The sequence below is a fragment of the Myotis yumanensis genome, unplaced genomic scaffold, assembly GCF_028538775.1.
Source record: "Myotis yumanensis isolate MYYU_CA2020_CCGP unplaced genomic scaffold, mMyoYum1.0.hap1 SCAF_11, whole genome shotgun sequence".
NCBI lineage: Eukaryota > Metazoa > Chordata > Mammalia > Chiroptera > Vespertilionidae > Myotis > Myotis yumanensis.
In genome coordinates, this window is record NW_027223762.1 from 7,738,972 (window position 1) to 7,810,169 (window position 71,198).

A 71,198-nucleotide genomic window follows, 5' to 3' on the forward strand; every position below is an offset into this window, starting at 1 on the left:
CACAGCTCTTCAAGTTATACAGCTTCAAAATTTCATAACTCTGAAGTCTGCTTTATTCACTGTTCGTCCTTGCTCTTCTTATCTCTCCCATTCTAGGCTCCAAAGACTTACCAAGGCAGCTCTACTTCTGGCAGCTTTTGAACTTGTCCCTTCTATTCTAAACAATCAGCCCTTGTGCCTTCATGATGATTCTTATATCCAAACCCTCCTCACCATTCCCAGCATCTATGACTTGGTCAAAATGCTCAGCATCTTCTACTTGGGCCCTGGCATAGTCTCATACCAAGATTCATTCATTTATAGTTCACTCTGCATGAGTTGCCATTTCAGTTTTTTATAAATCACAACTCATATCACCCTCCCACTCAAAAACTTTCATTGGATTCTCTCTCTCTCTCTCTCTCTCTCTCTCTCTCTCTCTCTCTCAGTAAAGAGAGTAAGATCTGATAAAAATGGCACTTTGCTTCTCAACATTAAAAGTTACAAACCTTTTCACATCTGATGTTCATGAACGGCCCTTAAAGGCAGGCAGGATAGATATTATTCTCATTTTATAGATACAAAAACTGAGGCTCACAGAGGAGAACTAGGTTGCCCAAAGCTATAAGCACATAAAGAATGTAGCCATTAATTGGACTCAGAGGGGTATCCTGATGCATGGTCAAAGACCAGGGAAGAGATCAAGTGAAGCCCCAGCCATCCCAAGGACCCCTTCGTCTTCCCACTTTATTGAGTGTGATGAAGATATTCTAAGCCAGCCAGGAGCACCTCATAACGGGTTATCAGTCAGGGACCTGGGAAGGTGGTGCTGTGTAATTACATGACCATTTTAAATTTGTATCATTTTTTTTCCTTTCAGCCCCAGATACACATAGCATCATATGAGCACCAGGAACCTTCCCCTTCAAATTAAGTCATAACTCCAGGCCTCCTTTCAATTTGAACATTCAGTAGATTCTGGCTGCTCATAGCTCATCAAGAAACTCTGGGATCTAGGCCTAATTCCCCCCCTTTTCTCACACTTGGAACTGACCCCTTATATATTCATTCATTCATTCATTCATTCATTCACTTATACATCTATCCATTGATTCATTATCCAATAGACTTTTCTTGAGCACCAGATCCATGCACTGCCATGGATCCCACTTCCTAGGATGCTTTCTGGTTCTTCAGTTCCAGGCTGAAGAATTCTGCAAAGTTCCCAATGGGCTAACGTGTTTTCTTTCCTAGGTAACATGTGTGCATTTAAAAAAATATATATTTTATTGATTTTTTTTACAGAGAGGAAGGGAGAGGGATAGAGAGTTAGAAACACCGATGAGAGAGAAACATCGATCAGCTGCCTCCTGGACGCCACCCACTGGGGACGTGCCCGCAACCAAGGCACATGCCCCTGACCAGAATCGAACCTGGGACCCTTCGGTCCGCAGGCCGATGCTCTATCCACTGAGCCAAACCGGTTAGGGCACATGTGTGCATTTTAACAATGGGCTTCACCAAGAGAATATGAAGGCTTTATGAAAGAATGGTGGAGGTGGAAGGCATTTTTGGATACGAAGGGCCTTCTCCAAACAGAACTCATGTAAGACTTGGGGGTGATCTCTAATTTCCTAAGTTACACAGCCTTCCTTTGTTCTTCAGTGCCACGGAAAGGAAAGCCATGTTTTGTTTTCCCAGTGATATTAGTGAAAGTTGTGTTGCATAGGATCTTTGCCGCTTTCCCTTACTAAAGCTCAGCTAGGATGTTCTGAAGGGACCTCTCCAACGTTTACAATCAGAGTTTGAAGCAAGTGGATGTGGCAAGAGAAATCCTCAGGTCTTAATTACACTTGGGATTGTTAGATATTACACTTGGAAAAATAAGAACATTCAAGAGAATAAATATGTGCGGATCCCAGGAATATGAGGACTTCATATCCCCCTGCCTTCTCTTCTACCCTTACTTTGCATTCAATGGATCCTGGCTGAGAGAGACTTCTGGGAGACCTCTGGGGTTGGTTTATCTCAGAGCCTAGCAGAGAGCCTGGCCTGGCCTGGCCTGACAGAGGCGGAGGGTTGGTGAGCAAGGGTGTGGGTACATGAGGACAAATGACATGCCCCTCGGGATCAAATTATGTGACAAACTTTGCAAATTGTTTTTCCTTCCTACTTGGCAAATATAATCCCTGAGATCAGTTACCTATTTTTTTTAAGTGGCAAAATATTTCCTTTCACAAATTCTCCCTTTCCCCTTTGTCGCTCTAAATACAGTGTGTTCTTCTGGGGGTTTTGAAACATCAGACAAGTGAATCAAAACCCTCATTTTGCTTTCAAGAGGAATGAACCATATGAGAGAGATGATACATAATAAAGAATTCATTTATTTGTTCTCCCTCCCCTCCCCCAAGTTTAACAAAATAATTCGGATACTGATTTCCTTTAACTTGCAAAAAAAAAAAAAATGTTTCCCAGAGTTCAGAGACCTTCAGAGACCTGCCACCAGCGTCAGTGCAGGTCCAGTTCCCGCGTGCTTCTGCTCACAGTCAGCTCCAGGACCAGCTCAGCGTATAATTACATCAATGCATATAGCTTGATTTTTTTCTACTATATGGAAACTTAATTGGAGTAGAAGAATAAATGAGAATTGCTTTACACAAATTAGAAGGTGATAGTTAATTCTCCTGGAGCAATCTTTAGGTAACGGCTCAAGTCATAGTCTGTGGTTGATTGCTGCTCTATTAGTAACCCAGTGATAGAGATCAGAAACATGTCGTATGTTTGAATGGACAGGTCAATCAATCTTTGGGACTCAGCAATGAATTTTTCATAGTAATCAAAGAGTTGGTCTGAAAAATTCTGTAGGATATATTTGAACCGCTGGTGGCAATTAGAAATGATTTCCTTCATTACAGTGGTCCATCTTTTAATTATTTCCTTAGTGCTGGCAAAAAGCTCCACAATCTTCTCTTTCCCTTTTCCATCTGCGTCGACAAGAATGCTAAGATATTTCTGGATTGCTTGCTGCACTAATTGCTCACCTTCACTTGGGAGTTGGGAAGCAATGCCAGCAGCATTGACAATGTATTTGGAATGGAAGTACTTAAGGGCATGTACTAACTTCTTGACCAGGTTGATTACCTTTTCTTCATATTCATAATATTTCAGTGTCCAGCTGATCACACTTGAATCAAGATATTCTTTGCGAAGAGCCTTTATGTCCTGATGGAGCTGCTCTAACTCTTGAGACGCTTCTTGAAATTTGTTTTGAACAAGTTCATCTAACTCATCGAAGTCAAGGCCTAGGTTTTCTTTCAGGAATTGAGAAACATACTGAATACAACTGTCGAAGATGACCTTGATCTCGTGTTTGATGTTCTTAATGATAACAGGAAGTTTCTTCATCTTTAAGTGGTTAATTTCTTCTCTTATGTATTCGAAAACACCATCTAAATATCTCTGAAGATCACCTAGTATTACTGTAGTTTTGTTTGATTTGAGAGCATTCAATACCCTTTGGACCATTTGTGAGAAAGAGTTCAACTGTTTCCCATACTCCAAGGTTACATTTGTTAGTTTAAGACTTCTTGAATCAAAAGGAAATTTAATCTTTAGGTCCTTGATTAATTCGGATTTCTCCATCAGGCCTTGGACATAGGAAAACAGTATTTCTAACCCATTATGGATATTTGAATGTACCTGCAGCAGTATCTTCCCTACTCCCCTCATGACCAAAGTAGAGAGTTCATCTGCAGTGTTCGTACTGGCGCTTCCTGGGAGCTGCAATCTTGTGCGCGGCAGGTTATCAGTGAGCCAGGCAATCACGTGCCTGACTGTTGTTTCGTATTCCCTAATAATATTTATTAGGATGTTAAGCACCTTATTTTGGAGTCTCTGGAGATCAATGTGGCCCTCCTGGTCCAACAGATCCTGGTACAGAATCTGGACCTTGTCATTCCACAGCTGGTAGGTTCTAGCAGCGCCTCTGGCCACCCTCTTGAATTCGAGTGTCTTGTTCACCTTGTCAATCAGAATCAGCGCTCCTTGGCAGGTCTCCTCAGCCTTGTTCTGCAGACCTCTTCTCAGTTTTAAAGAGGCCTCTCTCAGATTAAGTCCTGTGTACTCCTGGTGGCACTTGTTGACATAGTTATAAAGGGCCCCTGTTGCCTTGGGCACGTTGTCTTTTAGAGAACTGAGCAATTGAGACACTGCTTCCTTTTCCCAGTTAACTTTGATCTGAAATTTCTCATTAGATTCAGCATACGGGTGCCTATACTCAATTTTGAATATGCTGAGGTTTTTATCTGGAGATGACTAAAACCAGAAAAAAAAAGGATAAAAAGAACATGTTTTCAATTATCCTGATTACATAATATACTACACTAAAACTTCATTAGCAGTTAAAAGTAGAGATCAGAGGGTCTTTCACATTCTCAAGGGAATTTATCTTTCTTATGTCGGTTCATGTGTTTGTCTTACGGTTAAACAAGTCTACTGTTGTTAATTCCTCTTTATCACGCGCCTCAGAAAGGATAACATTATGCGTGGTATTTATACACAGTAACACTTAACATTAAGGCCTTCCCAGGACTGAAGATCAGAGGAGGAGCAGGGGGAGGAGAGAAAGGGGAGAAAGAGACTCGTCTATACCAACATGAAATGACTAATTCAGAGAAAAAAAGTAGTAGCAAAAAAGGTTAATGTCCAGAGCCCATCCAGCAGAGATCTAGAATACCAACATCAGGAGCCATTCATTTTTCCAAGCCTATGACAAACTTTAGTCATAGAATCTCATAGCTTCTTCTCATCTATGAAATTGAATGGCATCTTTGACTTGACCCCAGAGAGCTTGCAAAGTGCAATGAGACCAATCTGGGATATCTCATCTGAAAATTCTCCAGAAGCCACTGTCTGGAAATGTACGCAGCATATGGCACAGTTTGCTCATGCCTCAGGTGGTGAGCCATAACCCTCCTCTTTCTATATTTGCCCAATAGTAGTAAAATAACTGGTGAAATGATGTCACAGGTATGTCTAATAATTAGAATCAATAAAAGACTCATTGTAATATTTCCAGAGAATAGTTCAACCTGCTCATTGTTGTGTTTCACCTAATCTGGGAAAGCCCTGAGAAAACATTTTGTACTGAATTATATTTATCTGCCCCAAATCTCTAGTCCCCATTAGGTGGGACTCACCTGAGGGCGGTAGTAGAAATTGTATGTTAGGGTAGTATTATCAGATCCCAAGTCCAAGACCACCGTGCCTATGGCTGGAGAGGCTGCTGAGTAGAAGACATTTTCACGTACATGACAGTGTATATGGACATCAGTGAATACGGGGCTGGTGATGTCCAGGAGGACCTCTACTTTCCAGTCCCTGCAAGCAGAAAAGCAGATGAGCCATCATGAAAGGGATACAAAAGTGGCAAAAATCACAATGATCTGAAAAGGAATTAAGTTTCAATAAAAGTTCTATACGGATATTCTTGTAATTTGGCATCTTCTTTATATTCCACGCTGATGTCACGGTGTGTAAATGTTCCTTTAGCCTTGTAGACAAACATGCCATCTTCAATCTTGTATGTTCCAATACCTGTAAAGGAGAGATTTTTCATTTGATTAATAATTGTAGGACACAGACATTTTCACTGTGAAAAACAGGAGAAATCTATCTTAACTCAAATAGTATATATATATTTGTGTATATATATACATACACACACACACACACACATATATATATATATATATATATATATATATATATATTTGAAACATGCAGCCACATTTAAAAAAAAATAGGAGACATTATCAGTCCTAAAGTCATTACAGAAAATTCTATTTTCTTTGAATGTGTTCTTCTTAAATGTCAGTAGGTTTCTACGGGATGCTACATGTCGGTATAGGTGAATCTCTTCTTTTAAATTTGCCTCTAGTCATATATAAATACATCATATTGATTCACAACTCTCACTGAAAACATATAACTTATAGAATTCTTATACAGGAGGAGTCGGGACATTTCCTTACCTTTAAGGTCATATTCCAGGAACTGTATAATTGAGCTGCAGGTGGAATCCAGGTATGTTTCAACATGATCTTCTTTGTTTTTCAAGCCAGCATTCCAAGTAGCATTATACAAGGGAGAGGCCACTCCGAAACGTGCCGTCAGTGCTCCAAAGGAAGGGATGTAAATCCCAGAAGGTATAGAGAACTTAATGGAAGGAATCTCAATAGTCTGATCAGGCACGGTGATGTTTGGCAACCTGAAGTCTGCAATCTTGCCGGCCATCTCATTTAGATCCAAAACAGTAGCACCAACAGAAATACTGTTTGGGTACGTAAACTGGGGCATAGTTAACTGAAATCCAGGCACAGTTATCTCAAAAAAGGGAACTGAGGAGTCTTCTGGTCCAGAATACTTGGTTAACACATCAACTTCGGGGAATTTCACTTTGGGTAGTGCTGGTACATTGAGGGAAAATGGTGAAGTACTTAGCTTCTTGTAGATCTTAATTTCACTGAAGTCAAGTGTGTAGGATGGAACCTGGAGATCTGTAAATGGGACTTGGAATGCAGGTGTGAGAAGAACCGAGTTCAGATTATTTAGCCTCAGTCCAGGAATAACAAATTTATCAGCCAATTCTTGCACAGGGACAGAGAAAGTATAGCCCTTGGGGTTTTTGGTGTATACAAGGGCTGTTGAAGCATGAAAATACTGTTTCCTATCCTTACTGGTGGTTACATCCAGCTTAAAGAATTCCCATAAAGTCTTGTCATAAACAGGTAGGGCAATGCTGTCGAGGAACTTTAGGTACCCTTCTAAGGAACCTGCAATGTCAAGGCGTGTCTCGTCTTGGTCATTGGAGAGTTGTACGTCATTCTGGAGAGACAAGGAGTGAACCTGGACCTCACCTTTCCAGCTGGCCTTCTGGTTCTCAGGGTTGACATTCAGGGACATTTCCTGACCAAGGTGATTGAGATCAAGGAAGGAACTGAGCTGACTTGCATGGACCTGAGCAAGGGCTGACATTTTCCATGGGGAGAGTTCCAGGGTGGCTTTGCCTGAATGCTCTCCAGATGTTAAGGGGTATAGTAGCTGAAAGTGGTTTTTGGTGTTGTGTTCCCAGGTGGCATAAATGCGTTGGAGAGAGGCTTCTCCAGCAAAGCTTTCTTTTACTTCAAGGTTCCAGAGTCTATCAACTTTGGAAGCCCCTTGTAGCTTCACTGAAGACCGAGTCCCCTTGGAATTTAAATAAGTGCTGACCTCACTGGCAATCATTCCTGAATATTCCCGTAAAAGGACTGAACCCTTGATATCTCCGTTGTTAGATAATTCAATGGAAAAGTAAGAAGTGAGGCTTTCTAAGCTGAATTTGTGGTTGACTGTCCCTGTAGCAGTAGAGTACAGTTTGGTGGAATTGAAATCATACTTTAATTCAATGGAAGAAGAGACAGTAGGTTTTGACTTGGTATTGCCATTCAGTTCTTGCTTGAAATTCATCCTCAGAATTGGAATTTGAACATTTGCTGTTGTTGTCACTGAAGCTTCCATGGTTTTCTTGGTTAAGCTAATGGTACTATCATGATTGCCTTCCACATATTTGTTACTCAGAGACAAAGCTGTGGCTAACTTCAACCCTCTTTTCCTTGTCAAACTCGAGGAGCCCTCTAATTTGTACTGCAGTGCATCAATAACTGAAGAGGAGGAAGAAAGGAAGTGAGCAACAATATCTGATTGGTTATAAAGTCCAACATTTGTATTCAGTGTAATGACACTTGATTTAAAGGAAAAATCATAGGTAATATTGCCCATGGCTGGAATTAAAATGTTTGGGATACTTAATACCTTCAATTCTGGAAGAGAAAACTTGAGAAAATTCCTAGGGACGTTAAGGGCTGGCAGCTCTAGAGATGGCAGGACTATTGCATAGGAGGGCACATAGAAGCCAGAATCTGGGGTGGTGAGGTTGGGGGTCCTGATCTCAAAGCCAAATGTCCACATCTTTGCTGTGAATGGAGATAGTTCAGTGTTGACTACTGGAATAGTATATCCAGGAATTTGAAGGGTCATGGGTTCCTTGTTCAGAGATTTTTCAACCATATACTTATTAAGCTTAATTTTTGCTTCATTATAGGATTTGGTAAAAAGATTTAATGCCTTGCCTCTGACTTTCTCAAAATGCCTGTTGAAGGAATTGATGTTCTGATTGATAAACACATAAAATACATCCAAAGGAATTGGGATGGAATGTTTGTCTTTGTTTTTCTTATACTGAGCCTTTACACTTAAATCAAATGATTGCTTTGTTGTTTTCAAGAATTCCTTCAAGCCCGTTTTTTCCCATAAGGAGAAATCTTTCACCTGGGGAATTTTGAATCCTGTATAAGGTAGAGTCATTTCAGGAATTGTTAAAGGACTGTTTAGGAAATCCAGGTTGGCTTCTCCACTTATTCCTATATGGGCGTCGGTGCTGTTCTCATTGTTTCCAGCAGAGAAATTTTGATTGTACTTATACTGATTGAACCTGGCACCGGCTTGCCAACTTGCTTGCTGGGCATTGGGGCTCAGGAACAGTGCATAATTATTCAGGAAGTCTATTTTCCCTGTCAATTTTAATGGAAAAATAACTTTCAGATTTCCTTCATTGTTTGTGGATGCAGTAATCTCAAATGGAATTGCTGAAAAGAAAAGAGAATTTTTCAAATTTCCACTAACTTTTCCATTTAACTGAGCATCATGGTTGCCAGTTACCTCTACCTTCCTTTCACTAAGCTGTGCTGTGCCTTTAGCAGTAAGAATACTGTGGCCCACATGCTGGGATTCAACTTGTGACTGGATTTCCAATTGATAATAGTTAAGAAAGCCAGATTCATAAGCCAAGGTTTGGTTTACTCTCAGGTGTTTGCTATTGATCTTATTAGAAAATTCAAAGGAAGTGAGGAGTCCTCTCATAGTGAAGCTAATTTGTGATTCACGTGTTCCCTCATCTGAGAATTTGGGGCAGGCCAATTTCCATGATGCTCTCCCAGAAGAAGTCCATGCTATCTTTTCAGAGTCCCACAGGGTCTTGATTTCATCGTGTAGGTCAGCCTGACTGGAGAAGTCCAATTTGGGGATGTTCAATTTGTGAAAGTACTTTGTGTTGCTGTCCAGGGTAATCTGATTGTTTATCTTGATTAGCACACCATTACTAAGCTCCATTGTGTTTTTTTCTGTTTGCAAACCTGCCACTGTGTTTGATTTCCCCTCAAAAGTATTTTCAAAAAAAAGCACTTCGCTCTTATGCTCCGTGTTCAGGTACTTGCTGGAGAAACTCACAGATTCCTTCAGAACAAGTGGTTTCATCTTAGGGTACGAAAGTTGTGCATTTGCTTGAAGATCAAATTTGAGAACTTCGAATTTGGAGTGTCCTTTGGCAGTGATGGAAGCCGTAATCCCTGCCTCATTCATGGATGTCGTTACATTGTGAATGTCAGCATTCGCATCTAACGTGAAAAGGGGAGATTGGATTTTCAAAACGCTATGCAGCTTGCCGAAAGTAGGTACTTCAATTGTCTGTGAGATTTTGGGAAGCTGGAATTCTGGTATGTGAAGGTCAGGAATTTGAAAAGCTTTAAGGTCAAGCTTTGGGATTACGAATTCTGGAATTGTGATTTCTGATACATGGAAGTCTGGCAGAGTGATTCTAGCAAGAATGGTGTCCGTGTCCATCAGATCCTTCAGGTATACTTCTGGAACTGGCCACTGCAGTTCACTGTTCAGCATCTGGTCAATGATTCTGATGATCTTTGCTTTTATTTCTACTAAGTCAATTGTGAAGGAAGGAATGTGGAAGGTGTTGAGGACAGTAAATTCTGGTGTGGAAAACCTGGATGGGACTTTTATATCTTCTAACTTTTTGAAATTTATCTGAACTGATGGAACCTTCAAATCTGTCAGGGGAACTATGAACTCAGGAGTCTGATACGTAGCTTCCTGAAGGGCCCGGAGACTGACTTCAAAGGAAGGTATGGTCACAAAGATGGTTTGGATTTCAGGAACAATGAACCCTTGTTCTATCAATGCTTTCAGATTTTCAGCCCAGTCTTGCATAGAATACTGTTCTGCAAAATCGGTGAGGTTCTTAACAGCAAGATTCCACAATTTAGAAATACAAGTAACAGTTGTGTTGTAAGTTTGGCCTACTTGGAACAGGAATCGCTGAACTTTCTGTTGAAGGTCCATCCGATATATTTGGTCTCGTATATCTTCTAGGGTCTCTTTCATGTGATTTAAAGATGGTGACCTTAAAGCCTCCTGTAACCAATCTATGAATAAAGTTATTTTGGTGCTGTTTAGGTTTTCCAGATGGACAGAGACCACAGCCTTGATGCCCTCCACAAACAGTTTTAGTGCTTTAGCTTTAGCCTGGATTTCCTTATTGATACTCTGAGTCACATTATGGATTTTGTTATTGGTCTCATCTATGAACTGGTGGTAATCAAGTAATCTTAATTTATTTATCAACCTGTCAAGGCATCTGTTTACTTCTTCAATGAAAGTTTTAAAAGACAATGCTTTAAGCCGAGTGACAGCATCATCAATAAACCCAACCAATTTCTCAAAGTGATCTTTTATCCCAACTTGTTTTAAGACATTGCCCAACTTCTGAAGAGTCTCCTTCAACTTGTATTTTTGGGCCAACTGTACTGATTTATCCATTAAAATCTGGATGTGCTGCTCTATTTTATACCTGGTTCTAAAAGCATTGATTTTCTCAGTTACTTCAAAATCTTCAATGAGCTTTCCAACATAGTTTTTGACATGTTCAATCATTTGCTTTATTTTTTGAAATGAAATTGCAGCCCTCAACTGATCTAAAAGCACTCTGACATCAATAGCTTCAATCTGTTGTTTTAACTTTTCTGCAAGGTGCTGCATGTCAAAATTCTGAATTTGTGTCTTGAGCTGTTGCAATTTTTCTCGTACCTGGATTCTGATTTGATACCTATCAGTCACATTTTGAATCCAAGACACTGTATTACTTCCCACGTTGTTAAAATCAATCTTTTCAATAAATAAATGTAAATTGTGGATTACGTTTACTAAAGTTACACGGATACGATAATCTTCATCAAGAATGTTCAATTTTTCAATGATTTGATAAATAATCTTAGCAATAGCTGCTTTAACATTATAATTCTTTTGAATATACTGATCAACTTGTATCACATATGTTTGTAGTTGAGATAGTGTTTCATTAAAGTTGATTTGGGCATTGTCCAGTGCCATTTTTAGATCATTTTCTGTAATTCCATAATTTTTTATGAAAGCAGTCAGTTTCTCCGTGGCTCTTGAAACTTGTGTCTCCCAGTTGACTTCATTCAGCTGGTCATTAACTTTCTCTGAGAATTTGTCCAAGGCTGCTCTGTATTTCATCACGAACTGATCAATATCAATATGTTTCAATTCTCTCTGTATGGCTTCCAATGCAGTTATAATTATTATTCGACTCTTCTCAAAATGTTCTGGCAGGAGGTTAAAGAATGGGAGGTTGATGGTGTGGACATCTTGGTTCTTGTCATATTTTACAGAAGCAACCATCGTGAATTCCTGGGGCTGGTCAATAGTATCCTTTATCTCCAAAGCATCGATTACATTGACAGGATCTCGGACTAAAAATGGCACTTCAATCGGGGAGTCTAGCATGGTGAGGTCAGCCAGGGCGCGCCCAGTAAGGTCCATACCGACTTTGTCTTTGGTATTGTAAGCATCAAACTCCTGGGTGTATTCATTTTTGTTCACCTGGGTCTTAAGTTTCCAGGTGGCTGTCTGTTCAGCTGGAGTGAGCAGGGCGCTGACTTTGTTATCAAGAGCAGTGCTGGCGCTCCTTTTGGACATGAGATGGTGACTGGTGGATCCTTTGTAATCATGAGAGAAGGTTAGGGCCAGAGGTTCTGCTTTCAAGAGGAATTTGCTGTACAGTTGCCCAGTGTGTTCTCCCCAGAGAACCAGTTTCCCGTTGCTGTTTGTATGTACATCAACGGTCACTGTAAACGGGGCCATCACAGAGTGGAAAACGTTGCTGAAATGCAGTGAGTCCGAGTTGTAGCTTGTACTGATGTCAGTGGTAGAAGCTAGCCCGGCGATGTTTGTGCTGAGCCGATGGCTGAACTCTGTGTTTTGCACTTTAGCTACGGTGTCTGCTTTATAGCTTGCTGACAGGTCTGCGTAAGAAAGGGTGTAGATGTGTTTTATTTCATCATTTCGGTAGGCTCCTTTTATGTTCCCACCCACATTCAGCTTCAGGGGTTCTAGCCGTAATTTCGCATGGTTGGTCAGATCCAGATCATTGAATTCCAGGTCATTGTTTAAAGTAGTTACAAGAGAATAGGGCTGTAGTTGTAAATTAAACGTTTGCTTATACGACTTGTCGGAGCTATAAATGTTGTCCAGTTTTGAAGAGAAGTCTAGTGATAACCCTGCCATGTTCAGACTGTGTGTGTGGTGGAGTTTCATTTCAGCATATGAGCCCATCATGTCATTTGAAAGCTTAAGTCCCTCCTGGTTAATTTTGAAGTTGAAAATATTTTTGCTGTCGACACCCAGAATCATGGCCTGATAGGCACTTCCCAGTGACACCTCCGTGAGAGCAGCTTTTCCATCTAGACTGAATTTTGCATTGTGTTCTCTGAAGCGACCATTTGTTGTTAATTTCACAGATGCCCCAGAGAGCCCAAGGGCTGCATTCAGCTCATTCTCCAACATCAGGGGACTATACTTCAAGTTGGTCGTTGCACTGGTAGACATTCCATCTCGGGCAATCCTTAGTGTTGCTTTGTGAGCACCAGTATTAATTTTGTCAGTGCCCAAGATTTCAGCATTTAGTTCAAGACCATGAGAATTCATGGATCCAGAAAGCTGGGTGAAGAACCTCAGTGACCTGTAGTCAGCCTGATACACAGAACTCAGCGATGCCTTTTGTGTAGAGAAGGCCAGTTCTACTTTGTTGGAAGTGGTAAAGTCCTCATACTGCCCGTTGGTGTCAGATTTCACAGTCAGCTCATAGTTCTCATATTTCAGGGAAGCAGTGTTTTTAATGATGCCATCTTGCAGATCTGAGCTGGAGGTGAGGGAGAATGTTCCATCTTCATATCTTCCTATTATCTGATTAGTGCCCTGGAAGTAGGTGGAGTTAAACCTCAGGTTGGACTCTCCTGTTCGCTGGCCAGAGGCAGGATCCTTTTGATAAGACAGGCCATATGCACCATTAGCATAGAATGAAGAGACTCTGAACTGCCCATCAATCTTGACTTCCTTGATGTACAACTGCTCCTTCTGTTTCGAGTCCAAGTGCATGGAAGCGGACATCTGTGGTCCCCAGGGACTAGATGCATCGAATGTTAGCAAACCCTTGGAGGCTGGATTGTTTCCCATCTTTTCTACATGGCTGAATTTGACATTCGAATCCAGAAGTTTGTGGTGTAGGGATCCACCGCATGATAACGTGAACGTATTCCTGTGGTCGTATGTTGTTTCTCCAGAACCTAACACAAAAATTAAATCACACGGGTTAAATTAGGCTATACATTTCCAGAACAATTTCTGTGTTGTCAGACTTTCAATAATAAAACCCCATTGATCTGGGTCAATTGTGTAACAGTCTCCTCCATCTCTACTATAAAGATAAAATCTGATAGCAATAAGTATTCCCACAGGAAGACTTCTCTGACCACTAACGGCGTTGCTGGGTTTCATTATTAAGTGCTTCCTCTGTACCTTATTCTTATACATGATACCCTATCATAGTACCTCTTACAGTGAATTTTAATTGCCAGTTTACCTGTTTTCTCTGTTACTGCCTAGTAGACTACTTAGTATATTTTATATGTTTAATAAATATTTTTATTGGTTGAATAAATGAATGAATAAATGAATAGACATCCAAGTAGCAAGAAAAATATTTGTAAAAAGCCTAAGTCTTTTTCTCCCTGTAGGAGGCTATCCCATCAGAGCCTGCAATGAATTAGCCCTGTGCACCCTCTACCCAAGTATGACCCACCTTGTACACTGTAGGACAGCAGGTCAACTGCAGAGTCAGCCTTCATGTGGTACCGAGCCTGAAGGCTAAAGTGGTCTGTGCTGGTGTTGCCACCAGTGTAGGAGGCGGACCAGTTGTACAAGTTGCTGTAGATATTTGTGGAGAGGTCAAGAACACCCAAGTGAGGTACCCGCAGTTCATACAACTTGGGAATGGTAAAACTGGGGAGTTGGAACTCTTGAGAAGGCTGGTAGAATCCCAGAAATGGCAAGCTAATGACTGGTGTCCGAACAGTCTCCAACATCTTTAGATCTTTGGAGGATTTGCCACCCAAAGGCAAAGGAATCTCAATTTTCACACTGTTCTTGTTGAAGGTGTATTTGACCCGGCCATCACTGAAATAAAGAACAGAGATAATGTCCACAATCAGACATCAAGAACTCTGCAGCTCAGCCACGCACTATGGAAAGGCCCATGTGACACAGGCCCTTTGTTTTCTTAATCCTGAAGATCATATAGAGAAGAGTCGATCTAGGAAAGACTATTGCCTATACAGCTCATACTCAGATTTTTAATTTTATTTCCATGAAATAAAGCAAAGCATTACGTGCATTTCCGTAAATATAAAGGTGGCCCTAGAAATTGGGAATCTGACTTCCTTATGAGGATGAAGCTATATTGCTAAAGTGAAATACTCTCTCGGAATGCTGCCTCTCTTCAGTGTTCAGTGACTGCTCTTACCCTTCCGAGCTCAACGGCAAACTTATAGTCAGCAATTCTGCTAGACACTCTTGAATTCTTCACAGTCAACCAATTATGAGTATATCCTGATCCTGAACAAAGGGGGAATTCACTTATAATGGAGGAAAACTGAATGGCTTTCAAGTTCAGGCTGTAGTGAATAAAATATATTAGGGTGAAAGTACTAGAATCCTCAACTATTTCTAAGCTTCTTTCTGACTGGATTGGCATTCACATTCTGACCTCATGTTTAATAATGCAGAAATGCCACAGTGTTGATGCTTCAGTTATTAATCTCCTTAAAGAGCTTAAATTATTTTCCTTAAAAATGTGAATTAAGAGTCTAAATCATGCTAAGTAAAATCTTCCATTTATTTTGTGTGGTTCAAGAAATTTTTCTATTTACAATAAATAGCTAAGATCTGGAAACAGTCCAAGTGCCCATCAATAGATGAGTGGATTAAAAAGCTGTGATACATTTACACAATGGAATACTATGTGGCTATAAAAAAAAAAAGAAAGAAGGATCTTTTAACCTTTGGGACAGCATGGAGGGACCTGGAGAGTATTTTGCTAAGTGAAATAACCAGTCAATGACAAGTATCACATGGTCTCACTTATATGTGGAATCGAACGAACAAAATAAACGGAGGAACAAAATAGGTCCAGAGGTATAGAAGCATGGAACAAACTGACAGATATCAGAGGGAGAGGAGGATGGGAAGAGATTAACCAAAGAACTTATATGCATACATGCATAACCCATAGATACAGACAATAGTTTGGTAAAGGCCTCGGGTAGGACAGGAGCTGGGGATGGGGGGAGTCTAAGAGGGACAAAGGGAGACATCTGTAGTACTGTCAATAATAATAAATGGCCCTAGCTGGTTTGGCTCAGTGGATAGAGCATTGGCCTGCGGACTGAAGGATCCCAGGTTTGATTCTGGTTAAGGGTACATGCCCGGGTTGCAGACTCAGTCCCTGGTAGGAGGCATGCAAGAGGTGGCCGATTAATGATTCTCTCTCATCATTGATGTTTATGTCTCTCTCTCCTCCCTTTCTCTGTGAAATCAATAAAAATATATTTAAAATAAAGAAAAATAATTTAAAAAATGGAAAAAAGAAAATTTTCTGTTTTTTTTTTTTTTAATACCTTTTCAAGAAGAGGTTCTCTGGAATGTGGAACTCTGGCAGTGCCATCTTCTGGAGGTTCCACTGTTTTAGGTATTCTTGCAAATTCTGGGTATAAGGAAGACTTGCGAATGCTTTCTGAAACCACGTGTTTGTTGCCTACAACATAATAGACATTTTCGGAGCAGTGAGCATAGAAAGGCTTCAAAGTGCAATTAACATTAGGTGATAATCCATATTTGACAGATCAATCACTAAACAGGATGATGCACTGAAACTTAAAAAATAAATTATAGCCGAAACCGGTTTGGCTCAGTGGATAGAGCGTCGGCCTGCGGACTGAAAGTTCCCAGGTTCGATTCCGGTCAAGGGCATGTACCTGGGTCGCGGGCACATCCCCAGTGGGAGATGTGCAGGAGGCAGCTGATCAATGTTTCTCTCCCATCAATGTTTCTAACTATCTCTCTCCCTTCCCCTCTGTAAAAAGTCAATAAAATATAAAAAAATAAAATAAAAAAATAAATTATAGAAAATTATAAATTTTTGTTTGTCATGGATCACTTCCAGTATTTTATTAAAGGAACACATAACATAGTAAGACTCCTAGCCAGTGTCCTGACACTTCCTTTGGTCTTGGCAAACTTTTCTGTTTACTAGTATATTCGTTTTGTACTTATCATCTACAGCCTTGGGTAACGGGAGCGGGGCAAGGGGGGGGGGCGCGCTAACCATGTGCATGCTTCTTTTCTCCCCAGAAAATTCCCTGGGGGCAGGAAGCATGCCATATCCATCTTTGGATCCCCTCCTTCACCTAACTCAGAGTTGAGCATGTAATTAGCACTTATAACCATGCATTTATTGACTGATTTGTACTTACAACCATTAATTTGGAGCCCATGTGCCGGAAAGTCATGTCTGTTTTAGGAACTCTGTGATCCAAGAGTCTGTTGGTATACATATGCAAGCTTTTAGGATAATCAGACAGATCCACGGGGAAACTGGAAGCTGCTTTTTTGGTATCCACATCGGTGCCCGCGTTCCATTCAAATTCAATCTTCTCTTCATCTGAAAACACACATGTGAAATAGTTATCAATGGTATCAGGTCAGCTTCTAACCAATGGCTCGCAACACTGCACTCAAGTCCAGAGCACTCTCAGAAGGGCTCCCATGGGGAAGAGGTACTCACCATAACGCCATGCCAACTTCTTGGAAATTGTTGAGCCATATGCTGTAGCAGATGAGTCCATTTGGAGGAGCAGTTTTGTGGGAGACCACTGGGCGAGGGTTTCACTTCTGGCTTCTGCTTGCAAACGGGGTACAGAAAGAACACCTTTGATTTTGGCTTCTTCCTTCTTGTCATAACTATTGGAAAGAAAATCAATTGACATCAATGACTTTGTCCATTGCAAGGAGATACACAAAATTAAACAGAAGTTCGACTTGTGGTGATAAAAATGAAATACATGGATGGCTCAGAGAAATTTCCAGAGATCAAGCTCATTAACTTCTACAGTCAACTTCAGCACAAATTAAGGACTTTCCAGGGAGATACGGGAGAAAAAGAAGGTTTTCAGAAACTGTTTGAATGCTGCTTTAACATTTGCTAGCTCTGTTGTCTTGGCTGAAGTATCTAACCCCTCTGAGCTACTGTCTCCTTATATACAAAACAGGGAAACTTGTACCTACCTTGGAGTTTATTATAAGAAATGAGATGATTTCTTTCAACACCCAGTACATTGCCTGATGAATAGTAAGTGCCCAGTAAATGGCAAAAAGGTCTAACTGGACATGTGCAGAGGGTGAGAATGTTGAGGGCTCTGCCCCTTGGACTATAGACCGGGAATGAATGATTGGTTGGTCAGCTTTAGAGCTGCAAAGGAAGATAGGAAAGAGCCACGAGGGCCAGCAGCTCCAAGCAGATCACTCCAAGCCTTCCTTACCTTATGAGGCCTGTGAAGGCGACCTCAGTGATTTTCATGTTCTGAATGTCCAGGGTGAGTTTGTAAGATGTTTTTTCCTCAGCAGATTCATCACTAACTCTGAGAACTGTCCCAAGGTCAATGCCAAAATCTGGAATTTGCGTTTCACTGGTCAAAGTCATAGTCTGCCGGTTATATTTGATTGTCATCGTGGCCTCAGTCTGCTTTACACCTGCAAGAATGCAAAAGGTGATTAAAACGTGTATTCAGAAGCTTTGTTTGGGAAGGAAAGAGAGAAAAGGGTAGAGAAACGACCAAGTACTCTATGGGTTTAAATGAGGAAACACTGCGGGATTTTACCCTAATTTTTTAACTCCGTGGTGCTCATGTACTTGTTCAATCTGCAAATATTTATCATGTGCTAGGCACTGCTCTTGGCAGTGGGGGGTGGGGGGTGGGGTTGTTGCCTTCATGGAGCTCACATCCTGGTGTGGGAATACAGATAATAAGTAGTTATTTACATCAGATGGTAAATAATATAAAGAAACTGCAACTGGATATGACAATAAAGTGAGAAAGGGATATAAGAGGTGCTATTTCATGTGTGGTGGTCAGGGAAGTTTTCCCTGATAAGGGGATAATTGGGCGGAGAATTGAATGAAGAGAATGGTGGAGCCATGGTACATTCTGGGGGGAGAGCATTCCAGGTAGAGGGAACCCAAAATACAGAGGACCTGCTGTGGGAAACACTCAGCATGTTCAGGGAACGGTAAGGGCTCAAGGTCCTTCTGTGTCAGGCATATGGGACACCTCTATATGACTCTCCAATGATGACACCCTCCCTGGTTCCTTGTCCCTCCCTCACCTTCTTTCCTCCCTGACTCCTTCTTTCTTTGTAACAAGGTTTCATATTTCCTTAAATTCAGAGGTTTACTCATTTTATGTATTTTGTAAAACTGTTACATGACATATTATTTTTTAGCAGGCACCCTGTGGATTTGTTTTTCTAGTTTAATTTTGGAACACACTATTCCTACCTAAAAAAAATCTTTGGAAGTGAACATCTAAATTTGCCCCATCTCCTAAAATGCTTCTCTAGTGGCCTTTCCTAGCTCAGTAAATGGCATCTCCATTATTCAGTTGCACAGGCCAAAAAAACTTACAGTCGTCGGATCCCTTTTTTCCTTACACTCAACACCCACTATATCAGCAAATCTTGTCAGCCTAGTCTTAAAAATATGGCCAGAATCCAATCACATCTCAGATCTCCTAGGCCACTGCTCTAATCCAAAGCCCCACCACCTTTGGCTTGGATTACTGCCATAGCCTACATACTAATTTCTCTGCCTTTGTGCCCCTAGAGTCTTTCCTCAACATAAACATAAATCAAATCGTGAAAACTCTCCTGTGGCCTCTTATTTCACTTAATAAAAGCCAATGTCCTTACCGAAACCTACAAGGCTATTCTTTCTCCACCTCCCCTTTCATTCTGACCTCATCTCCTACCATTTCCTCCCTAATCTCTCTGCTTCAGTCATACTGGCTTCCTTCCTTTTCCTCAACCATAGCAGCCATACACCTGCCTCAGGGCCTTTGTACTTGCTGGCTCCTCAGCTTGTAAAGCTTTCCATATGGCTTATCCCATTACTTCCTTCAAGTCTCTCTTTTATGCTCCCTCTAGTAGCGAGACTGTATCATTCGAAATGGCACTGCCTTCCCGTCAGTTCCTACTCCCAAGATTCTTTGGACTCCTCTATGTCTTATTTTTCTCCTCAGCACCAATCTTGACATTCTCAATATTTACTTTGGTTATCCTATATAATAAAAGGGTAATATGCAAATTGACCCTAACAGCAGAATGACCAGAATGACTGGTTGCTGTGGTGTGCACTGACCACCAGGGGGCAGATGCTCAATGCAGGAGCTGCCCCCTGGTGGTCATTGCACTCCCACAGGGGGAGCTCCGCTCAGCCACAAGCTGGGCTGACAGCTGCGAGCACAGCGGCAGTGGCGGGAGCCTCTCCCACCTCCATGGCAGTGCTAAGGATGTCCAACTGCAGCTTAGGCCACTCCCCGCAGGGAGTGGGCTAAGCCATCAGTCAAACATCCCCTGAGGGCTCCTGGGCTGTCAGAGGGATGTCTGACTGTCAGCTTAGGCCTGATCCCCCAGGGAGTGGGCTTAAGCCAGCAGATGGACATCCCCTGAGGGGTCCTGGACTTCAAGAGGGTGCAGGCTGGGCTGAGGGGACCCTCACCCCCACCCCACAAGTGCACGAATTTTCATGCACTGGGCCTCTAGGTTACTATAAACTCCATGAGGGCAGAAACCATCTCCACTGTTTACTGTTCTAGCCTCAGCTCTAAGAATAGGCCCGGCACATATCGGGCACTCAGTACCTATATGTTATACACATTAACTTGAAGATGTCCTCCTTGTGAGTTCTGGACCTGAGACTGAGGGCAGAGATGGAAGAGCCCTTTTCTGAATACTTACCTTCTGCCTGAGCTACAAACTCCAGTGTGTCCACCTGGGCCTTGCCCTCTTTCTGGAGATTGTAGGTTGCGCTGGCAGAATACTGCTCCACTTCTCCTGTGGGCCGCAGTTCCAGTTCATATCTGAAGATGCCACAATGCATAGAGTGAATGATGTTAGAGCTTTCTATGACGATGAGAATGTCAACAAAGCAACTTAGCCTCAATAGCAACAAAAACATAGTCCTTTTTTTTTAACATTGACTCTTCTCCTTCACTAGTGATGAGCTTTATGGTCCCTTTCAGTCCCTCCAAGAGCCCAAGGCAAGGACAAAACCCAGAATTCCCAGGGTGTCTGGACAAGCAGAGCAGCAGGAGTTGCTGGTTGTGTCAGCAAAGATGAGACCAAGCAGTGGAAGTGGGGTAGGGGGTTGAAGACAAGTTGCTTTTAAGCAAGGCGAGGGCTTTGGATAACAATGGACTCCAGGAAAGGCCACCCCAATGTATCTGGAGGCTCAGAAACAGAGTTAGAAGAAAATCAGAATCTGTGCTGTGATCCCCTCATCTAATGCATAAGGAGAAAGAGGGGGCACCTTCTACAAAGAGATGCTTTTACTACTTAATTATAAATTTATTTATTTAATCCTCACCCAAGGAGTAAGGATATATTTTCCATTGATTTTTTTTTGATTGAGTGGAAGTGGGGGTGGGGGGGAGATAGAGATAGAGAGAGAGGGAGAGGGAGAGAGAGAGAAGAAATGGAGAAATATCAATATGATAGAGACACATCCATTGGTGGCCTTCCACTTGTGCGTTGACAGGGAATCAAACCACCATCCTCCGGTTCGCAGGTTGATGTTCCAATTACTGACCACACCGACCAGGGCCAAAGAGGTGCTTTTAAAGGAGTGATTCTCAATGGCAATGGGTGTAGGTCCCTCGGGGTAGTATGAGAAAATCTACTTGGCTATTTATTTTTTGAGCTAAGACTTCCCTCAGTGTTCATGACTCCTCACCTTCCAATACTGCCACTCCCTTCCCTCCTATGGAAGAACCCAGTCCTAGACTCAAAGTTTAGGCAGGAATTTGTGTAACCTTCAGGTGTGCTGGGTAAGGACCACTGTTTTAAATAATTACTAGATGGTGCAAATCCCTGAGGCTTGTGAAACAGGCCTATAATACATGGCATTTTTTCCGTTGCCCTGCTATGTGGTCATAATGTAGAAGGTAAGCAGATGCTGGGTGGGACATTGAGCATGACTGACCTGGTGTCTCCAGTCAGAGGAGAGTAGGAACTGGTGTTGGAGTAAGTGCCTGTGGTACAGTAGTTCAGGCCAGTAAAGAAAGGCTTGCAAGTTGACCAGGAATTTCTGTTCTCCTTTAGAGGTGGAATCAATTCCGTTTTGGTGGTAGAGACCAAATGCATTGTGTTACTAGTGAAGAAAGAAAAATCCCGAGTTATCTCCAAGTCATGAATCAAAATGAACATCACTGATCACAAATGTCCCCTTATCTTGTCCTCTCTATCCACCCACCCCCGGTTAAACCCACCTCAGATTCTTTGATTTACTCTGAAACAAATCATAGTAAGAAGAACATCAACAATGCTAACAATCACAGTGACTCTATGTTTCAGACACTGCACTAGGTTATTTACATTCGTTATCTGTAATCCCCACAAAAGCAGGTACGAGGAGCCTAATTTTACACACAAAACAGAGGCTCAGAGGTATTAAATAACTATCCCTGGGACCTGACTTTAGGTGTGTTCCTTCCTTCTTGTGATGCAGGGTAAGAAGTTCCCTGTCTCCCTTTCATCTGAAATCTCAGTCTCTACTGGCTTTTTTCCATCTGCATTAAACACACACACACACACACACACACACACACACACACACACACACTCCCAAGGATGATTTCTCTAGAGCTAGTGTGTTTTCATTCTCAAAACAAACAGATGAATAACAAAGAATCACAACCTAATAACAACTAGTTAATCAGTAGGTCTTTAGTCTCTATTTAGTAAAATGTGAAAGGTTGGGGAAACTAATTATTTAGTGAGTCCAGCTAGGTTAAAAATAGGTAATCCAGTACCTTCTCTCCCTCTGTCACCACATATCCACTGGGGCCAGAATTATCTCAATTAACTGTCTGGCCTGGCCAAGTCCTGCAGGTACAGACTCGATTCTCTTTCGAACTGGCTAGTCAGAATTAACTGAAACAATTACCTGACACTGAACAGCTTGACTGGCCTCTTTGGAGCTGGAATGCTGAACTTCAGATGCCCCAAGTTTAGGCCAACTCGGGCCTCCAAGCCTGTCTCATGGAAGAAGTTCGTGTTCATTTGGACCCCATTCCTAGCAAAGTCTGGAATGACGATGCCCATATTTGTCACAAACTCCACAGACACAGAGGGCTTTGTCACCAGTTCCATCTGCATCTTCTGTAAGTCAGAAAATGACCTGTTCAGCTTTGTTAACTACTTTAGTCCCATGCAGTCAGATCAAGCCCCCTCCCCATCCCTGGGCAAACATGTCTGGATAGATCACACCTCAGCAAACACTGTGATTTGATTGAAGGAAGAAAAGCCAAGTTCTCCATTCTCTATTATCTAGACAACATTGATATTTAGGATGAGAAAGTGCCCAAGTTAACTTTAAGCATAAGATGACAGGAATCCTCATGTATTGAGAGAATAGCTGAGTTCTCATGAGACCACCATGCCCCATGGCAGCTCGCGAGGTGGAACCCTAAAGTTTTTCATAAACATGAATGTGGTGATTGCACTGATGAGGCACTTCACCTTGAACTGGAAACACATTTGAAAGTTGCACAAGGGCACCACCCAGGAGGAAAAGAACAACCGGAGGAATAAGAAGGTGAACAGACTCTTACATCCTTTACTTCTAGTTTCACCCCAGCCTGGATTCCAGGAGCGAGGACTCCAGCGGAGGACACTTGCAGGGGTAACCCAAGTCCAGTGGGGAGTTCAAAGGCATTGTCCATGAAGATGTAGTGAAGAAACAAGTCATTCTTTGATCCTTTCTTTAGGGCCTCTGCGACCTGTAGACCCAACAGGGGAGAACCACAAAACGTCAGCCTCCTCGAAGTGGGCTTTGTGAAATGTTCCCTCCCATTAGACAATAATTCTTCTTCGCCAGAAAGGAAGGATCTAGCATAGATTAGCTGAATAGTATAATAAGTAAACATGAATTATTGATTTCAACACATTGGAATATAAAATATTGCCCTGGATAGATATCATATCATTTTCAACTGGTGATTCAGAAGGCATTTAAGACTTTGCTGGGCCTCAGAGCTTTTGGGATTGAAGTCTCACTACCTGGCATGGCTTCATTCTGGTTTTTTGGAGTCTAAATGTAAATGAAGATTTACTTGAAGTACAATATGTTATGATAAAATGAATTTAAAAGCCACTAATTTTTTGAAACTGAGTTATTGAGATGACGTACATATTAGTATTCATTGGCTTTTGTTTTTTAAGATGTAGCTAGAAAATAACTTGAGATGTTTTCTTAAAGCAAACTATTTATTAAATCCTAGGGAGTAAATGTCCATATTTTCTCCCTTCTTAATAAATTAATAAAAACCAGCTCACATTTAGATAATAGATTACAATTGACCAAATATGTCCTTTCATAATCACTGCATCATTTCAATATTAAAATAAACCTGTAGCATTGTTTTCCACGTGAATAAACGAATGCTCTTAAGAGATATATCTAACAGTTTAATTTCTAAATGTTACCAATTCCCTGTGATCCAACAATCTTCTTCACTGAACGTCAACGCAAACCTTTGAAGGAAGCTCATGCACTTTTGCTGGGTTGTGTGGCTAGAATCTGCAGGGAGATCTAGAAAGAGCACAGGCTAATGTCACCACCCGTGATGGGGCCTGACCCACTTACCATGTGGGGGATCCCCTTCAGAGTACGGGCACCACTCAGGAGCAGCCTTCCCAGGAGCTGGAGGTCGTCGAGCTTGACAAAGCCAAGCTCCTCTCCTAAGATGCGGAGGTAGGCTCTGGCTTCTGGGAAATCTTTGGATTTCAAGTCCTTGATCAGCTTCTCAACATTACCCATAATTCCTTTGACCATGTCCTAGGATTTTAACAACATATCTAGTGAGATGTCAGAGCTGTCAAACACCTTTAGGTTTCTGACATGGGGCCTGTCTGCTGACCACGATGGACCTAAACACAAACAGTCAGGGTAGGGTACAGGGCAGACACTGGAATCAGGCTCTCGCCTCTTATTTGAAGGATAAAGAGCTTCTCCAAATTGAGATGAAAAAAACTGAGGTCTTGTCAGGAACAGTGGTGCTTCCCCACTGTTCTTACCTTGAATAGTGAATGCATAGTAAGAGGGATCTCTACTCTCCAGGATGCTAGGATCCCTATGGGTCCCCACAATGAGCAAATCCTCTATCCCCCACCCCCTCCCCTGCTTATACCCTCTCTCCTTTGTCTATGGAAGAATAATAGGTAGGGGTTTCTTGGGAAAATGAACTGCCAAATAAATTGGCCAAATGCTTGAAAAACACCTGATACTTGACAAGCTTTTCCTTAGCAATCAGAATTCCATAGACTGATGCTTAGGCATTGAGAGAGAAAAGAGTGATTGACAGACTCAAAATAGATCAAGGACCCTCAGCCTCAAGTGGAGGTAAGTAGATTAGAAGATGGAGGTGGGACCATCTGTGAGCACCTAGGAGTAAATGACTTCCCTGCTTCTCAAATGAAATGTGTGTGCAAGTTACCTGGGGATCCTATTAAATCGCAGGCTTGGATTCAGTAGATCCCAGTGGAGCTTGAGAACCTGCATTTCTAACAAACTTTGATTTGATGCCAATGACTGGACCACACTCTGGGTAGCAAAAAATTAAAGACCAAGAAGCTCCAGATTATACAATCTATTTTCTACTCCATCAGTGGGGGCTTTTGCTAGCTTCAGTGTGAATTTTGCTTTCATTAAGCAATTGCACTGATGTGAGTGACAGCCAAAGAAAGAAGTGAATAATAATGAAAATATGAATTTAAAAATTATTAATAGTATCTGTTTATTGAATAATCAGTATCAGAGCCAGGCACTCTGCTTAATGTTTTATATACTTTATCGCATTTAGTCTTTAAATAACCTTGTAAGGTATGGGTTATTATTAGCACTCTGGAGATGCAGAAACAGACAGACATAATATCAAGCAGCATGCCCAGGGTTGCATAGCTTGAAGACAGTGAGGTAAGAATTCAAACCCATGCTCCAGAGTTCACACTCTTAGTCAATAGGCTTTGGTGCCTCTAAAAAGTCTGGTTCCTGGGCACTCTACACCGCCAGGAGGCCCATACGGCAGAAGATACTGGTTCTTACTTCCATGGGACTGATTTTAATAAAAGTCATAGTTGTCACTTCAGTTAAATAGTTGCTTCCAGGTTTAGAAAAAGAATGTTTTTGCACGGAGACCCAAAGCTTTCCTTAAGAGGATTCTTAACAAACACATACCTGCTCACGTTTATCATCTTTGGTGTAGCCAAAGTGGTCCTCCAGGACCTCAGAGATACGATCAGGAACTTTACCATCAACCCAGTACAGAGCCTTGTTGACACTGTCTGGGAAAAATCCTTGCTTCCCAAAGAAAGCTTCCAGGGTCGGCTCAAACCCTTTTCCTTCCAAACCAAGCTGAGAAAGAAAACCAGGGAAGAAAATGCTATCAGGTTTCCTTGTCGTATTTCCACCTCTCATTTCCCTCTTTAGGTCCATCCGATTAAACTAGTATTTGGTGAATACCGTAAGATAGAAACTGAGCTTAGCACTACTCAGGAGTTGCATTATTTAAATCTTAGTAGAACCTTGAAAGACAGAACTTATTATTTGCCTTTTTCCAGAAGAGGCAGCTAAGGTTTAGAGAGAACAAATAATTAAATCAAAGATTCAGAGTTGGTAGGTCTGTCTGACAGCACACCTCATGTACTTCCTTGGATTTTAGGTCTAAGGTCTTTTCTGAGACATCTAAATTTCCATTCACAATAAGAAGTCATGCTTCAGATGACCCCTCACAGGGAGGCAGGGAGGTGGGAAGAAAAAGACCTCAAAGTGATCATTCTTGTTCCTCTCCTGCTGGCTCATGGATCTCTTGACTTTCTATTTATGGTGTAGAAAACAATGGGCTAGAAAACACAACTCTTCCCAGTCTCACACTTACCTCAAAGAGGTCAGCTGATTCAAATCCAAAGACAGTGAGGGTCGTTTTCAGCATGCTTTCTTTAGGCAGGTAATTATCTGGATCAAATATAAGATTGCCTTCGAGTTTGGTTGAGAATGGGGTAAGGGATGGAAGAGAAACGGATTTGGAAAAGTGGTAGTTCCGGGAAAATTTTCTGAAGTCCATGACAGTTGGAAGTTGAGAGTCCTTCAGAGCTTCTTTCACTAACTCTTTCAAACTAGATGAAAAGAAGGAGTATATTTTGAGCTGACACATCATGTAACTTATGCATTATCTCTCTCACCCCAAGTAAAGATGGATTTCCAATTGTTACCAAATTCATGAGTTTGCCCCCAAGAGTTTGGCTCAGGTCTGCTGTACTTTTGAACAAGTGTTTTTTTTGTTTTGTTTTGTTTTTTTCCCAGATGAAAGAATGCTTTAGAAAGAACAGTCAGTGGCTAAATCCCAATCTAGGTTTGGAATTTCTGCCTTTGGTAACAGGTGGGGGGAAACGACTCTGACTTACCTCTGGACATACAGTTCATCTGAGTTTAAGATGTTGGCGACGTGGGAGGCCACATAGTTCTTCACTTGCTCATTCTGTTCCCCCGGGAGAAGCTGGGTGACTTTGCTAACGTCTGACTGTGAAGGGTCCCTCATCAGCATGAGGTAGGCAGCCAGGCGCTTATCCCCTGGAGCGGCCTCATCCAGGAAAGTCTGAAGGAGGACTTCCCGCACCTGGAGCCAAAGGAGGAGATCGTTACCACTGTCCTTTGGTTGACACAGAACAAGCCTGGCAAACACTGGGCATGGTTTGTAAGCAATTTATTATGTACAAGCCAAATTTCTCTTTAATAACTCTTCTAATGCTGGTACTGAATCTTCTTGCTAGTGTTTCCCAGAGCAACCAGCTCAAGGAGGGGTTCTCAGAAGACTCCGATCAAATGCATGTCAAATTCAATTTCACTAAAATATGCAAGTTATGGCCAAGTTATGACTTGTTGGAGACTTGCCACTAACTGAAAATAAAGTTGTTTTTAACATAAATTATTTCAATATGAGGGTAAAGGTTGAAAGGGATAGTGAGAGTTGGCGCTAATAAACAAGGTAGAATCCAAAGATATGGAGCCATTGCCACCTAAGATGGGGGTAGGTTGGCTCTTTTAGATTGGGGAAAATCAGTCCTATTTTCCTAAGATGAGAGTGAACATGATGTTTGATCTGGTAGGAGGGTAGCACATAGTGAACGTTTCGAACTCTGCATTCTGGAGCAGCAGCAAGGTCAAATATTTCTCTCATGTTCACATACTGCCAGGCAGTCAAGTCAATAGGCTTGCTGAAAATTTACAATTAGAAAGCAGTAGAATTAAGTCCATAGAATGATGAGATTTAGGCTTGCATTCCAAATCCTTGTCAGTCTGAATAATGTTCAATTTAAGACCTCCTCTGTGGACCTTACCTCGTCTTTATTTTCCATTTTCCGCAGGGCTTGGATAGCAGCCTTCTGAATCAGCAGGGATGGCGCTGTACTTTTGATACATTTCAAGACTGAAGATGTGAGTCTTGGGGTGAGCTTCTGGAGGGTTCCGCCAATGTTTCCAATGACCTGCATTGAAAAGCAACCAGAGGGAATCAGGATGCAGGAGAAGGAAGAGGTGCCCAGGAAAAGTGCTTCTGAAATGATGCATATTATACAAAAGATAAAAGTACCCTCAGACTCAAGTAGGTGCGATCTTCGTTCCCAGTGCAGTCATCTTGAATCTGCTCCAACAGGTAATCAGCAATGTCCAGCAGCTCTTGAGTCGCTGTAGGGTGTGTCTTAGGATAGCTACAGAATAAGAGTTAGGACTCAGTAAGCATGACTAGGTTTATCTTAAAATCCAAACTGCGTTTGCTAATTTCTTATTTCAAGTCATTACTCTCAAAAAGACCAGGACAAAAACAAGAGTGAGCATCAGAGTCTGAATGCAGAAGAAGGGGTACACTCTTAATATAGAGATGTGGGTGTTCCTCAGCTCCTGTGAGGAGAACCAGGGGAAAACTTACTTGTGGATCACATGACTCAGAGCATAGAAAGTGGCCCGGCTCTGCTGCTCCTTCGCTGTGTTAAAGATCTCCTGCAGCCTCTGGGCTGAGGGCCCTGGGATCAGGGCCACCAAGTAGGTCACAACATCTATCAGAAGTGGGTTGGCTTTCTCATTTCTCAGCCACTGGAGGATGTGAGTGTAACACTGGGGCTGTCCGCACTGAATCAGGGCTTGCAAAGTGATGGGGCTGAGGAGGAAAGGACAGAGAAAGTTACATAGGTCACCTTCAAGGCAGCTAAAAGCTCCTTGGCCCGTGGTATTCCTTCTGCCCTTATTTCCCTTATTCACTGTTCAATCCAACCTATTTCAAAATCCAACTCAGACCCAAGAACCATTATTCCAAGGACCAGGAAGTCTTCCCTCTGAGCATTAGCCACAGAAGAGGCATCATGGCACCAAGTCTGAAGAAGGACCTCTGGTCTTATAACTCAAAGAGCACCATTACCACTGTCCTTTGTCCAGGACACAGAGAAAGTCAAGAAAATATCAGCATGGTCTCATCTCAGCCCTCACTTTCTTCTCTGACCTTCACAGCACTAAGAGCAAGTGCCTTGACGTATACAGAAACCACAGTATTATTTTGTTTGCTTGAGCTCTCTTCCCACTAAGAGGCTTCCAAAAGGCCAGACTTCTTTGTCTCTGAAACCTTCTAGGGTAACAGAACAAGGAATGAGAAGATACCCATCAAAATGTGGGGAATATTTCCTTCTTATTTAAAAAAAAATAGATATCTGTCTTAGATGCAAAGTATGCGTGTGTTCCCCATGGAACTCTAGGCAGCTTAGCTGCTATTTCTCTGTCCAGCAAATGTGAACTGATTGACTAGCTGGGTCAATATTTCAGTGGCCCCTGAGCTTTTCTGTTTGGGCAAGGTTCAGCACTGCCATAGGTGTATAACCTATGAAAGACGGAGCTGCCACCATTGAAGAAATACCTGGACACCTCGACCAGCTTTGGCAGGAGGGATGCGACTGCCTCGTTGCTGAGGCCTCGCAGCTCAGTGACCAGTCTACTGAAGAGGTTAGCTCTCTGGGCGTTCTGCTCGGAGACGTGCAGTTTTTGAAGCTCCTGGAGGGTCTTGACAATGGCCTCGGCCTGCTTTGGCGGTGATGTAGACTTGGTGGTCTCAAAGGTAAGACCCACCTCCTCGGTACCTGGAAGGAGGAAAGTGTCAAAGGAACCCTTGCTTACCTCTACAGCTCAATCCTATCTTGGTCTACTGGAGACTGGGAATCAGTGGGGTTCCAGCAAAGGGGAGAAGAAAAGAAAACTATCCTGTATCAGGGCTTACTATGTATCTGGCTCTGTGCTAGGCATGTGACTTCAAGGTTTTCACTGAGTCATCACACTATGAGTGAGTATTACTCCTCAATTTAAAGATAAGAGAACTAAGATTCATGTTGGAGTGTCTTGCCTTGTCCAAGCCCTCTCTGGGTATAAGAGGCAGAGCTGGAATTGAATCCAGGCTTATTTGAATGTGGTATCCGATGACCTCTCTGCCCACAAGAACCCCTGATTAGGTGCTGCTGCTAATATGGCTACAGCTAAGGCGAGAGCTGAGGCTCACCCATCATTTCTTCCAGTTGAATCTAACAGCATCTTGTTAGGACAGGAGGATCCTTTTGTGTCCCTTCTAGTATCCTCCTCTGACCTGCTAGGGAGGATGTGAGTGTGTGTGTGTGTGTGTGTGTGTGTGTGTGTGTGTGTAATTCAGCATGGAAATGTGTATTGGAAAGAGTTCTGGCTTAGGTTAAACATAGGAGCTCCTTTTATACCACCTCTAATATTCTATGACCTCGAATACATCACTAAGCCCCTCTATGTGCCATTTTCTTTTCTGCAGAAGGAGTGTAAAAGCACACATGGTTACCACCTAACATCACAGGTTGCTGAGAACAATGAAGGAATGCATAAGACAGATTTAAATACAAGACAAATGCAGGGCTAGAGTTGGGCTTGAGATTTCTGAAATCCCTGCCAAAGACTGATTCCTGATTCTGAAGGCTCTCTGCCACTTGCCCCAGGTTCAAGGTCTTATCACAGTGTGTATGAGGTTGTCAGAACTACGAAAGTTAGACTTAGGAGGCCAGTTGCCTACTTACAAAATCCTAGGTAGCTTTGGGAAACTTCTCCCATTCCTGTATGTCATTGTCACTCTGACATTCTCAAATGGACATGCTTTCTCACTAGAGTAGCCCACAGCTAGAACACCAGAGACCACTTAACTCTTTAGTCAGAAAATGTTTCCTGGGCTCCAGCAAAGAGCTAAGCTATGACATGTGGACCATGTTGGGCAGATTCCCCAGCCCTGGCAAACATGTGGGTATAGTCTTACCTTCATCAAAGAAGCGGCTGTTGATCTTTGGTGTATCTTCAAGTTTCAAAGTCTGTGTAACCAGTGCCATCATTCCATACTTGTCCCTGGAAATAAAGAAAGGACAGCAGGTAACAAGGGATGGCCCGCTCCCCAGAGTAACTTCATGTTGAATGTTACCCCTGTCTCCACTTCTACCTAAGTCCTGCCCACCTTTCAAACCATAGTTAAATCCAAACACCCTGACCCTCCTAATAAACAGCACCCACCTCCTCCTGGTCACACTAGCTATCCTTCTATCAAAGGAAATATGCACCTTATACCTTCAACCAGTTTGGAGTGTCTGGAGAGTAAAGGACTAAGTCTGTGCCTCGAAATTCCTTGGTATCTCCCACCACACAGTGCCAAGAATGTAAGTTATTCAATAAACATTAGTTGATGGATCAGTTTTCAAAATGGATTTGGATACATAGGTCTCCAGTCTAAATTCCAAATCCTCCACAAAGTCTTTCTAACCAGGGCAGCCTGCAATGATCCTGGATTTTCCTGACCTATAACCCTTAAAGTCTGGGTCTCAGGTATCCTTTGTTGGTCTCAAATTGTTTTGCATGTCTAAGATTTTTCCTAACAAATCACCTGTTAGCTTGAAAAGGGGTCAGGGATGGGCTCTGCTTTGTACCTCTTCACAACCTAGCGTGGACCAGGGAAGCTGAGAGGCATTCAGCTCACCCTGACCCCATTCACTGATAAACCAGGGATGCAGCAGGTGACCTACTTGTGGGAGAAAGGCAGGAACAGGTGTTGTTCCTGGCAGATGGCTTCTGACACATGCTTCCTCTTGGGGTCCAGGGTGTACTGGCAGGACTGGTTGCTGCTGATCTGAGTTGACAAGGGTTGGGTCTGTGAATGAGATGAGGGAAACGCATTTTGATCAGTCGCTGGGGCTTGAACCTGAGTCTTCTGCCATAGGCATTTACCTTCAAGGAAGAAGGGGTCAGGTGGGGAGAGAGTGGGAATTCTGTACCATTAGACAAACTTGGTTGAAGAAGAGAACTTGGTACTTGACATTTAGACAAGGGGATGAATAACTTGGCATACCCAAAACAGTCAAGTTACAGTCTTCTTATTCTGCCCCATTGGGCACCTCATCCTGCACAAAGGATATACAGCCTGGCATCCTACACATACCTGCCCCACCACACATTACTACTTCACACGTGACTCGTTCCCGTGTTTCCTTTGCCTGGAAGCCCATCCTTGTGTCTCTCTTCCATTGATACGTCCTTTCTATCTTTCAGTCTCATGCTCCACATCTTCTGTGAAACTGAGCTAGACTCAATGATGTTCACCCATCATTTCTTCTAACTGGTTTTACCAGCTGCTTTGCCCAAAGAGCTACGTGACTAGTGCTTTCCCCTTTGTGGTCAGGCCTAGGACTGCTTGTCTGACCTGTTCAGTTCATCACTGTATCATCTTTGTCCTTAGTTGACATGTGTATGAACCATATTCCCGCATTAGACTGAAAACACCTTGAGGACAAGGTCCACATTCACCTGCCACTGACCCTCCCTCCGTGCTGCCCAGAGTGGGGCTGAGTACACAGTAGCTGCTTAGGAAAAACAACAGACACCAGGGCACTGGCCTTTTTTGGCTGTGACCCTGTGGTCACCAGACTCCCTGTTTTCTGGGCCAAGGACAGTGACCAGAAGCACCGCGAGGCATGGCGTGATTGCTCAAGTCCTTTGTGTTTACCGCGTTAAGCTGTGATTCATGTCCAGGAGATATTATAAGCATTAGGTAAGCTCAGGTAATGTGGTGCCACATGACCTTTGTTAAGGACAATTAGAGGTTAGTACCGAGGGCATGTCCCAGGCAGGAGACAGAGGGGCCAGGCATGGATCAGGATCATACATGGAATGGAAAGACAGGACCCTGGTGTGCTCTCAGCCATGCCACTCCATGGGAGTTAGGGGGAGAGAAGGGCAGAACCCAGGTCTTGGGACTTTCTTGGAGGCTAGAGGCTTAGAGCTGCAGACATCCAGCCCTTGCACAGGAAGGAACAGTATGTGGCTTGCTCGCCTACACTGGGTCTTGGAGCCTTCTGAGGGATGGCCAGTCATTATTCTCAAGTGATGGCAGAAGATTTGGTGCCAATGACAGAATGACAGCAAAAAGGACAGAGTTCTGGATTGGAAGTGAGAAACCTGATTCTAGTGCTGGATCACCTCATAACAGGCCATGTGGCCTTTGGCACCCTTCCCTTATGTGCTTCTCAGGTTCCCACTGTAGTCTATAAGAAGAGGAGGCTGGGCAGGTCCTTCTCTGAGATCCCTGCTAGCTCTACATTCCAGAAGTTTGCTAACAAAGAGGATAGTGAGAACAGCAATGCTGATGTGAGACTTACTAGGCCTTTGATCAAAGCCAGTGGGCTCACTCCTGTGCTAACTGGCTTGAAGTGGTCACACTTCTCCAGGTTTCTTTCGATGGATATTTCTGTTGCCACGTTTCCCTTCCTCGTTTTCACGGTAACGTCACTGGAACAGTTTCCATACACGGTATCCTATGGGAGCAGAAGATACAACAGGCATATTCAATGTGGGAAAATATCCTTAGGTGCTTTGGAAAGGGCTGGGAAAGGAGCTGGAAGAGAAGGTAGGAGCGACATGGATTTGGAGGGACCTTCTTCCCCCAGGTAGAGTGTGGCATTGCAGGTGCCTGGCCAACCAGAGGTGTGGTGAGGACACGGGGAAAAGGGTTTTGATTCTGAGGCAAAGTGGCCTGGCCACCTAGGACCCAGCCGACTCTGACTTTATGCTCTGTGCCTCAGAACATTTTCTCCTCTGCTCATTAACAACATGGATTCCATCTGCCTTGGGTTGTACTATTCTGATTCTCCCCCCAGGCCCCAAGAAGGCCCCAAGGAAAGGTCTCCTCAGGATGCAGCTCTGTGTTCTCCAACTGTGATGAAGTCTAGAACCAAGAACCCAGCAAGGGCTCAAAAATGGTCGTGGGACGGAAGGAAATGGAATTCTCTCAAATCGAAACCTTGAATTCTTAAATGAAGCTGGCAACCGGTTCAATCATTTTCCCATGTTTGCAACACTTATAGGCTTCACCATGTTGCACCTTGTGGGAATAGAACATAACCCAACAAAGGAGTAGGGTGGTCAGGGCTCCCTAGGAACTGCTGTAACATTAGATCTGCTTGGGACGATCTGACACTGAGCCCAGAGGACAGGAAAGCCGTGGGCACTGGTGTTTCACACGGATGTAGGGTCTCCTGTGTAAGTAGCTAAGTCAACACTCCACTTCATGTAGACAGTGGGACCCAGCTCAGACACGGGGAGATGAGGTCAAAGGGCCATTCTTATTAACTTTCTAAGTTCTCACCAGAAACAACACTTGCTTGTCCTCTTCCGTTTCCGGGGGAACCAGGAGGGCAGAAATGATGCCTCTCTTGATGTTCAGGATGTGTTTGGGCTCCTCTTTGTCTGGGTAAAGTAAAACCTGTTTCCCTTCGGGAGTGGCCAGTCTGAGCTCGAACCTGTCCCAGAGAGAGAGAGTGAGTGGTCACAGAAGTGTCCTTTCTCCAGCAGGAGCCTGTTGCACATAAGCTGGGTGGCTCTGCAGCCTTTAATTTTTTTTTTTTACTTATTGTTTTTTCTTTTTACACTTTTTCTTTAGAAATATATCCCTGCCTTTTTAAAAAGTTATACAAGTATGTGTATGTGATTGGCACTCTTTTATTTATTTTCCTTTAATGCTGGCTCACCTGTCCCCTCTCTGCTCCACCCATAGCTCTGCTGCCATCCCTTCCCACTCAGACAGTCCTGCATAGACGTGCGGGTGTGAACATCTACACAGAAAGAGTTCCTCGGTGCTTGTTCTGTACAAATGGCATCGCACTCTGCACATTTTTTTCGATCTCCCTTTCTTCAATTCTCCACAAAAATCCTTCTGAGTCATTTGGTAGAGTCCTACAGATTCTTTCTAAAAAACTGCAAAACACTGAATTCTATGCTTATATAGAGTTGTTGTTGTTGTTGTTGTTGTTGTTATTCAGACATTCCCCTATTTAATGGCATTCACTTTCTCCCTTTCTGGATTTTTTTCCTACATGAACAACACTGAAATGAACATCCCTATGTCTATATCTTCACACACTATACTGCTTTTCTTTTCATGGACTGGAGTCCTGCAATGCAAAACTGCTGTCAAAAGGCTATAGGATTTTGATTAATAATAAATATTGACTAATGATTCTCATTCCATCAACAATGCATGAAAGTATACTTTTCCTCACAGACCCACCTGCAGCAGGTGCTACAGTTGCTTCACATTTTTTGTCATCTTATGAGTATAAGGGGATACAGATCCTAGGACGTCAGTTGCATTTTCTGACCGCTAGGCCATTTGAGCTCCTTTTCACACACTTGTTGGACATTCACTCTTTGACATGGTCTCAGGCCATGTCCGAGGCCTTCACTCTCAAGGACTTCCCTTTGGGAACTTCCTCTTGGGGATTTCAAAGCACCTGCCACACCTGCTCTAGTTAAGTCAGGAGGAGAAGGAGCACAGGCACGTCTCCCCAGCTCTGTGCTCCCTCAGAAAGTTCCAGACACTGTGATGCAGGCTTGTGAAGCCTTGAGGTGGTCAAGGGCAGGAGTCCCTTTTGTTTGGAGGAGGGTAAGGACCAACACGTAATGACTGCCCACTCCCTTCCATCACTGTACCTGCTCCCTCATATACATCTAAGTCTCAGATAACATAAGGTGCACTGATGAGAGACAGCAGCGTCAAGGCCTTCTCTGCCAACTGAAAGATGGGCAGGGAGTTTCCAATGCTACCGAATCCACGGATCTATGACTGCCCGTATTTCCACACTCGTGGGAATTTAAAAATTGTGATTGGAAGATGAGACAGGGGCGACGTTCAAAGTATTTAGCAGCTGGTACCAGGTGGCCACGATCAGTCAGAAGAGGTGCCAGTGGTGGACCATAGGACTACACCGGTGGGGGTGTCCTGGCAAAGGCTCAGGCCTGCGCTCCCCCTGGACTCCTTGAGGCCAGGCGCAGCCCCCTTTATGTGCTTCTCAGTTTCCCACTGTAGTCTATAAGAAGACTGAGCAGCCCCTGCCCTGCCATGGCTAGACCCCAGCACCTAGTCCTGCTGGGACCCTCCCTGGAGACCACCATCCACCCACTCTTACTTAATTCCTTATATAAGAATTTCCGTGTTTGAACAAACCATCTCAGCTTTATTATCTCAAGGAATTTAAGCATGAGATCTTTTAGAAACACATTTAAGTAACAATTAGGGGACCATTGCTAGGGGAGGGTAAACAATGCTTTCCTCCCTTGGATTGTTGTGAACACTCAGCAATTCCCTGATCCATGGTGAATATCGAATACAAATACATTCATATATGCGCCTACTGTGAACACACACATTCATACCTCAGTGAAGACACACACACACACACACACACACACACACACACACCCCCTCCCTCACTCACAACACAGCTCGCAACACAACACTGAAAGCTCAGGAGCTGGAATGCACAGGCCCGCCCTTGCTTACTTGGCCATGGCTGCAGAAAACTCCTCGGAGTTCTTGGCCTTCTTCAGCAAGGCCTGGCCCTCGGGGCTGAAGCCATACACTTCTTTCAGGGTGCACTGGCTTGTCTTCAGGATGAAGCTGCAGAGTTGGGGGACCTCTAGCTCGACCTAGAAGACAGAGGAGCAGCACATTGAGACCCTCCAACAAGAATGTGAGATTCCCCACCCCCGAGGCCCAGGGCTTCCTCCCCAGTCAGACACCAAGGGGGATGCTGTTGGGGAACACGGCATCTGCCCCCCAACACCACAGGTGTCCTTAACAGGCCTCAGTAGCCCTCCCGAATCAACCTAGACATAATCCTACTTTTAAAAATATGTTTTTATTCATTTCAGAGGGGAAGGGAGAGAGAGAGAGGGATTGAAACATCAATGATGAGAGAGAATCATTGATCGGCTGCCTCCTACATGTCTGCTACAGGAGATAGAACCTGCAACCCGGGCATGTGCCCTGACCGGGGATTGAACTGTGACCTCCTGGTTCATAGGTCGATACTCAACCACTGAGCCATACTGGCCAGGCCCTATTTTTGATGTTTTGTTCTGGGGTACCAAGTCTCTAAGCTTGCCCTCATGCATGTCAAGGAGGATGTCTTTTACTGGTTCTAGATGTGCTCACTTCAGTTATAAAGAGTCATGACTGCTCAGAAGACATGTAGCCTAGGAGTGGGAGTTAAGAAGAAAAAACAGGAAGTGGGAGGAGGGCTACCATTAGTTTTAATAGCAAAGGTGTCCTTAAAGTCGCACACACCAAAAAAAAATCAGAAAAATCAAACCCGTTTATATCTCTTAGGAACCATTCAAGCCTTCACATTTGGCTGGCATTTAAACAACTCCCTACTTGTCACCCAGAACTGTTCAAAAACTTGCCATATGATGGAAGGGATCCCTATTTGCACTATCTAACATGGGAGCCACCAGCTGGGTGTGGCTCTCGGGCCATTGAAATGTGGCTGGTGGGACTAAGAAACAGAAGTCTTACTTTTATTCCATTGAAATAGCCGCTTTGGCTAATGGCTACCTTATTTGACCACACAGACAAAGGGGCCTTAGAAAGACAAGGGCAGCTCTCTGGCCTCGTTTCCCCACGCGAACCCCCATCGTGGCTCTTAGCTTTGTTCCATATGAACACACAGGCATGCGCCCAGCCTCAATAAGAAAAGTCGGACTTGAGAACAAACTGCATGCTTCCATTTTTCCCCTTTCCCATTGGTTTTTAGTAAAAGATGCTATTTGACTGAGATGATAAACATGGCCTTTCAGAATGCTCTCCTGAGATGCTCACTCCCCTTGCTCACCCACCAGACTTCCCTCGTCATGTTAAATTACAATGACATCTTAGAAACTGATGGGAAAATAACTCTGGTTGGCAATGTGTGTGTGTGTGTGTGTGTGTGTGTCTGTCTGTGGCAGACAACTCAGCAAAGTGGCTTTCACACTGAGGGCCAGCTCCCAGCCCTTTGGGATCACAAACGCCTTGGCGTGAGCTGGGTTTGCTCAGCCGTGGCCTCCGGGTCCTCCAGTGTCCCCCCTCCTACCTTGCAGTTGATCTTGGTGACACTCCTCGAATCAGTAGACGCGGGGGCTCCACTGGAACTCTCGGCTTCATAGTTGTATACGTATTTCCTGAGGTGCTTGAATCGAGTTGTACCTTCTAAAATGAGTAGAGATCAGTCAGCCACGTAGCAGAAATAACTCCTAAGAGTCAGTTCTGGGCAGGGAGGGGCAGGGGCATAGATAATTTTAAAAAGGTAATTAAACTCAAATCATTTTTATTTATATTAAAGGTTAAATGGTTGATTTCTGCTTGTTTGTTCCTTTTTTAAATTTTATTTTTCAAGTTATTTTTAATTGACTTCGTATTATGCTGAATTTTCCTTTATAGATTTAATGTCTCTACTATGTTTTGCTGGGGCTAACATTTCAATTAGCTAGATTTCCTTGAATATGTCATTTGAGATACAAGGAGGTGATTTTCAAGTGGTGGGGCTCAGAAAATCTATAGGAGAGACTGGAAAATTAAGAGGACAACATAAAGCAGACATCTCCAATGCCTGGTCAGCTGGAAACTAGCACAATCCTGTGGCTCTTTCTCGGTGCTCCTAAACACCTGAGGCGAAGCTCATTAAGCATTAGGGGTATTTGGCTGACTGGAGAAACATCGGAATGTTGCCATTGGGCTTGAGAGGAATTTTCTGAACAATTTGAGAAAAAGGACATTTGAGACAGGCACCAGGCTGCAGTGATGGCAGATTCCCACCAGATGGCAGTGCTTCCCCGTCAGAGGCCACCCTCCTGCTCTCGGAAGAACACAGGGTACCACTGCAAGGCCAGCTCCCTTGACCCTTAGGGGTCAGGTAAATACAAAGGGGTGGGTGTCTGGGTCTCCGCACAAAGGTTAAAGTCAGCATTTTTTTCACAGTCATGTGCTTGGAATCAATGATTAGCCACTGACAAACAGGATGGTGATTTCTCAAAATGTCCAGGGGCCAACAGAATGACATTCCTACCCCCACCCTACCCCTGGCCACGGATAGACAGAAGGTCAGGTAGAAGGGAGTTGAGACCCCGTGGGGGTGGGCAGAGGCCCAAGAAATGGCTCCTTGGGCTCAGTGCAGTACACATTAGTCCCAGCATCACAGCATCGTGATGTGCAGGTGGGTGGGTGGGGCTTTGGGGGTGCCCTTCCCTGCCCAGTGGGGAAATGCCTTACTTGAACAGCTCGGGTTGACATTTTCCAGCACTTCGTCTTCTGTAAGAAATGGAGAAGGACAACTGTGGGTTTTTCCTGTCTTCCGATGGGCCCTGGGTCTTATAGGGAGGACCTCTGCACCCACAGCGCCTTTCTCTTTTAGGAGGAAGCAGGTTCTGGAGAACCGGCTCCCCAGCCCCTCCGTCCCCTGCCCCCAGGCCTCTCCCCATCCTGAGGCTGGGAGCCACCCACCAGGCCCTGGCCCCCTAGCCCCTTGGCCCTGAACGTGACTGCCCTCCATCTGACCCAGGTCTCAGCTGCCCCAGCAGGTCTGAGCCACCCCTCCTGCCGCTGGCTTTTTGCCCCTCTGGCTGGGTTCTTGGACATTCTGGATGCTGTACCCCAGCGGGGCGGGCGGGCTGGGGGCCGCTGCACTCACCTGCCCGGGCACCTGCTGTGATCATCAGCAGCAGCAGCGCCAGCAGCGCGGGGCCTGATGGGCCCATGGCCGACCTCGGCCGGCTACCTCCCTGCACCTCGCAGGCTGGGCCTGGACTCAGGACGCTCGCTGGTTCCACGCGCAAGGGTTCACACAGACAGAACTGCACAGAGGTGAGAAGGCGCTCCGGGAGAGGTACACGCAGGCAGGTCTCCGCACCCAGGTGAGAATGCGCACCCTGAGTCGGCACCCTATTTATATGAGGCCGCCCGCCCAGCTTTCGGAACGCCCAGCGAACTACAAAAGGTCCAAAGGGCAGCCTCCAGGCCTGTTTGCTTTTCCAGGGCTCCTCTCAGAACCTGAGGAGGGGCCTGCGGCGAGGGGGCTCAGCCAGAGCCACACCGGCCTTTCCTCTGGCCTGGCCGGTCCTCTCCCCCGGGGGGTCTCAGAGGGTGAGGCCATGGGGACAGTGGGCTGGCATCTGAGAAGCCTGCCTGGCCCAGCAGGGCCTTCAGATGACCAGGCACTGGGGCCAACCCACCCCAGCTCCCCAGTCCCACTTTGTAGCCCTTTGGGGAGCCAGCCCTTCACAGTGTCTTGGTGGAGACGTTTTCCTCTCCATCCTTTCCCATTTGGGTAGATTTTGGGTTGATAGGGCACCCCTAATCCTGATAGGCACCCGTGGCTGTGGTTATCTGCTCAGGATTCATATCATGGAAAGGAAGCAGAGAGAAAGGGGAAGGAGGGAGCTCTGGTGAGTAACTGACCCAAAGTTACCCTGAGGGACCTGAAGTCACCCCAAGGGGCAAGGAAGTCATAGTCACAGCAGGAGCCAGGTGCCCAAATCTTCCAGAACCCCTCATGAAGTGGGGGTCTCCCCACCCCCTTACCTCCCACCCCTTGGGCAGTCTTCTGGGCAAATTGAGGGGAGGAGCCTGGGTTTCCTCCAGAGATGGGGAGCCTGGAAAGGAGAAGCAGAGTAGTGGACTGGACATGCCATGTTCCTCCCAAACATCTGGGAGCCTTCTCCACAGGACATTTCCCACAGGAGACCTTCCCAAGGCACCCCTCCTCTCCCTAGCTGTGGAGAACCGGGCTCAGTGCAGATCGCTTAGGACTGGCCCTGTCCTCAAGGCACCTCCAATCTGGTTGGGGAGACAAGGTGGGTAAACAGGAAACTGCTGGTGAGCCATGGAGGTAGGCCGTGAGCAGGGCAGAATGGTGCGGGTATGCCTGCTGGCAGAGTGGGCATGGAGGGCCATGAAGAGAGAGTGTGGACTAAGGAGTACCCACAGCACCTATCACAGAATCACTACTTGATAAAATTCGTTGTTTCTGTGCCATATCCAGACGTAACCAATAATTGTGAAGATTTAAAAAATCTTCTGGTGGCGGGACCGGTGATTCCAGAAGAGTCATATTCTGAAACAGTAACCGTGTACAAAGACTTCGATGTGGGCCTTGTTCCCGGCCCGGGGCTCCACCCTTCTCCTCATTCATGTACAGTATTGTTGTGTTTAACACAAACCCCCGTGGGCAGCTACACTCCCTTCAATGGTCAGTTGCTTTGCATCCATGGTATATTCATATTGTAAAAGGGGGATATTGAAAAGGCCTCAACCCAAGGCTGGCCAAGCCTACGCCACTGAACTGTGAAGTTGCTGGAGAAACTCATCACTCCAAAATGCCATTTCTCTGAGCATTAAAACTTTTTAAAATAACACTTTAATTATTTTGTATTAGTTTCAGGTGTATTCTCTGAGCATTAAAAAAACACACACCTATTTTAAGTGGGCTGACTTGCCACAGAAGGAGTTGCTGTATTTTAGGAAATGGTCTCTTTAAGGAGAATGGGTGAGTCACAAAGAAACCAGATAGAGATGGCCAACTCCAATTTACCAGCACAAATCCAGGCTTCCTCTCTTGATAACAGATGGAGTCACTGTCCTAGAGTCAGCGTCAGCAGACAAACGTGATTTCTATGATTTGGGAATCAAAAATGAATCTGATAACGTGGGTGCAGGGAAAACTTGTGGGATGTTTGGCTGTCCCTGAGTTGACTGTCATCATCTCTACAGGAGAAAGCCTGGAGACGGGGATGATCTCTTGCTTTCTCTGATTTCCTCTGGAAGTCACCCGGTGCTGGGCCTCCGTGCTCATTCTCAAGTACACCAGCACCACAGCACATGTTGAATTGTTGAGTTGAACTTGAGCAGACTCACAAAAATACGGTAAGGCTTAATGCATAGATTTTTTCTTAAATTACAAAATCCACCTAGATCCTTTTTTAAAAGCGATTTGAAAATATAGTTTTATTTGGGACCACAGATTCCACCCTTCATCCTTTCCCTTTACTAGTAAGTAGAACATTTCTCAATTCCCTCTCCTAAAAATGTTTTAAGTTTCAAGACCACTTTTCAGGGAGACCTCACATAGAACAAAGAGTCAGAAAATCTTCCAGTATAAGTTACTCATTGAACAGAGAAAATACTAGTTCGTAGAGGTCAGCTTTATGCAAAGGAAACCAGTGTCAAGAAGACCTGGAGTCGAATCTGAGCTGGGTTTCTTGTGAGGTCTGAAACCTTGGGCAAGTGACTTCACCAGTCTGAGTCTCTTTTTCATCATCCCTAAAACGGAATTAAAAAGATCTCCCTTTCCCGTAGGAATTTTTGAGAATTAAATGAAACAACTATGTAAAGAGTTGCATTGATAGCAGGATGCCTGGCAAATAAAAGATCCTCAATAAATGGTAACAGCTACCACTTATTATGTGTGTGTTAGAGAGGAAGTGCATGTTAAGGGTACCAATTGGAGCTAGCTAACCACAACTTAGATGAACACAGGCTAATAGGACAAACATAGGAAGTCAGTGCTGAAGATAGGACTCAGAAGCAAAATCAGGCATTCAGGAGGGCCACGAATACTGTGGCTGCCGGTGTGTGTGAGACACCATTTGTCTCTGCTGCTTCCTAACATTTCTGGGTATTTGAAATCACTTGCGGGGAAAGGAGGCCTTGCTCCAGCAGACAGATTAGTGACTCCAGCAGAGACACACTCCGCTGTCACAAAGCTAATCTCAGTGAGTGGCTATGGCTTATCAGCTCATGAATGCAAAGTCCCATGGGGTGAACCATCAGTCTGAGTGATCACAGAGCTCTGGGTACCCATTAGAAAGCAGCCTGACTGGCGGAATTTCAAGGAATTAGATAATGCGGACTAGACCAGTGATGGCTTCTGGAAGGGAGACTATGCATTCTGTTTATCTGAAGGTGACCAGAAGGGTCCTGGCCAAGTCTAGGAAACGGTGGATGCTATGAAAGGCCCCTCAGAAGCCCAATTTCTGAGTTCAGTGTTGTTCTCATACTGAAATAAGCGTTCGGTACATCATTTGGTGAATACAAATCAATGAATCGATGCCCTTCATATACCCCATTGTTACCAGGATACTTACAAACAATGACCATGATGCTAAATGAAACAAGGGTATCTGATTTGATACAAAGAACCTCCAGCTATGCTGCTCAGAAAGCTCATTTGGCAAATAGGGACGAGTATTGACAATGATTAATTAGTCTATCTCTTTTCTGCCTATGATGGCATTATAATTGCAAATGATGCCCAGAAGCTGGAAATCTCGTCAACTTCAAGAATTATAGATGGAACTGTGCCCAGTGTGGTCTGTGCATGCCAATCTCTCTCTCTCTCTCTCTCTCTCTCTCTCTCTCTCTCTCACACACACACACACACACACACACACACAAATGAGAACTGTCAAGAAAAAATAGGTCATTCATGTGAATGGCACAGGTGGGAGATGGTGGAATGGGCCAGTGTCAACCAAATGGAGATATCACCAATGGATGATGAACTTGCTGTGAGGAGGGGAAAAGAGACCTTCCTCCTCTGTCGTTCTGCTAGCCAAGAGCCAAGGTCAGAATGTTGAGCAGGAGTTCCTTCTGGGGGAAAAGAGGCCCGAAGTCCACACTGTCCATGTGCACTCCTGTGCGATGCAGTATCACTTCCTTGATGATGCAGAGCTCACCCATCCAGCCCCACCCACTGCGAGGAGCCTTTCCCTAGTCTAGCCCAGTTAGACCTTCTGGCTTCTGACCCTGATCTCCTATCAGTTTCTTCAGAGGGCCTTCGTACAAACTGTTTATTGTTGCCCTGAACTTATATTTTTCTCTAGTAATAAGACTTAGTTTTTCACCTGTTTACATATTACCTTTGCAACCAGAGAGAGAAGCTTGGAGGGCAAGAATGGTGTGCAGTTTTCACCTTTGTATCCCTCTCCCCTCTCCCTCACCAACACCTCTTCCAGGCTGGGCAGATAGTAGCTAAGGAGTAAACACTGTGATTAGAATGTGGGATGGTCCTTGCGAGATAGGTTTGCTTTATATGTTTAAAGTTTAATGTAGAATGTATGGTAACTTTGAATCAGTATGAGAAGGAGCAGCATCTATAAACTAGGATCATGGGACAGTCTCTAAGACTCTGAGTGTTGGTTCCATCTGTGATGAGTGGACAGGACTAGATGACCTCTTAGGCCCATTGTAGCTCTGATTAATTCGATTCTATGACAGTGGTTGGCAAACTGCGGCTCGCGAGCCACACATGGCTCTTTGGCCCCTTGAGTGTGGCTCTTCCACAAAATACCACTTGCGGGTACGCATGTACAGTGCGAAGTTGACTTAAAACTTTAAGTAAAGTTTATTAAGTTAATTTTAGGAAGTGTTGTGGAGTGAAAAGATGTAGTGCTGAGGATTGAGAAAGGTATATTGAGATGGTTTGGACATACAGAGAGGATGAACGAAAGGAGATAGACGAAACAAGTATATAAGACGAGTGTGGATGGGAGAGTTGGAAGGGGTCCACCTCAGCGAACGTACCTCAATCAGATTGAGGACATTTTTAGCAAAGGCCAGCTTAGGAGTACCCTAATTAAGTTAATAACAATGTACCTACCTATATAGTTTAAGTTTAAAAAATTTGGCTCTCAAAAGAAATTTCAATCGTTGTACTGTTGCTATTTGGCTCTGTTGACTAATGAGTTTGCCGACCACTGTTCTATGAGGATGTGGTAATTTTTTAAAAGGCATAAATTATATGGGGTTCAAGTCTCCAGGCAGTTAGGGGCTGAGAATTCAGAACCATTAGCAGGATGGGTTTTCCAGGAGGCGACCCATCTCTACAAAGACACACTGCCTGAGAAATAGAACACTCTAACCACTGAGCAACACTGGCCAGAGTGGTCAATTACTCTTTACCCATTTGTGTTTTGTTTTGTTTATTTTAGTTTTCTTTATATTCTCATAGGACTAAGGACCAGAAATAACTACCCTCAAAAGGCTGAGACCAGTGCTCATGATAAATGGCTGGCTGGCTGGATAAACAAGCCTCGCCATTCCCAGGACCATTGATTCTCTTTAAGGATTTAGGGAGCCCCTGGGCCTTCTGTCCTCTGAGAGCTTACAGAAAAGTAAAGGGGCATGAATCCACATCTCAGGTAGGAATGAGTGCCCATAACGCAACCAAAGTGGGGTCTACACAGCTAGACCACATTGGTCTAAGGTGCTCTTAGGGGCTCTGGAGGAAGTGAGACGTGAGCAGGATCTTGGATGATGGGCAGGATTTGTGGAATTGGGTTGGGCGGCACCACTGAAGAGCAATGGGAAGCTGAGACTATGTTAGACATGTCTGACAGTCTGTAACCCAGCCAGCCAGTTGAGTCCATGGACATGGAGAAGGTGAAGAAAAGTCGGATGAGGACTGGGAGAGAGCATACTTCATTGTGCCTGGGTGGTGGACAGGACTTTCTGGCTAATTCCATCTTTGTTTAACTATGCGTTACTGTGTAAACTGCATCTTATGTATTCAGCATAAAATTTAGCACATACGGCATGAAAACTCTAGATTGTATAGAAGGCCATGGTATTGGGCTGACCCTCTTGGTCCAGAGCTGTGAAAGGAAATGGAGGAGGAAAGTGTCAGATGTGGAGAGGACCGGAGAGACCGACTCTAGATATTATTCTCATTTCACAGATAGAGAAATGGAGGTCTTGACAGTCTGTGGGGTTTTTCCCCCATGAAAATAAATGGAGGTAGGGCAAGAACTTGGGTCTTCTAGTTTATAATCTAGAATATTCATTCTACCTTAATTGCACTAAATCTACATTGACAACATAAAATTCCTTGGAGATTGCTTTCTGAAGATGATGAATCTTTGATACTGTCTCTCCTTGTAATTTACTAGTCATTAAAAGTGAAAAACTTAACTGATTTTTTGTGGGTTTGTATTCAGAATAAATATTGCTATGTAACTGGTTATATAGAATCACAGATACTCAGGGCCTCAAAGGGCCATTAAGGTCATTGAATTCAACTCATCTCCCAATATAAGGGTTCCATCAATCTCAGAGTACCTGGCCACCCATTAGCAGGCTGCCTAACTGGTAGAATTTTGTGAAACTAGGTAATGCTCTAGTGAGCATAGCAATTAAGAGTCCCTAAAAGGGAAACTTCTCTTGCCTGCAAATCTATACATGGCCAGGTGGGTCTTGTATATAGATAGCAAAGCTTTGTGGTCATATCTCAGGTTCCTTCTATTTCTGTCCCCCATCCAGGTCACAGACCATCCATTATAGGAAGAGCTGGGAAAGGTATCTACTTTGGAATTGAAGTTATTAGCATGGGGAGGAGGAAGGAGTCAGGACACCCCCAGAACCCAGTCGGCTTTGGTTACTAAAGCAGAAGCGGGGGTAGAAACATGTACCAATTCATTTCAGGGGCTCCTCTTTCTTTTTTTAATGGCAACATTTAGCTTTTAATAAAGTCATTTAAAAAAAATAATGGCCACCTTCAGTTGTTCTATGGTCAACCCTGGAAATGGACTTCTTTTAAAAACAATTTTATTGAGATAAAATTAGTATCATAAATTACACCCCTTTAAAGTGTAAAATTTAATGGTTTCTAGTATATTCACAGGATTGCACAACCATTACCACAATTAATTTTGGAACATTTTTATCACCTCAAAAAGAAATCTTGTACCAATTAGATATCACTTCCCAAACGCCCGCATTCCCCCAAATCAAAGCACGGATCTACACTCTGTCTCTATAGAGTTGCTTATGCTAGACCTTTTATACAAATGGGATAACACAGTGTGTGGCCTTTTGTGATGTTTTTTTTTTTCACTTAGCATGTTTTCCAGGGCCATCCATGTTGTAGCATTTCATTCCTCTTTAATAGCAACCAATATTCCATAGAATAGATATACCACAGTTTAATCTATTCATAAATGATGGTATTTGTGTTGCTTCTATTTCATGGCCATTTTGAATGATGCTGTACAGTTCTTTTGTGTGTACAGTTTTTTTTTGCATGGACATTTGTTTTCATTTCTCTTAGTTATATGCCTAAGAGTGAAATTGCTGGGTAATGTGGTAAATCTATGTATAATTATTTGAGCAACTGCCAGACTGTTTTCCAAAGTGACTGTACCATTTTACATTCTCACCACCAGTGTTTAAAGGTTCCAATCTCTCCACATCCTTGCCAACACTTGTTATTATCTGCCTTTTTCATTATAGTCATCCTAGTGGGTGAGAAGTGATATCTCATTGTGGTTTGGTTGGCGTTCCCATGATGGCTAATGATGTTGGGCATCTTTTTGTGTTCTTATTGGCAATTTGTATATCTCTTTTGGAGAAATGTTTATTCAAATCCTTTGAGTTTGAACTTTTTAATTGAGTTGTTTTACTTTTTATTAAGTTGTAAGAGTTCTTTATATATTCTACATATGTCTCTTATCAGATATATAATTTTCAAAGATTTTCTTTCATTCTGTGTGTTTCTTTTCTCTTAAAATATTTTTATTGATTTCAGAGAGAAGGGAGAGGGAGAGATAGGAACATCAATGATGAGAGAGAATCATTGATCAGCTGCCTCCTGTACGTGCCCCCTCGAACTGTGACCTCCTGGTTCATGGGTTGACCCTCAACCACTGAGCCACACTAGCCCGGCTCTTTCCACTTTCTTAATGGTGTTCTTTGAAGTACAAAAGTTTTTAATTTTGATGAAGTCCACTTTACCTATTTTTTCTTTTGTTACTTGCTCTTTTGGTGTCATACCTAAGCAGCATTGCCTAAAACAAGGTCAAGAACATTTATTCCTATATTTTCTTCCAGGAGGTTTATAGTTTTAGGCCTTGTGTTTATGTCTACATTCTATTCATTTTTGTGAATGGAAGATTCCTTTTGAGCCTTGTTTTTAGACATTTCCAGGTTCCATGAGCCTGCATATAGCCTCACGTAACCTCTTCCGCCTCCCTGTTAACAGGGCGTGACCTCTTCCCATGTGAGGATGTCATCAGTCCTCTTGCTCAATGAGCAGGGTCAGTCCCTTATCAGGGTGCTGCGCCTCCCGGGTGCTTTCCAACCAGTGACCAGTCACATGGGGCCAAGAGCCACAGTCACTGAGGGGCCAGGCCAGTGATAGTGAACCTTTTGAGCTCGGCGTGTCAGCATTTTGAAAAACTCTAACTTAACTCTGGTGCCGTGTCACATATAGAAATTTTTTGATATTTGCAACCATAGTAAAACAAAGACTTATATTTTTGATATTTATTTTATATATTTAAATGCCATTTAACAAAGAAAAATCAACCAAAAAAAAATGAGTTCGCGTGTCACCTCTGACACGCGTGTCAGAGGTCCGCCATCACTGGGCCAGGCCCTGAGCCCTTGTCCTTTCAGAAGGAGAAAAAGGGATGTTCTCAGTCTCTGGGTCTGCTTTTGGAGGGCATCGTCCTCTGATGATCACTCTTTTTTCCTTTGGAGAGTACGCAGTGGTTGAGACACGAAGCTCTCCTGCACCCAAAACAGCTCAATATGTTTTACAAGAAAACATATACAAAACTAGGAATCATTAAATAAAGTGACATCAAACACCTTAGAATGGTTGCTTTGGGGTGAAGTGAACAGGAGTTGGGAGTAGTGATGTGGAGTCAGGGTGGGGAATAAACAATTAAACAAAAAAAAACTGAGATGGGGCCTTCACACTTCCATGGTAACTGTGTGCCAGGCGCTGGGGAGGGTGAGAAGTCACCCTCTGCTCAGTCATGTCGTTACAAATATTTATTAAAAACCCAGTATTTATTAAGCACCAAAAATGTACCAATCATTGTGATAACTAAATTTCCTAGGTGATCTCCTTTACTATTCAAAAGACAAAACCTACAAAATAGATATTTTAACCCCAGTTCCTGCAAATAAGGAAGCCAGGCTGCATTCTGCATAACTCACCCAATTCTACTGTCTTCATTCTGCAAGTACAGGCAGCTAGAAGAGATGAGGATGGATGTGTAAGAGGATCAAATACACCCCATCAGGTTGCATTTCAGTGACTCTGAGCATGCACACACTAGTTGCTCTCTCCCTGGGGAAATAAGTCAGTGTTCTACTAACAAGAGCTGCCATCGCGCCCTGTTGTAAGGTTTGGTAGGGCTTTGGTATTCATTATTTCTTTTAATCCTTTTAATAATACTGTGAGTTTATGGTGCATGTCACAGGTGAGATACTGAGGCTCCCCGGAGTTAAATGGCTTTCAGGATCACCTGGCATAAGAACTAACTGAGCTGGAGCTCAAGCTCAGCCATTCTGTGGCTCATTCCCCACCAACCCGAATCTCAACGAGAGCATTAGGAAATCCAGATCTCTAAATCTCAGGCATGGGGGTTCTGAGCCTGAGCTGGCTCTCAGAGAGGATATTAAGAGAGACAAGATGAAACTACCACAGAAATACTGCTGCCAGAGGAGGGGTTGGTGGCTAAGTGGCATTTGCTAAGGTATGCCTTTCATAACATCCAGATTTCTGAGGAGATGTGATTAGGGAAGAAGCACAGATGTGCTGAGACACCTGTGCTTGCTGCTCTGTGGATGAGGTCTTAACATAAATGCTGTTTATTGTTATTTTCCCCTTCCAAATGCCTGCATGCATTTTCTTCAAGTAGGTAAACAAGAAGCTGGCTCAGACACCTCCGTACTCTTTCCGTTCTTATCCTGCACATCGTGATCTTGGCATGAGTAATCCTACTGGACGGACACACTGCCTCAGCCCCAGAAAATACCTCCTGGAGTGAGTCAGTGTGAAACGGTGTCTGTCTCCTCATTCCAGACCAGGTCTCAGGACTAGGGTCCTTGGCAGAACACTGGCCAGCAGCATTCTCCATCACTGCTGACCCACACGCACAGCTAAAGGCCATTTATGTGACTTAATTTGGACAAGTCCAATATAAAATGGTAAATTGAGGCAATTAATTCAGATTCATCTGTTCTTCTTGACTCTTAGACCTTTTTTTACCTGAACATGTTAGTTGAAAATGGTGATGGATGCCTGAATTGCTCAGAGAATTACTTGGTTCTCACTTCATTAATAGCAGAGCTGTGTCTCCTTGTTAGAGGGCAGATAAGCTATTTCTCCCTTAATGAAGTGAGGTCTGAAATAAGGGAGCAGCTAGACCCTCCCCAAGAGGAGGGAGGTGGAGCAGTGGGAGACTCAGATAACTCCAGCAGCTTCTGCCCATCCCACTGAGTGGATCCCTGTCTTTAGGGCAGGAGCAGCTGTTCCTCTTCACCCCTCTGTAAATTCTTCCCTTCCTAAAATTCTTCCAGAATTGTGTGTGTGACTTTCTTCATCTCCCAGTCTCTCCTGTCACTTCTCTCCCCCTCATTCTTGCTCTAGTCACCAAACCTAAGCCCTAATCTCCACTTCCTCTGTTAAGGTTGTCTATACTATTCTACCTCTTCCTTCACATCCTATATAATAAAAGCCCAGGGGCGAAATGACCAGAACCACCAGAAACCAGAACCACCACGGCCCCTTGCTGGGCTGGCCCCACCCCCCAGCAAGCAGTTAGGGGCGATCAGGCAGGCAGATGAGTGGTTAGGGGTGATCAGATAGGCAGGCGAGTGGTTAGGGGTGATCAGGTAAGCTGGTGAAAGGTTAGGGGTGATCAGGTAGGCAGATGGCCCCCTGGCAAGTGGTTAGGGGTGATCAGGTAGGCAGATGGCCCCCTGGCAAGTGGTTAGGGGTGATCAGGTAGGCAGGCAGAGCCCTGCGATGGATCACCTCAAAGAGGGAGACTCAGACCACAGCCTGCGGAGGGTCGTTCGGCAGCTGTGACAGGAGGCACTGGCAGCGTGGATGCTGCAGGGTGGGGCTGGTGCCACTGCGGCTCCTGAGTGGGCATGGTGCCTGCAGTCTGGCCCAGGGCCCAGGGTCGCAGCCTCCCCTGTGGCTTCTGCAGGGCGGGACTGCCACTCCTCCTGCTCTGATGCCTGGGCAGCTCCCGGACCCTTCCATGACTGCGGCTCTCCGCCAGGGCTCGGCCCCCTGTCCGGACTCCCCAGCTCCGCCCTGACTGCAGAGGAGCTGAAATACGCTGACATCCACAACACTGGGGCCATGATCACCCCTTTGCACTTCCTGGAGGTGAAACTGGGCAAGAGGCCTCAACCTGTGAAAAGCGAGCTAGATGAGGAAGAGGAGCAGCGCTGGGAAAAGAACAAAGTGGCGGTGGCCCCCTGCCAGAACAAGAAGAAGGAGCAGAAGGAATTTCTGCAGCGGGAATCTGAGTGGCTGGAGCTGAAAACCCAGATGGAGGAGCAGGAGTGGCAGCAGCTCATCCTGATACTCAACCAGCATCGCCCCACCTGCATCGTCAGGTCCGACAGCGTTAAGACCCCCAACTCCAGAAGGCAACCCACTGCTGGAGCAGCTGGAAAAGAAGTGACCATGGGCTGGAAGGAGGAGGAGGAGAGAGGGAGAGGAGGAGGATGAGGGTCCCAGAAGGCTCTTCCTTGCTGCATGAAAAACTCTTCAATGAGGCTCAGCACAGCCAACATCCGCTTTTTTTGTGAAACTCAGATCAGCCACACCAGGGGAAGAAACCCAGGCTGATGAAACCCAGGACCAAGCACTGAGACCAAAGTAGTCCTGAGGAGGGCTGTTCTGCCTGGGGCCAGGCTTGCAGGAGGCAGGACAGAGGCTCTGGGCCGGAGAGATGCCCAACCAGGCAGCTGTGGGCACTTCTCCAGCTTCTCCTCCAAGGCACCCACCCAAAGGACCTCCGAGCAGCCAGGAAAAGCCATGAGTTGCAACCAAAATTAGGCTGAGGATGGAACTCAGAGTGAAACTGCAATCTGCCTGCCCCCACCCCTGACCCTGACCCTGATCCTGATGCAAGGCTAGAGAAGGGCACAGTGCTAGGCCCTGCTGTACCCACCCACCGTGGTCCAGCTCAGTCCTGCCTGGAGTGGCAGCCAAGGCGCACCCTCACTGGCCCTGCTGGAGTTGCTGTGGGCATGAGCTACGGGTGCCCTTCCAAAGCACATGCTCACTGAATGTTTACAGACTGGCTGTCCTGGCAGGACTTTCAACTGCACATGTTTTTTTATACTTTCTTTTTTTTAAATATATATTTTTTACAAAAAAGAAGACTTTATACAAGCAATATATAAATGGATTTCTATAATCACTCGATGTGATACAGTATAAATATGCTATGGTCTGTTTGTTATGAACAGCTATTCAGCAGTTATGGCTGTTGTGTGTAACTTCTAAGTACTGCAGTCTCTGGGTGTTGGGGGTGGTGCATTTCCATTCTGGTAAATCCGTATTAGTACTCAGTTCTGTATTGCTCAGTAAACATCATCTGAAAGAAAGAAAGAAAGAAAGAAAGAAAGAAAGAAAGAAAGAAAGAAAAAAAAAGAAAAGAAAAGAAAAGAAAAGAAAAGAAAAGAAAAGAAAAGAGAAAGAGAAAGGAAGAGGGAGGGAGGGAGGCCCAGGCCAGCCAAGCCATCGCATCCCATGCCTGTTGCCTGCAAAGGGAGGCGACCAGTGGCAGGGGAGGGGGGTGGGCAGTGCTGCACAGATGGCAAGTAGTGGCAGCAGCGGGGGGTGGGGGCCAGCTGCCTGCAGCCAGGGAAGGAAAGCCCCATAGGCCCTGATCTCAGGCCAGGCCTAGGGACCCTACCCAAGGGGGTCCAGGATTGTGAGAGGGTGCAGGCCAGGCTGAGGGACCCCCACCCCCCTGAGTGCATGCATTTTCATGCACCGGGCCTCTAGTTTTCTTTATCATCTACACCATTTTGCTACCAAATTGAAATGATTTATTTTTGAATTAAGTTATGAGCCATGACTCAGGCCCATGTGGAATATGCCACAGTGACTCCCAACGTAGCCTGTGTATTAGCGATTTCTATGGTCTGTCTGGCCTTTGTGTCATAAGAAATTCCTTTTGGCTCTCCACTTCATAAGACATTGTTCTGCTCTGAGCAATACCACAGGGTCTTTTTAATTGCTTTTTATGATTGATTCAGTAATAAGATATACTTTTCACTCTGGTACAATTTGTTGGGCTTTATATGTTTGCTTGTTTGTTTTTTGGTTAATCTGACCTGAGGCTATTTTTCCATTGATTTTTAGAGAGAGTAGAAGGCATGGGGAGAGTCAGAGAAAGAGAGATATTGATGTGAGAGAGACATGGATTGGTTGCCTCCTGCACATGACCTGACCAGGGCCAGGGATTGAACCTGCAAGCGAGGTACATGCCCTTGACCAGAATTGAATTTGGGATCTTTTAGTCTACAAGCCAACACTCTATCCACTGAGCCAAAGCAGCTAGGGTAAATTCTTTGGGGTTTAGAAAAATAAAGTAGTTTAGAATAGGGAAGTATAAATGTTCTGGTACATGGACCACCAGCTCACATCTTTAGCAAAGAATCTACCAATTCATGCCAATGAAACATAAAGTTATGAAGGGGAGAATATATTTCTTACACCTCAACTACCTGAAAAATGTCACTGGGCCAATTCTAATAATCTTTCCCATTATCACTTAAATATGTATTTGAAATGCAACCTCATAATCTAATTGGATATTTTTAAATTGTCGTATTAAATTTTTACTGGTCACAAAGTTGCCTGACATTATTTTCTATTATCTTAGCAACCAACCAGAGGTTATTCTATACAACTCATTCTATATAGCGCTCCAAAATCAACATTACATAACTAAAGTTACACAATATAGTTAACTATGAACTTTCTCTACCCTTTAGTATTTCATCAAAATAATTACCCAGCTATGATTCAGAATATTGGACAGAATGAATAGAGGACAACTTACATTTTCTGCATCATAAAGTTTTCACTTGTTGTCAGACCACCACTTTTAACAGTGAATGAATTAATTTTACTAGTATTAAGTCTCTGTAAGAAACTTATTCTAAAAAATTAGTCATTTTCATGCAAAGAGAAAGAAGCAATCTCAATTTAAGTTAGGAGTCAACCTTTCTACCTCAGCTTTATTGAGGTATACTTGACAAATAAAATTTAAGATAGTGGAAGAGTACAATGTGAAAATTTGCTATATGTATGCATTGAGCTAACATACCCATCACCTCATATGTTCACCTTTCTTTTTTTGTCAGAACATTTACATTCTCTGTTCTTAGCAAATTACAATACAGCGTCATCAACTACAGTCATGTTATAAATTAGATCCTCAGAAATAATTCATCTTATAACTGAAAGTTTATTCCCCTTTACTAATCTCTTCCCTCATCCCCCATCCCCTGGAAATTACTTTTCTACTCTCTGTTTCTATGAGTTCAACTTTTTTTTTGTAAAGAAAATATTTCACATATAAGGGATCCCATGAAGAATTTGTCTGGCTTATTTCACTTAGTATACAATGCCATCCAAGTTCAACCATGTTGTCACAAAGGACAGGACTTCTTTCCATTTAAGGCTGAATAATATTTTATTATATGTACTAGAGGCCCGGTGCACAAAAATTTGTGCACTCGGGGGGGAAGGGGGGGGTCCCTCAGCCTGGCCTGTGCCCTCTCACAGTCTGGGACCCCTCGGGAGATAACGACCTGCTGGCTTAGGCCTGCCCCCGGGTGGCAGAGGGCAGGCCCAATCCCTAGGTGTAGCCCCTGGTCACGCTCAGGGTAGGGCCGATTGGGAGTTGGGGCACCGCCCCCTGTCACACTCAAGGCAGGGTCGATGGGGAGGTTGCGGTGCCACCCACTGTCATGGACAGAGCAGGGCCAATCAGGGGGTTGGGGCGCTGCCCCCTGTCACGCACAGAGCAGGGCCAATCAGGGGGTTGGGGCGCTGCCCCCTGTCACGCACAGAGCAGGGCCCATCAGGGGGGTTGGGGCTCCATACCCTGTCACGCACAGAGCAGGGCCCATCAGGGGGGTTGGGGCTCCGTACCCTGTCATGCACAGAGCAGGGCCCATCAGGGGGTTGGGGAGCTCTCCCCTGTCACGCACAGAGTAGGGCCGATCAGGGGGTTGAGGAGCTCCCCCCTGTTACTCACAGAGTAGGGCCGATAGGGGAGTTAGGGCACTGCCCCCTGTCACACACAGAGCAGGGCGGATCAGGGGGTTGGGGGCGCCGCCACTGTCACACACAGAGCAGGACCGATCAGGGGGTTGGGACGCCGCCCCCTGTCACACACAGAGTTGCAGGGTGATCAGGGGGTTTGGGCACTGCCCCCTGTCACGCTGATCCGGTGCCAGGAGGCCTCCCGGCTCCACTGATCCCGGTGCTGGGAGGCATATTACCCTTTTACTATATAGGATAGAGGCCTGGGGGCCGGCTGGTTTGCCCTGAAGGGTGTCCTGGATCAGGGTGGGGGTCCCCACTGGGGTGCCTGGCCAGTCTGGGTGAGGGGCTGAGGGCTGCCTTCAGGCTGGCAATTGACCGAATCTCCCAACCGCTCCTTTTTTTCTTTTTTTATTCTGGGCCAGCTTTAGCTCTGGCTCTAGCTCTGAGGCCTCCGCTGCTGGTTTGTTTGCGTTCTATAGTCGAAACAATGTATAACTTCAGCTCTGAGATGCCGGCTGGCTATATTTGTTACAAAGTTTCAAACTGTCGGCTGAGAGTTGGAGTCTGCAGTCCCTGCAGCAAGCAAGCCTCATGTTCGCTTCCAGCTGCCTGGCTGCCGGCCGCCATCTTGGCTGACAGTTAATTTGCATAAGGATACGCTGATTAGCCAATGGGAAGGGTAGCGGTCGTACGCCAATTACCATGTTTCTCTTTTATTAGTGTAGATGCCATGTCTTTATCTGCTTTTCCATCGATGGACACATAAGTTGTTTCCATTCCTTGGTTATTGTGAATGATGCTGCAATGGCCACTGGAGTGCAGGTATCTCTTTGAGTTACTGATTTTATTTCCTTTGGATATGTACCCAGAAGTGGAATTGCTGGATCATATGGGAGTTCTATTTTTAACTTCTTGAGGGAAGAAATACTTCATACTATTTTCCACAGTGGCTGTACCAATTTACAACAGTACTCAAGGATTCTCTTTTCTTCATCTCTTTGCTAGCACTTACCTCTTGTCTTTTTTGATTAGGAGGTAATATCTCATTATCATTTTATTTTTTTAATTATGGTTTGCATTTAACATTATTTTGTAATAGTTTCAGGCGTACATGGAGAATGAACGTTCTTTAAACTAAGGAAAGCTACAAGCTGTGAAATTAGGTCACAGTTAATCTTTTGTCAAAAACACGTGGATTTAGATTACACAATTGTGTAAAAGTTATTTAGTAATTTAGAGGACAATTTCTGCAGGTAAACTCCACCCCCCCCCCCCCCCCCCCCGATCCTCAACAATAAAGAAAAAAAGAGCCTTTGCTGGTTTGACTCAATGGATAGAGCGTTGGCCTGTGGACTGAAGGGTCCCGGGTTTGATTCCAGTCAAGAGCAGATGCCCGGGTTGCAGGCTCGATCCCCAGTAGGGGGCATGCAGGAGGCAGCCTATCAATAATTCTCATCATTGATGTTTCTATCTCTCTCTCCCTCTCCCTTCTTCTCTGAAATAAATAAATATATGTTAAAAAAAGAAAAAAAATACCTCTTGCACAACAATAGCAAAGAGAAATTACCCAATTTGAAATTACCCATTTTAGATTTGCGTAAATTTGATTTTTAGAAATCAGAATGTATATACACAATGCATTTAAATAACAATTAGCTAACTGGGACTATGAATTTCATTAAGTCAACTCAAAAAGAAACATCCTGGCCCAACTGGATATATTATAGCGACAGCAGTAATCATGGTGACAGAATCCACCATGGGGCAATTCCTGTTCCTCACCCTGTTGGTAAGAAACAGTGGGATTGGCTGCATTTCACAACAAGTTGACTACCATCAATTCACTCGATGTGAACATGCTACTAAATAGGGCAAACTCTGGAATACTTGCACAAGTGTTATAGAGTGCAGTGACTGTATTTTCAGGAAATGAGTGTAGGCCCTTAGCTTTGATTAAAGCACTTCTGATTGACCTTCTACAGGAAACATATTCCTACTGAGGAGATGATACTCTGGTCACTAGAATCTGCTAACTGACCACTTATTGAGTAGATGCTGGGCAGTCAACCAGAGAGAAGCCAGCTTCTGTTACTTAAAAGGCCTTCCCCTCATTTTTTTTTAAATCCAGGGTTATAGGGCTATTCCTTTTAATATGAGCATATATAAAAATCACAGTTGAGAAAACTGATCATTCCTAAAATGTTGGGACCACAGAGTCTTGCCCTTTGATGATCTGATAAAAGCTAGTATCCTCTTACTATAAAATCTACAAATGTCCAGCAAATAATTCTGCATAGAACTTCACTCTTCAGGTCGTGAAGCCCCTGAAACCCATCTATACAGCCCAACAACTCCTTACTTAGTTAAGGTGTCTACTGTGACAATGAAAGGGTCAGCCTCACACTTTATTCATCTCTGGATCTCTAAACTTCCTAGCTCAGTGACTGGCCTGGAATAAGTTTTTAGATCCTGTGGGGATATATAATTTACCAGGGGTTGAGGCTGGTGCTGTCACCACAGGGAGCTGCAGGGCACCAGTGGGAAACCGTCTAGAAACTCAGTGCTCTGGTGTCGGACACTCCCACTGCTGACCCCAGTCTAAGCTCTCAGGAGAGAGGGATTCCTCAAGGCTGGCAAGGCAGGGCTGCACTGTGAGTGCTGGGTATGGGTGGCAATCAAGGGCAACACAACAGACCCAACCTGACCACACTGGGCAAGTCATGAATGAGGTCACTGCTGTCAGTGACCATGATCTTAGAATATTAGAATATCATTGTTCTTCATTAAGTACTACAGTTTTTCTAAAAATATATATTTTTATTGATTTCAGAGAGAAAGAGAGAGGGAGAGACAGAAACATCAATGTTGAAAGAGAATCACTGATAGGCTGCCTCCTGCATGCCCCTCACTGGGGATGTGAGGGATCGAGCCCGCAATCCAGGCATGTGCCCTGACCAGGAATCGAACAATGACCTCCTGGTTCACAGGTCAACGCTCAACCACTGAGCCACACCAGCTGAGCAGAAGTACAGTTTCAACTGCTCCTTTGTCACCAGAAAATCTCTGGAGGAGCTAGAGATTCAGTGCATGGAGTCACAGGACCAGAACCAATTGTCTTGACAGAACATTTGTGCTTTGGAAAGAATACACCCAGTGGCTTCAAATTAGGTCTCCAGCCTTAGAATTAGGCCTTCCTCAGGGTGAGGAGATAGTTGGTGTGTGTGTGTGTGTGTGTGTGTGTGTGTGTGTGTGTGTGAGAGAGAGAGAGAGAGAGAGATAGGAAGTGGGGACAGAGAAGGAGGTCCCAAAGTGATGGGCTCTATCCATGCTTTGAGGGGTGTTCTAGGCGAGGCTTCCTAAAGTCCATCTGACCTGGGACATGACTTTAGCTCTGATTCAGAGCTGTCAGCATTGTCCCAGAAGACCCTCACCCCTTGCCTTAAAGTGGAGCTGCACCAAGTCATGCAGGCAGGACGTGTCACTGATAGCTCCTGAGTGCAGAGGTCAGGCTTCTGTGAGAATGCCCTGGCAGAAAAGGTTCACTTCAAGCACATGCATCAAGAACACAAATGTTGCAAGTCTCACATTACGGACTGGTCCACTCTCCATCTCTTGCCCTTTTCTGGCTTCTAGTTACTGTATATAGTAAATGGCCAGGGTCAAGGCTGAAAGAAGATGAGCCAAGGGAGAGAAAATCTAGGCTATCCAAACTTTTGGTAAGTGACCCATACTAAGAAAATATTTTCTCATCACAGTATAATACTCACAAATCTATATATAATAGAGACAAAAGTTACCGGAAACAAAAAGGCCCATACTACATGTAATATACTCTGATATTTTCTATTCTGTTCCACTTAGCAAACAAAAAAAGACCACCACCCATTAAACTGATTTCATGAGCCACCAATGGTTGACAATTTGTTTGCAAAACACTGGCTTTTCTTATTAGGTTATATTGAACCTGACAAGTAATTCCACTCCATTTTGAATTCTCCCCTATAACCATAAAAATATTTTCTATCCATACAAAATTTATATAACATCTAAAACAAATCCTTACAACAATTCTCAACTGAATTTCACAGCTAACAAGTGGTGACATTTAGAGCTATGACCAGTCTGAAGATTCCAAGTCAAGGGCTCTTTCCACTTTTTCATGCTGTGTCCATCATCTTATTAGTACATGTCTAGCTTAGTCAACTTGGTTGTAAGTGCCGAAGGATCAGGAATGTACCTAATGCCTAATGCCGTGCTGGGTGCCCAGGTGGTGCTCAATGACTACCTGATAAGCAGGATGGTATAGTAATCTTGGTCAAAAGCCATGTCCTGGTTTTGACATTGTACTTTAGGACATCTTTATGCTAAAACTTTATATAATAATTAGTAATCTTGCCTTTTATGAGGTATAATTACATTTCATGCATGATATCTAGATCTGTGATATTCTGTGAGCCATTATTTGGTGGGTTGTCACTGGAAACGTTTCCCAAGCTTGTAAGGCTCCTTTGTGGACAGGTAGGAGGTACTGAGAGAGGGACACTGGCTCCTACCTGAGCATGGGCTTTTCCCAGAGCTCAGGGAGAGTTCCAGAAACCCCAATGAAAGCACCAGACAGGAAGGTTTTTGTTTCTGCTTGTTTTCCAAGCTGATTGTCTTCTTAGGCTATAACTTGTTGGCCTGGAATTTACCAGACTCTGACTCTGTAATCAGTGATAAACTATCAAGAATATGTCTCAATCTCTGCTACTTTGGGCCTCTACAGCTAAATCAAATGTCCTTGGGGAAACACAAACAATCCATCTGTCCAAAGTGTGTATGTATGTATGTGTATGTGTATATATATATATATATATGCATGGGGAGGTAGGGTAAGGTAAGGACAGTAAGACTGAATAGGCACTGAATAATCTGTTGAATGAATAAATGAGCATATGGGTGAAAAAAACCAAAGTGTGAATATATGCTATATATATGTATTTTTAATGCACTTATAGGAGGCTCTTTCCCTGTGAGTGCTTGGAAAGGAAAGGACAAGAGGAAAGAGGAGTTGAGGGGAGAAATGGGAAAGTAAGAATGGGAAGAAAAAGGGCGGGGGGGGGGGGGGGGCGGGGAACATGGCTGCTAGGGTAGGAAGAAGGCCCAGCAACTCTGAATGTTGATCACAATCTTTGTTAGTTCTAGAATGATCTTTATTGTACCTATTACCATGTAAACTTTGTAGGACTCAAAGTGCATGTTTCAGTTGATGGAAAGTTCCCTGTTTACTAATTCTTCTGGAACCAGTTGTAAAATGTGTTTAACCATCTCAGTATGTTCTTAGGTAAGGAATGGGAGGAGGCAGTGTCATGTGGCTTCCTAAATCCGGTTTTTATGTAAGAACTAATCCAGGAAGCCTTCCTTAATATTAAATCAAACAGAACCCCATCTGTGGGAGGAACATAGATGATGTTGCAATGACAGGACTCACCTTTCAAACTCATGCTTGATAAGGTTTTGGGGGAAAGAGCAGCATTATGTCCAAAAGTCAGGTCAAAAGTCTCTCCACACATTGATTTCCCAACCCAGGGCCTGTGATATCAAGGAAAACAAAGGCCCTCCCTCCAAATGAAGCCATTAGCAAATATCTCTTTGCTCTCCGGGGAATTGTGTTCTCTCCCAACACCTTTCTGCATTATCACTTTGTATTGAGATAAGAGTTTAATTTTTCAAGCAAAGTATTTGGAGACAGAAGAGGCCAGTGGTTCTGAGGGCAGAGCCGAAGGCTGTTGCTACCCTTGTTCATGCGAGAAGCATCAAGATGAAGAGCGCAGCCGCTGATCTGACATTGGTTCTGTCAGCAGCTACGTAGGTTACACAACCTTTCTATGTCACCTATGCGAAAGGGGGATAAAATAGTTTTATCTCCTAGCAACAAATGGGTTATACAGGCGATGCATTTCAAACAGTGCCTGGATGTAGCAGGCATTCAGTAAGTCCTAGGTATTCATAGGATATGAGAAAAGAAATATATTTTTAAAAAATATATTTTATTGATTTTTTACAGAGAGGAAGGGAGATGGATAGAGAGTTAGAAACATCGATGAGCGAGAAACATTGATCAGCTGCCTCCTGCACACCCCCTACTGGGGATGTGCCCACAGCCAAGGTACATGCCCTTGACTGGAATCAAACCTGGGACTCTTCAGTCCACAGGCCGACGCTCTATCCACTGAGCCAAACCAGTTAGGGCGAAAAGAAATATTTTTAAGTGATTTTTTAAATTGAGTTTTAGAGAGAGAGATAGTGGAGGGAGAGAGAGAAACATCAATGTGAGATCTGCTGCCTCCTGCACACGCCCCTTACTGGGTATTGAGCCTGCAACCCAGGCATGTGCCTGACTGGGAAACCAGCGACCTTTTGGTGCATGGGATGACACCTAACCAACAGAGCCATACCAGCCAGAGCAAGAAAAGAAATATTCATTTGCTAAATTAACGCATCCAGTTCTAAGTTAGGCTATCTATGAAAGTACAGAAAAGTAAAACATTCCCTGTCCTTAAAGGATTTTAGTTGAAACAGGAGCAGTAAGCTAGGCAGAAATAAAATGATACGATAATGCAATAATTTATATATAAGGTGTAAAGTATTTGTGAGGTTAGGCATCTTTTGCCAGATAACCAATCGAAAGTCCAGTGAAAGAGTATGATAAGTTTAGTACATTTATGAATGACTGAAATAAATGAAGCCACGCAGGTCTGCTGTGAGTTGTGCCGTGTGTAATGTTTGCTGAAGCTGGAGGTGCCAGTGACTTCAAATTGCTGTATGTCTTTGTTTTTGTTTACCCTGTTGTCTTTAGGAATTAAAAAACAACTCCTCCTTAGAGTCAGGTTTGAAGTTGAGCTATAATCCACTGTAATGTTAGAGCCCTGTTGGTGGGGTTGGGTTGATGTCAGGAGGGGGTGTGATCTATAATTTTATGATTAAATCTTAGTGTTTTAGTGAGTCTGGGTCCTTGGGATGTATCCTTCACAAGTGGTTCTTAGACCCCTCTCCTCTTAGGAAAGGGTGAAAAGGTAGAGGGGACTGGAGGCAGGACGAGGTGCATCTCCCAGGTGGGGTAAGGCTCTGGTTAAACTCTTTTCCCTGGAGAGTAGGGCTTTGCTATGGAGGATGCTCTGGACTTACCTCCTGCTCACTGCCGCTGACTAGATACAGACATGAATCTAGATTTCGAACAGATCTTTTGAAAACACACACACACACACACACACACACACACACGCACGTATTTTTCACAATTATTTTTAATTTAATGTAAATGCATATATTTATCTTGTTAATAGCTGAAGTGTTATTTACAGTGAAACGAATGGTTCTAAAATGAACAGTTTGGTGAGTTCAGACAAATGCATAATCACTTACCCCCATCAAGCTATAGAATATTTACATCATTCCAGAAAGTTCCCTGGTGACCCTTCCCACTCAGTTCTTGCCCTCCATCAGGCACCCACTTTTCTCACTTCTGTCAGCATAGATGAGCTCTGCCGGTTTTAGAACTTTATATTAATGGAAACACAGTGGGTATTCTTTTGTGTCTGGCTTTTTCTGGCTTAGCCTAATAAGGTTGAAAATTAAAATTTGGGGATTAAAGGAAGTTATCCTAATAGAAAATTCTCATTATCACTAAGGTGACTGAATGCAGAGCAGAAAGAAGGCCCATGTGTAAAAGATCCCTGGTGTGTTCCCGCCTCTTGGATCCTTGGCCAATAAAGCTGAAGAGGCATTTTAGGTAAGCGTTACCGGAACTATCCTGTGGCCAAAGCCCAATTGCCATTGTACCTCCTGAACCCCTTCCTCAACCCCTTCGCACCTTCCTGAACCCCTTCTTGCTTTTGAAATGCATCTGTGAGGAAATAGTTCCTTTCTATACCTTGGGAAGGGATTGTAATATGAAATATTTTTAAATGCTTTTTTAAATTGATATTTAGAGAGGGGAAGGGGAGGGAGAGAGAGAATCATCATGCTTGGTAGGATGATTCTGTTCCTGCCTCAGGACTTAAGAAGAAAACTATGGAATATATTCTCCAATTTAGAAAAAAAATGAAATCCTAGCTTAAACATGAAATCCTGAAATAGATTTCTTAGCATCTGTTCCAATAGAAACCAGTCTGAGCAAACATTTTTTTCCTTCCTTAAAACTGTGCTTATGCATATGATGGTGCCGTGGACTGAATTTTTGTGCCCCCCTCCAAATTTATATGTTGAAGCCCTACCCCCCAATGTGATGATATTTGGAGGTGGAGCCTTTGAGGGTTACATGATGTCATGAGGATGGGATACCATGATAGGATTAGTGCTCTTATAAGAAGAGATACTAGAGGGAATGCAGACTGGAGCAGCCTCTGTGGAAAACAGTTTGGAGTTTCCTCAAAAAATTAAAAATGGAACTGCCATTTGACCCAGTGATCCCACTTCTAGGAATATATCTCAAGAACTCAGAAACACCCATCAGAAAGAATATATGCACACCTATGTTCACAGCAATGCAATTTACAATAGCTAAGATTTGGAAACAGCCCAAGTGTCCATCAGCAGATGAATGGATTAAAAAACAGTGGTACATCTACACAATGGAATACTATGCAGCTGTAAAAAAAGAAAGGACACTTACCATTTGCAACAGCATGGATGGACCTAGAGAGCATTATGCTAAGTGAAATAAGCCAATCAGAGAAAGGTAAGTATCACATGATCTCACTCATATGTGGAATCTAATGAACAACATAAACTGATGAACAAAACTATACCCAGAGACATAGAAACATCGAACAGACTGTCAAACCTCAGAGGGAAGGCAGGGGAAGGTAGTGTGCGGGGGCGGGGGGGGGGGGCGGGTGGAGAGATCAACAAATGAACTCATATGCATATATGCATAACCCATAGACACAGACAGTGGGTGGTAAAGGCTTGGCAGGTGGGGGGGAGAAGCCAAGGGGGGGGCGGAGGGGGGAAGGGACATATGTAATACTTTCAACAATAAAGATTTATATCTAAAAAAAGAAGAGATACTAGAGAGCTCGCTTGCACTCTCTCTCTGGGCACACAAAGAAGTGATATGAGATGTTGGCTGCCTTCAAGCCAAGCAAAGAGGTCTTAAAATGAAACCACCTTGCTGGCATCTTGATCTTGGACTTTCCGGAACTGTGAGAAATAAATGTCTGTGTAAGCCACCCAGTCTGTAGTATTTTGTTACAGCTACCTGAGCTGACCAAGACAGGAAGTGATACGTATTAAGTACTAACTATGTGCTAGGCACTGTGCCCCATTTAATCTTTGAGATTAAAACTAGGAGGTAGGTATTGGTCGCTCCATTTTGCCAGGGAGGAAATAAAGCTCAGCATCACAGAGTTAAAAAGTGATGACAGATATTATCAAATTTCCCTCCACTCCAAAGAAGCTGCACCAATATATTCACTCGCTTTATGAAAGAATATAGGGTATTGTATGGGTTCCAGGGTATAAACAGTTAGTCCTTAGGAACTTTGAGATCCCATTGGTAAGAGTTCACAGACTTTGTGTTTAGCATTCTACCATCAATGTAATTCAACTATAATTTCCAATCTGTGTTTCTCAGATTCTCAAGAGAGAAAACAAGATAGGGCTGGTGTGGACCAGGCATGTACAGCTGAACTCTATGGAAAGGAAGAGGGATAAGTTCTGCATGGAATCTACTCTTGACCTACTTCCAGATGTTCATTTTAGTCACAGATGCCAGATCTGTTAGAGATCTTCTAATTCAGTTCCAGTTTTCAGATGATGAAATGTGAGGAAGGTTAAGGCACAGTGTCAGCAGCAATAGTGTAAATCCAGACTCCAAGCCATACTTCCACTTCTGTCCCTTTTCCTCCCATTTCCTTGGATATCATCACCTTTGTCTTGATTTTTATGACTTCAGATCCATCACAAGAGGCTCTGAACTGGCCTTAAGGATCTCCTCAGCCAATTGATCCTCAATCACCACAGGAGATCGCCTCCAAACAATTATGATTGTGCCATTCTTTTAATTAAACTCAGAATCTACAGTGGTTACCCACTGTCTATAGGCCAGATTCCTCATGATCAATTCTAGTTTGTACACCTGGGAAGGGTTTATAAGAATTTGGAGGAATTTTTTACAACCTTATTTTTCTGAAAACAAGATTAAAGGATTAATTAAATACCAATTGATCTCTGAGGTTATGCTCAAGCTATAGGGTTTTTCAAGACCCTATACCCATTTGGCTTCAAGTTATCTTCCAAGCCTCATATTCTCTAACCCCTTGATATAAGCCCATTTTAATTCCTTCATAAGTTTATATATTTTGACATTAGAAATACATTTTCATATCACTTCATAAAACACAATGTTCAATATTTAAGAGCCCAGGAGCAATGAGGCTTTTTCCTCTCTTCAAACAAATTTATTAATTCAGCTCTTCATGTTCCATAAATTGTCAATGATTTGATACTTTGTTGAAAACATTCATATGCAAATATTCCACTAAGATATAAAATCTACAGACATAAAGAAGTTTATTCAGCTATAATCTTAGAATGAAATACTAAATACAAACAAATGGATAAGACAAGAATATAATAAAAAGCACTTATACTTGAGGAGTTTGATTATATATGCCCCTAGAGATAAAATTTCATTAGAATCACTTTTTCATTTTCTTTTATGTCAAAGTCCTTTCACACAGTACATTGCTTTCTGTATAGCTGTTCTTGTTAACACCATCCTTTTCATTCACTTTGTCTTCCCAAAGGAAATATATCTATAATGAGGACACACTTCTCAGAGAATAATGAACGAAACTCTGTATTTTCCTTACGATTAAAGGTTATCCCTAACCTTTCCCTTTCTTTCAAGATTATTTATTGAGTGGACATTGAACAAATTGCTGGAAATGCTCCTTTACTGACTCAGTGTAGGACATAAGTACAAGGGCGCATGCTCAGGCACATTTGGAGTGGTGGTAAATAGGCAGCTGAGTTCTGTTGGCCTGGAGACAAAAAAGTGTTGCAAGTACATTGTAACTGATGTGTCTTCATATTCTTTCATTATTGCTCAACACATACCCTTTAAACTAATGTTATAATCTCCTACTTATGTCCTTTATTCATTACCAGATGTTCATTCTCTTTAAACTGTCAAAGACAAACCAAAACAAACTTGGAAAATAATAGGCCTATAGTATCCTTCCAATCTCCTACATGAAGAACTCTAGGCTCTGTAAGGCTAAGTGATTGCCTGGACCCCCAAATATGTGGCTGGTTGAAGTGAGGATACATTTGTCTTCTTACTCCTAGTAGAGGCCCCTTTCAATATCTTACCTAGTTTTTCCATAAAACAGGAGAGAATTTAGTATTTCTGAGTAGGAATGGAAGTACAGTGAAAAGAAATATATCTGCAATGAAACATAGCAACCTTCAAAAAATACGGTGATGGGATTAAGAAGTGCTAACGGTAGTTACAAAATCAGCGTGGGGATGTAAAGCAAAGCATAGGAAAAGTCAACAATATTGTAATAACTACGTATATGCCAAGTGGGTATTTGAATTATCAGAGGGAACCCAGCACTTTGTACATGGAGTTATGGCTGGCAGGGCCTGGCTTAGCATTTAGCTGATCCTCATTCTCACCAGAACTCCCTTCTAAGCCTGGATAACTTCACATAATGCTGGAAACCACTCTACGAAGATCTGCCTCTTGACCTCTGCAGGGCAGCTGGAGGCTTCTGTTGACACCCCTACTCAGTGGAAGGTCAATGCAAACCTGCAAAGCACAATCCCTCTATCTCACCACCTGCTCTAGGTTGCTGTCTCTCAGATTTAATGGCCTGAAATGTAGTGTCTGCAATAAGAACTCAGGGGTAATATCACACACCTCTGGAATCCCTCCACTGATTATGGGCTGTGCCCTGCAAGTGATGGTAGCAGGATGTGGCCAATTAGGAGTGCAGGGTTTTCTGGGCACTGCCAGGATCTTACAGAGAATGTCGTGCTGTTCACACTCCCATGGAGCTGGGCTGATTTCACAATGTTTCACGCCCTGTTGTAATCTACAGCCTGCCTCGGACCCGTTCAAGTGTGCTTTGATGTTTTATGTGCTAAGTTGCCAAAATTTAAGATTTAAACATCAAACGAAGAAATCCACATTTCCCCCTTTTATTCTGTAAGATTTAACACGTTAGTTTTATTTTTAATCTGAACAAAGTGTAATTGTGCTGGGATTATGAAAGTGTTTTCCTTTTTTTAATAGTTCACATAATTTGACATTTTTTTCTTCAATGAAAATTTATTATATTTATGACTCAGATAAATGTTTTAAAGAACCTGGCAGGTGTAGCAGGGATTGGTAGGCCTCTGAGGGGCTTCGTGATATTGGATTGTAAGTCACTCCGTCACCTCTACAATGAAGTGAAATGTGGACTTCCAGGTTGTTGCCCACATTGAAGTTTACGACTCCAGGAAAGATCTGAATTCATCAGCATTAGAAATGGATCTCTAGGGCAGCGGTTCTCAACCTGTGGGTCGCGACCATCGGAAAACACATATAGCATATCAGATATATTTACATTACAATTCATAACAGTAGCAAAATTACAGTTATGAAGAAGCAATGAAAATAATGTTATGGTTGGGGGGCACCACAACATGAGGAACTGTATTAAAGGGTCGCGGCATTAGGAAGGTTGAGAACCACTGCTCTAGGGCCTGAGGGGTGATTTTGGTATTAGTTTTATTGTAGAAAATACCCAGATTTGGAACCAAAATGCTCCAAGAAATCTCCCCTGGAGGAGTTGAAGGGAAGACAGGTGGTTCTCCCGACGGGGAGGGGCCGGGAGATGTTATTAACACCCCCCTGGTTTCTGCATCTTCGGTGTTTTCCTCAGTGTGACTAACTAATATGCTCTTTGTTCTCTGTTCCAGAGTCAGAGACAGCCCTGCCACGCGGAGCACCGGTTTATAGCTCCGGGCAAAGGTTTCAACAAATATGAGCTCTTCATTCCAAAGTCTCCTCTCTGTGTGCTCCTGACCTAAGAACAGTGCATTCCTGTCTCATCCCCGGAGCCTGGGCAGCAGAGGAAGGAGGAGTTCCGAAAGGCCTTCTCATTGCTCTGGAGATAATGACCAGCTCAGGAGGCCAGTGCTTCCTGGGACACCCATGGACGTTCTCTCTCTTTTTTTTCAAACTGATAATTGTGTCTGCACTGACACAGGCAGTGTCTGTGATAACTTCCACCTGAGGGGGTAGATGGACGGATCATAACCCACAGATTTGGTGAAAACACGTTTCTTATCTAGGATTAGGTCTGATGATCTGGAACCTGCAAGGAACATAATAAAGTTTCTGATTGCCTATCTGGGATCTGGGTACATGACCTGGGACATAAATCAGAATCTCCCAGACCTGTATTGCCCTGCCCCATGCCCCACCCCTCCCATGAAGATCGGCCACAGGGAAGGTGCTTGAATTCTTTCTGGCCCTAAAGATGTCTCTGAGCAATCTGTTTCTTTAGCATCTCCCATATAAGTATGGCGGACACAGCAGAGGAAGCTCACCTGGGGCCCGTCTACAGTGCCATCAGGCAGACATCTGGATTGAAGCCAATGTAAGGACTGAACACATGCCAGTGAGCAGTTTTGTATAGAGCATTCATTTTGGAGTTCAGCCCCAATACTGGTGAAACTCAGTATTATATTTCAATCTGATTTACCACCAGGTCTTTCGGCGGAGTTCAGCTCTGGCGCTAACCTTTGAATGAATCACCTCATCTGGAAAGGGGCCAATTGGCCTATGGAGCACCTGAAAATGAAACATGATTCCCAGAGTGGGAAAGTATGCCTGCCTTCCAATCTCTGATAAGAGTCCCTGGAAAACTGAAAACCACACAAATGCTAACAATGCCTGGGTTCTTGAGAAGTTCACTGTCTAGTGGGAAAAACAGATAAAAAAAATAAGAATCTTGCCTGGCTGGTGTGACTCAGTGGTTGAGCGTTGACCTATGAACCAGGAGATCACTGTTGGATTCCTGGTCAGGGCACATGCCTGGGTTGCAAGCTCAATCCTCAGTAGGGGGCGAGCAGGAGGCAGCTGATCAATGATTCCCTCTCATCATTGATGTTTCTATCTCTCTCTCCCTCTACCTTCCACTCTGAAGTAAAAAAAAAAAAGAAAAGATTCTCAAAAAATAATTTAAGTGTTCCTTTGAGTGTATGCCCAGGGTGCTATCAGAACTCAGAAGAGGGACACCTCATGCAGCCAGACTGTGAGGGCCAGGGAAGGCTGCCACTATGTCGATGATAAGAAATTCAGTGTCAGTTGATGTATCTTGTCTTGAAGATGACACTTGTTCTCCAAATAAGTTAGATTCTTCCCAGAACTGTTACAAAGCACTTAGCTTTCCTCACAAAGGCTCTATGTATTTATTCATTTGCATCCTCAGAGAATAGAAGAAAGGTCAGAAATACGACAATGCTTCAGACACAGGCCAGTGTCTCTTCTCACCTATGGCCCACTGCCTTGTCTCTGAAATGAGTCCCTGAATTAATATTCCTCCCTAGACATTTTTTCTTTAGAGGGCCAGTTCTTTCCTGTCTTACAAACTGGGCCCTTACTTAATAATTTTACATAATTCTAAACAGATCTCTATCTAACCACTTAGACAAGCTGTTTAACTCCATGCAACATGGTTTCTTCTGGATGATAAAAGCATAATTGCCTTAATGTTTTTTTGGTTTACATTATACAAAATTTTGCCTCACTAGATATTTGCAATTTGCCCTTCCCCGTCTTCGGCATACTTTGCTGAGTTCTGAACAGTACATGCTGAGACAGCATAATCTGACATTAGTATCAGGTCTGGTTTTGTAACTAAGAACCTACAAACATATTCACTGCCTCTAAGGCAGTGGTTCTCAACCTTCTGGCCCTTTAAATACAGTTCCTCATGTTGTGACCCAACCATAAAATTATTTTCATTGCTACTTCATAACTGTAATGTTGCTACTGTTATGAATTGTAATGTAAATATCTGATATGCAGGATGGTCTTAGGCGACCCCTGTGAAAGGGTCGTTCGACCGCCAAAGGGGTTGAGACCCACAGGTTGAGAATCGCTGCTCTAAGGTTTTGAGGCCACATGCTCAAAAATGGAAGAATGGGCTCTACCTGGGCTATTTGGAGAGTTTGAGGCCCTAAATGTCAACATGGTCTAATTGCTGTTGATCTCCCATGGCTTAGCACGTCCATCCAGGGTCTGACCAGCCTGACTCATTACAAAATTAGGCTGGCTCTGGGAATGCTCTTATCCCTTTGCCTTTTCTCGTTGGCAATGTTCACGTGTCCATTATTCCTCTAGAGAGGCCGAAGGGGCTCAGGAATGACAAGGAGGCCCTCTCCACCCCAGGCTGGGTTATAAAAAGAGTATCTGTCGGCTGTGTGCTCTGAGAGTGGGGTGTTTTGTTGTTGAGTAGGGCCATACTCAAGGATTTTGGCCTGAGTTTGGATGCAATGAGGGTCACTTCAATGATCTTGAAAACGTGGGTGGTGGTAGCCAACGGAGAGATTCTTTTGAAATATGATAATAACACTACCCAAAGCCACTTCCAGTTCAAAAATAAATATTAGGTGCCAATTGATATGATCACTCAGATTTTCTTGTTAGATCTGTTAATGTGGTGGGGTTGGGTTTATTCTTGTATTATTATTTATTATTGTATTATTTTCCCTATGAACAAATGTAAACCTGCTTTTGCCACACCCTGTATATTGACCATGTTCCTGAGTAATCTCACAATTGATATCCCTGCTAGATTTATAGACAAGAGTCAGTATACAGTCCTATTGGGAAGCTTCCTCAAAAGTCTTAACAAACCAAGGATGATATCAGTGGTTTTTATTACAATTCTTTATACCGATTCCTTGAAGTTAACACTAGTGATCCACTCCATGATTACAACAATTTACTAAGCAGCTATTGCTAAATTGTGTCAGGGCTAAATTATTGCTAAATGTGAGTGAGTGCCCTGTGATCCTGACCCTGCAATTGAATTCAGAGAAAAATCTATGCTTAGAGAGGAGGATTCAGTGTGATAAAACTCCAGCCAGTAACTAATTGGATCATG

At 43.7% G+C, this 71,198-nt stretch overlaps 1 protein-coding gene and 1 pseudogene across 1 annotated transcript; one reads left to right on the forward strand and one right to left on the reverse strand.

The window, feature by feature from the left end:
- Positions 1 to 2,343: 2,343 nt before the first annotated feature.
- Positions 2,344 to 39,844, reverse strand: APOB (apolipoprotein B). The gene is made up of 29 exons (XM_070428754.1): positions 39,640 to 39,844; positions 39,222 to 39,260; positions 38,047 to 38,162; positions 36,474 to 36,619; positions 34,281 to 34,434; positions 33,295 to 33,450; positions 31,666 to 31,790; positions 30,912 to 30,997; positions 29,511 to 29,730; positions 28,536 to 28,763; positions 28,200 to 28,317; positions 27,949 to 28,095; positions 27,016 to 27,227; positions 26,490 to 26,727; positions 25,790 to 25,966; positions 24,200 to 24,391; positions 23,166 to 23,333; positions 22,499 to 22,713; positions 21,536 to 21,703; positions 20,293 to 20,414; positions 17,820 to 18,030; positions 17,066 to 17,241; positions 16,755 to 16,942; positions 15,900 to 16,036; positions 14,027 to 14,400; positions 6,012 to 13,511; positions 5,460 to 5,574; positions 5,178 to 5,358; positions 2,344 to 4,293 (listed from the first exon to the last, which is right to left on the reverse strand). Exons 1-29 carry the CDS (start codon positions 39,704 to 39,706, stop codon positions 2,641 to 2,643), a joined length of 13,629 nt encoding a protein of 4,542 aa, XP_070284855.1. The 5' UTR covers positions 39,707 to 39,844; the 3' UTR covers positions 2,344 to 2,640.
- An 11,130-nt stretch (positions 39,845 to 50,974) lies between these two features.
- Positions 50,975 to 51,433, forward strand: LOC139019364 (jun dimerization protein 2 pseudogene; annotated as a pseudogene).
- The last annotated feature ends 19,765 nt before the right edge of the window (positions 51,434 to 71,198 follow it).

Excerpts from the sequence above, each read along its gene's own strand:
- APOB (XM_070428754.1), bottom strand. The coding sequence starts at position 39,706 with ATGGGCCCATCAGGCCCCGCGCTGCTGGCGCTGCTGCTGCTGATGATC. Across the intron at positions 34,435-36,473 it reads TTTTCTGCAGCCATGGCCAA|GTTCGAGCTCAGACTGGCCA; the intron begins GTAAGCAAGGGC and ends TCTCTGGGACAG. Across the intron at positions 21,704-22,498 it reads GTCAAGCTGTTCAGTGTCAG|TAACACAATGCATTTGGTCT; the intron begins GTAATTGTTTCA and ends TTTCTTCACTAG.